Source organism: Lissotriton helveticus, chromosome 4_2, assembly GCF_964261635.1.
Source record: "Lissotriton helveticus chromosome 4_2, aLisHel1.1, whole genome shotgun sequence".
NCBI classification, from domain to species: domain Eukaryota; kingdom Metazoa; phylum Chordata; class Amphibia; order Caudata; family Salamandridae; genus Lissotriton; species Lissotriton helveticus.
Genome location: NC_136064.1, coordinates 138807702 through 138879790, shown reverse-complemented (window position 1 = coordinate 138879790; position 72089 = coordinate 138807702). Strand labels below are relative to the sequence as shown.

General features: G+C 43.7%; 1 protein-coding gene across 1 annotated transcript; it reads left to right on the top strand.

Annotated features, from left to right (window-relative positions):
* The first annotated feature begins 24452 nt into the window (after positions 1-24452).
* LOC144751978 (vomeronasal type-2 receptor 26-like) lies at positions 24453-68686 on the top strand. The gene is made up of 5 exons (XM_078639936.1): positions 24453-24564; positions 25614-25855; positions 38665-38892; positions 57268-57391; positions 67785-68686. The coding sequence occupies exons 1-5, from the start codon at positions 24453-24455 to the stop codon at positions 68684-68686; spliced, it is 1608 nt and encodes a 535-aa protein (XP_078496062.1).
* Positions 68687-72089: the final 3403 nt, after the last annotated feature.

The following is a 72089-nucleotide window of genomic DNA, read 5'->3' as shown; positions in this document are numbered from 1 at the left end:
TTTAAAATAAAAAGACTCGGAATTGGACTGATTGAAGTCAGTAAAATAAGTGTACTTTTTCAGAAATGTATTTGAACTGCCTTTTTTAGGGGCTGGGCAATACTCCCACTGTGTAAAATTAACAGCATTCCTTCTGGAAGAAGTTTTATGTAAGAAGTGATTGCCAAAATGTTGGAAGCAGAACAAATCACCATAATTAGCGGATTCCAAATATAAATCCTCAGCATCAAAGACAGCATAGTATTTCAAATCAGAAAACAAACTCTCTACTGCATGAACATCCCAATCATCAGAACGTATGTTTTGTTTCACTATATTCCCCATGTCTAAGGACATTAGGAACATTAACGACTTCTGTGGGGCCATGAATTTTAAATCTAACTGCATCCCACACAATTCCATCAAGGACTGGCCAGGCAGTGATGTTAACAAATGTCAAGTCTCTTTTCAATCTGTGTGCAGAATGTGACGACGAAAGTGGGGCCAAAGTTCCATTGAGATGTCGAATGCATGTTCTTTCCTCGACATAGTGTCCATTGATGAGTCGAAAAAAATAAAACTCAAAACCAATAGACATAAAAAGGTCATTGATAAAAGTACCAGCCACATATATGTCCAAGGGGGAATCAAAAAATGTTTTTTAAATAAAGTGGCATAAACTGCAAACTGCGAGGGTTTCTTCGAGGCAATGGAAACAGTGTCAAATGAAAACCTCGATTCAGTGGCCAGACATGTTTGTAGGTCAGGCATAGACAAGTCAGTGGGGTAAGTGTAATCGATATCATCATGGTCTGTACCAGGCAAAGTACTCAATAAAGGACAGGAAAGGGCAGATAATTTGATGGCTACATCAGGTTCAGGATTCGATGTAGTAGCCAAAACTGAATTTCTCACCATGGAAGGACAGGATACCGCTGGTGTCATACTAAGAAGTATCGGCCATTCTGTGTACCTTGACATTGTCAATGGAGATAAACCTGTTCTCCTTACGACCTGAAAGAGGGGTTAAAATGACTGTTCTTGTGCCCTTCATTCCAAGGACTGGAACCGGAGCTCGATATGAAGGTCCAAATTATTTCTTGTTATCGATCTTCTCTCAAACCAGTTCTCCAACTTGGGGTAGCCAGCCGACTACCGGGATCTGCAATGCAACATCCGATGTGGAGGGCAAATGTTCCTTTGCAAGACTGTTTCTGGTCTTTTGTAGATCCTGTTAAACATTGCAATGTTCATCTGCGTCAAAGGTTGTGGCGCAAACCACACAGTCTAGACCATCAAGGTCAGGGACGTACATCTTGATGCCAAAGAGCATTTCGTATGGGGTCCGCCCACCCAGAGACCTTCTAGGGAGATTATTAAGAGCACGCTGCACGCCATTGAGGTAGGCCAGCCAGTTTCTGCCAGTGCCTATAACTCGAGCTGTCAAAGATTGCTTTAAGTCGCGGTTCATTCGCTCCACCACACTATTACCCTCAGGTCTGTAGGGAGACGAAAACTTGACTTGGACCCCAATCGAAGTCATGGCATCCTTGTACGCCTTAGAGGCGAAAGCCGGACCCTGATCCGAATGGAAGGTACCACAGGCAAAAATTCCCACAAAGACACGCAAATCTCTAATGACAGTCCGTGAATCAGCGCTGCGATGGGACCATACCCACACAAAGCGTGTGCATGAATCAACTGCTACTAAGATGTACTTATACGCAGTATCAGAAGAAAAAGGTCCGCAGTGATCTAAATAAACACAAACTAGTGGTTTATTTGATATGTACAACTGTTTCTGAAGCAGACGCGCAGAAGTCGAAGGCTTAATCTGCTGGCAAATGTCACATTGAAGGACATAGTCGCGCGTCTGTTTGTACAGACGACACACCTTCATGAGCCGCTGTAATCAAACCAGACCTGCGATCCGAGTTGGGAATTAAACGTTCGCCAACATCAGGTATTTTCACAAAAGGAACCTTATCAGGACTTAAGTGGTATGTGTACTTCGAAGGGAACCCTGCAGGATGTTTACCTCCCTTCTCAGTGGCAGCAACAGCCGCCAAGATGTCATTATCAATCTTACTTTTGCACCGTGTAACTGCTGCAACTAAATACTTAGATACTGCTGACTTCGCCGCTTCATCAGCAAGCGAATTACCGACAGCGTGAACTCCCACACACTGATGGCCGAGAGTATGAATCACAAAAACAAGTGGTAGTTGAGCCTTAAGCTCAGCCACTCGAACCCAGATCATCTTGTGTTTTATTGTGCTACCCTTGGAATCACGAAAGTTATTCTGAATCTAAAAGAACAAGTTTTCATTGTAAGACTGTACACAGTAGTAAGAATCACTTACAATAAGAGTCGTCACACTAGGATCTGCGTACTCCAACGCTAGTAAAAGAGCACGAAGCTCTGCTAATTGTGCAGTGCAGTCCCCTAGAGTCTGCGAGTGTACGACTCTGGACTTGAACTCATCGACCACAATGGCGCATGCGGAAACGTAGGCGTGTTTAGAGCCATGCGCAACCTGCGTCGAACCATCAGTGTAAATGATGCAATGGAATTCCTCCAAAGGTCGCATTGCTAGAGGAGCAGGATGAACGAATTCATACTGCAAGTACTCCTGCGACCATAATGAGGTGTCAAAAATAAACGTGACATCCGTGGACATCAAGGAAGCAGCCCATTGAATCCACAGAGGGTGCAAAGCTTTAGAATTTGATACACTGGCTTTCGTAACTGCCTCCAAATGAGGGCAGGGTGTAACAACTAACATGCGTTTTCCCTGTGACAGAGCAAGTTCCTTAAGAATCGCCATCTGTACAGCCGTTAAAACTTTCTCCACAGTGGAAAACCGCATTTCCGCCGAAGTGTACAAGTGTGACTTGTAGGCAATAGGTACTGTGTCTCCTTTATTAAAAGTGAGGTACTTGAAACCCACCGTCCCAGGAATTATTCTTATCACCAGGTTAGTGTGGTTATCACGAGTCAGTAAGCATTTAGAAGCTAGCAAATCAGCCTGCAAGGATTGCAAGATGGCTGAGTGCTCAGGCAGCCAGCATGATTTGGAAAAAGTTGGTTGTATCAAGGCATACAAAGGCTTGATACGCTGGGCATATTCCGGAATGTATGTTCTCCCGAAATTCAAAAAACCCAGTAAAGACTGTAATTTTTTCAGTGTTGTCGGAGCGCGCAACTGTGCGCATTTCTCCAGGAAGTGAGGAGCTAAACCTCTACCTTCATTGTTGAGCTCATAGCCCAGGAACAACACTGTGTACTCTGCAATGTGCGATTTCGCAAAGTTAAATTTGTAACCCATAACTGCAAAGTTACAAATTATGCTGTTGACCCGACACAGATGCTCCCAAATTTCGTGGTCTGTGAGATAAATGTCATCCACATACGAACAAGCATCGAGGTCAATTCTCTCCAAAAGAGAGACAATGCGGGCAGTGAAAATTCCAGGACTATTCTGATAGCCCATTAGGAGACGCCGGAAGTGTTTTTGGACCCCGGCTGAAGAAAAACTGGTCCATTGGGAACTAAGGGCCAGATGTAGGTCGGTCGGTAACGGCCGAAAATCGGTATTTTCGGCCGTTACCGACGGGTATTGCAGGAATGACATGTAGGGGCATGTGTTACTGAATCGGTAAATATACCAATCGGTAAATCTACCGATCGGTATTTTTACCGATTCGGTAAATGTGAGATGTAGGTGGGACTCTTCAGAGTCCCACGAGCCTTACAGAATCGGTATTTTACCATCAAATCCAATTTGATGGTAAAATACCGATTCCGGTGTGCATGCACATGTGTCCATGCACACCTATGCCATATGACAGGCAGACCTGCCCTTAGGGCAGGTATGCCTGCCACATGGCACCCAAGCCTCTTTTGGGGGTGCCAGAGGGTGTCAAAGTGACACCCCCTGCACCCTTGTGAAATTCGGTATTTACCGATTCGGTAAATACCGAATCGGTAATGCCCATTCATTCCTATGGGCTTCAAAGCCCATAGGAATGAATGGGCATTACCGGTCGGTATTTACCGAATCGGTAAATACCGATTTTTACCGATTCGGTAAAAAAACATCTGGATGTACCTACATCTCCCTGCTTCTATTTTACCGATTCATAAATACCGAATCGGTAAAATTCGGTATTTATGAGTCTGTAAAATAGATTTACCTACATCTGGCCCTAAGACTGTCCAATTTGTGGGCATAAAAACCGTTGGAAATGTCAAGCGTCATTTTGAAACAAGACTATCCACTAGCGCTGAGCCGTGAGTATTCTGTACTGCACAGTTACGGCAATGCGAGTTTAAATGCCTGTAATCCAAAACCAAACGATACGTTCCGTCCGGCTTTGTCACAGTAAAAAGGGGGTTATTCATCGGAGACACGCACATTTCAATTACACCCTGATATTCCAATTGTTCAAGGATAGCTGCGACGGAAGCCTTGGCTTCTCGCCGGATGGGATATTGAGGTTGAGGCTGCGGCTGAGACCGCAAAGGAATTTCGTGGCTCGGGGACAATTTATCCCAACCACATTGGTTACGGTACAGAACCGGTGCGAGAGCCAGAGCCCACTCTTCTGCAAAATGCTGCGCATGCTCTTTCGAGACAGTGTTCGCTAAACTGGGGAGGATTACCTCCTCCCCTCGCGGCACTGCGAGGACAAAAGGTGGGGGCCAATCAGCCTCCGAAAGCAAGATGTCATACGTAGACAAACGATTTTCCCAAAACACCCCTTTTATAGTGCGTTGTATGTCTCCTTCTATTAGCAGGACCATTTCAAAAAGTCTATCGGGAGAGCCACTCTCGTGTCCGCTGTTTCTATCACAACATAAACCTCAGTCGCTGTCACCTTCAGTAGTGGACGCAGGGCCTTTCTCACTATGGAAATCTCCGCCGCGCTGTCCAGCAAGGTCAGAGCGCACGTCAGATTCCGAAGCCGCGTTCTCACTATCTGTGGCATATCGATGCGCTGTTAAAGCCGCGACTTTCTTTTTGGCAAACTGCGGTCTTTTCGGCATTGAGCCTTCCTGCTTCCCTGCAACGTCTGTCTGGTGGGGCTGGTCACATCCTTGCTGGCCACCCCGACCTCTTCCGCCTCCTCCACCACCGGTCTTTGGGGCCGATGAGTCCTGAAAGGAACGAGGAGAGCGTTGATCAGAAACCTGAAATCTATCAGGTGATTTAATCATTGCGCGATCGCGCAAGTCATAAACTCGCTCTGTCGGCGCAGGCTGCTGAACCGCAGGATAAGATTCCTGAGTCTGCTGCTGTTGCTTCCCCTGTTTCTGTTTTTTAGGCCAATTTTGTTTTTTGGACTTTGGTTGGACAACTGCCTCAGCAGACTGCCCTTGTGGTTGTTTTTTCTCCTTGACCGAAAAATACTTTAGACCCTTACTTGTGCGACCAATCGTTTTATAAGCAGCCACTACAATTTTCGCCAACTGGCGGGGTTTTCGGCATCGGGTATAGCTGTCAGAGCATTAAACACCTGGAAGTTCACTGCATCACCCTTGATATTAGAAGGTATGAGATCGCAAACTATCTCAAAAGAACCACACAGGCGCATACCCAATTCAACCGCTGCTTCCGGTCCGTGATCGTCTTGAACACGTTTAATGATTGTAGGCAGTACAGCCATAGATGGGGTGCCGAAACACCTCGCATAGACAGCGGCAAACGTTTTTCCCCAACTTTCACAGTCAACGAGTTCGGGAGCTAAATCCTTCGGTAAACTAATCGTCAAGATTCTATGTTTATCAGCAGGAGTAGAATTAGGAAACACAGCCTCCAGTTGGTCAAATTCTTCGGCAAGCCAGAAAGGAACATCAATCATCCTTGTCATCGGGGCGCTTACCAAACACAGCATTGACCATAACCGGATTGAGTTTTAAACCGCCATGTTCCGTTTGAAGAGCCGGTCCCTCGGGGGACCACTCGGGAAATGACGACCTATGTATTGCACTAATGCACGAATCACGGCTATTGAAACAACATGTAGTCTACGAACCTCTGCTAGGGTACAAGCGCCGTGATTCGGGTGAGGGGTAAATCCAGCCAAAGCAGGCCAATTAGCGCCTGGAATGGACAAAGGACCTAACCTCGAAGCAGATAAAGAATGGGGTAGGGCGCCATCAAACCAAACGCGATGCTGCCAATGATCAATATGTATTTCCAGTGCCCTGTACGGAGCATATTCATTCGGTACAGGCGAGGGGGTGTAGTTGAGGAACACACCAGAATTAGCGTCCACTGGCGGAAACGTCACCCACGAATAAAACAGTTCGAAAGGGTACGCCGCATCCGCACTCACCACCATAATCACAGCCAAGCCTTCCAATGGGACTTGGAAAGTCTGTAAATGGTTGCGCACCACAATGCGACTATGCTGCGGAATGTCCACAGGCTGGGCCATGATTACACAGGAATTTAGAAAGACAAAGTAAACTTTGTAGCACAACTGTGTAGTAATTCAAGGAAACCGTTTTAGAAAGATTCAAGCTTGAAAAGACCTATTTCAAAAATAGGTCGTTTTTTTCCGACACCACCGTTTTCCGGAAATGACAGTGAAGGGGTTAAGGATCGAATGATATACTACTCAAGTGTCATGATATAAGACCACCAACGTATGGGCGCCATGTCGCAGGGATTCCGTTCTCCTACAGAACTGTGCATTGAGATTTGGAACCTCAGTGAATTAGGGTGACCCACAACTCACCTCAGTACCCAAAATCCCCTTACCGAGCTAGCTACAGTGTCTCATTGGTCATAATAAACTTCCAATGCTTAGACAAACCAGAACATGAACTTACAATACCTCAGGTCGCGTGGAACACATGAACACTCTTTCGTTATACAATCATTTCAACCCAGAACGTGGAGTAAATGAGGAAACGTGCACATTTGAAATATTTATTTACTAATGCCGTTTTCTCAAACGCAGTATCTTAGATAATACAAGGAAACATATTATCAGAAGCAAAGTTATCAGCATAGTTACTAGTCCATTGAAAGCAAACGGTGACCGCATGCTATTATGCTGAAATGAATAAGCGTTAAACACACCTAATTCTCACCCTCCCTAACTAGTATATCATATTAATATATAAGAAGGTCTCTTTGGGTTTTAGCAGGGTGGGCCCATACCTCAAGATCCTAGTATGAAGAGATCACATCTGCTTCCACCAGCTCTCTGCATGCGAACCGCATCAAGTGTGTATGTGTGCTCTTAGCAAAGCAATCTAAAACGCGCCTAAAGCCAGAATTTGGCAGGAGCTGCACTTATGTTATGTCTCTGAAGGTGCGGAGATCAGTTCTCACAACAATCTGTGTCTTGTTATCCTTGTAGCTTCAGCACTCACTGTACAGACATAGTTTATTAAGCAAAGCTGATAGGAGAGCAATAACATATTATTCTCATGTAAATCCAAACGCTCCTCTAGGGTGAAAGCTAAATCAACAATTATGTCTCGTGTGCAGAAGCAGCAAAAGGAAAAATGGCGTTTAAACATCTAATAAGCCCATGCTAACTTAAAACAGTATTTAGATAAACAGTAGCTACATGACACTACACCCGACAAAACAATCAGACAATTGAAATTCACACATAGGGACAGTGATACAGGACTTGACTAGGACAGTATGGACAGTACATAACACACAAAACTCTCTCAAACACACCAAGAACATCAGACACCTTCAACTCTCAAACCACAGTAACAGTGTGGCTGAACGAGAAAGTGAAAGTGTACTGTACAATTCCATGTGCCAGGTGGCAGACTGACATCATTGCCTATCATTTTGCGGCCATTTTTCTCATTTGATAATGATTTTTCACAGTCTGAGAGGGAATATTTCATGTATAAATGTGCATTGTGCGAGTATTTTCCATCACGGAAATGAAAAAATTCCCTAAAAGGGGTAATGGTGTTTTTTTCGTATCGCTAATTTACACATGTACAATATATGTTACATTTCATGCATTTAGTCTAAAATAACAATACATTATGTATTAGTGATGTTATCTGTGTGTTGTACTTTTGTGTGGTGTATCTGTTCTGTACATATGTTAGTCATCCAGAGTCATTATGGGGCACTATTTTATCACATAGGTGCCAGTTCCGGCTGGACATGTGTGTACATAGATTCCTTACCAGAGTGTCACACATTATATTTGGCATTGGTGGTATGTGTCACTACATGTGAGCCTCTGACATCACACATTGCTGTAGTGTTTGTGCAAGTCTAATGGTCTTGCTATGCATATGTACTGGACCAACAGGCAGCCCATATTTGTCTATGAAAATAGTAGATCCACGTGCAATGTACAGCTATGGCTGCACATTCACATTGGAGTGTGTGAATATCTGTGGACAGTGAGGGGGGGGGCATTGATGCCAGTCTGTGGTATGGCACTCATGGATTCATTTTGACTAGATATCTGTATGATTTTCCTGCAGTGCTGGCCATTGTATGGTCTCTGCCCAGGGTGCAATGACCATCTCCGTTGACAACATTACCTAAAATGCTAGTCCAAACATTACATGTTGTGGGTCTGTTTTTGAGCACACAACGTCACATGAAAAGACGTGCATGTCAGCAATAAGCTGATGTTATCTTATATGTTACAATATGTATTGGGTACACCGTAAGTTAGTTTTGGTGTTGTCTCTACACATATCAATAGTACCCAATGTACTACAATATCAATACAATACAGACATAGATCAGATTATGCATACTTAGAGGTGTGTAACAGATAACATGAGGGAGCTGCATCCTCAGATTTTTGCACAGCTCTACATGATACACTGAGCCATGAGGAAGCATGTTGCAGACCTAACTGCACATGTCATTGTTACTTTGTAATGTCATGGATGCACTTTGCATGTCACAGTACTTGCAAAAGCAAAAGTGACAATGCCTGTTAGCACGAGCTGGACACAAGTCCTGTGGATCATGCAGTGCCTTTGTATGAGACCCTGGTGTCTAGACACAGATGCTGCTGACTTAAAGCAGAGTGCCAGAGATGATATTTCCTGTGTTGTATGTGATCTGGGGGTCACATTTCTCTAGAGGTATTGCATGAACAATGAACATTAGCTGATGTCAAGATTTGTCATGTCCTTGGTTTAACAACACTCACAAGTGAAGTTTGCTTGTTGCAACTTGTTGTGTTCTTAATTGAGGTATGGTACTGGGTGTGTACAAATGTTAGAGTGCATTGCAGGACACACATAATGAGTACACTGATGTTGAAGGTAGACATCCGATCTCCTTGAATGTGCTCTCAACATATGTAAGCAAGAGTATGTTGCACTGACCCTCACTGTCGAGGAGGACACACATCGGCTCTGCTGGACTTGTGATGCCAGGGACATGTGATGAGGCAAATTGTAGTGTCCACTACCATCCCCTGCATCATTTCTTTGAACTGCATGGTTTGCATTCCATGCTGTACCCTGAGTTTGGTTATCTGTGCTCACAAAGGATTCTGCTTGCTTAGTCAGTGAGTCAGAGAGAGTGTTGTATATTGACGCCTGTTGTAGTATTGAGTTGTTAGTAATGGTTGTGCGTGAGTCTGAGGAGGACCAGGGGTTGTATCAGCAGATTATCCATGAAAAGCCTGCTTCTGCCTAACATTTTTGAATGGACACCATTGTCCATGGGATCTGCTTGTTGATGTTGCCATTCAAGGGATGAACATATGTTGCATCCTTTTTTTAATTTTTATTTTTTATTCTTTTTGTTATTGTTTTATGTCAGCAAGCATTCTTCATAGATTATAACATAAATAAAGTTACAGTTTCTACAAAGCACAAATCTTAATATATACATCGTAATACAACATGATTCAATATTCAGTGATTAATTCCTTCATAAATAAGTAAAAGAAATTCATATCCATTTCGACAAGGGGGAACAAAGATTCTGACCGAATAGTCTTTTCCTTACACCTTTTGTTTTGTGTGCAGCTATCTCTAAGTGATATGTGGATAATAATCTGGATTGCCATTTATTGAAGACTGGTGGATCTGAATCTAACCATTGAGCAGTGATACATAACCGAAAAATCGACATACAAATAAATAAAAATCCTTCCTCTGCTTCCGTCCTGAATTCAACTTGATTTAACTGCATGCCCAAAATTATCATCTCTGCTGATAATTGCAGACGGATCCCCAAGCTGACATTTATAAAATATTGAATATCAGAGATAAATTGTAATAATTTAGGACAATGAAAAAACATATGAGCAGAATCCGCGGCAATACAGCCGCAGCGGTTACACTTATTACCTCTTTTTGATTTCCATTTTGCCAGCTTGCCAGGAGTCTAATATAGATCAAATATGGACATAAAATGCTGGCTTTTTAGCGAACCATTGAACAAAACTTTACTTGATAATTAGATTACTCTAGTCATGTCTATTTTATCAGTTTCCAACTTTATTTGCCATTTGTCCTCAATAAAACATAAATCGTCTTGTAAACTGTTTAACAAAAGTTGGTCAACTGAACCAATTTTAAATTTTACTCCTATCGCTTCCAATATATCGATTATTTTCACATTTAACTGATCCTGGATCCTTCTTTGATCCAAAAAGCTTCAAATTTGAAGATACTTAAAGAAGTCTGTCCTAGCCAAATTATATTTATGCTGCAAGCAAGTGAAGGAGGTAAGTTGCTTCCTCTGATATAGATCTCCTAATACACATATCCCTGCTGAATGCCATCTAGCCATAACTTGATCCCTAAAAACGTCTGGTAGTTCACGGCAAGTATTTAAGGGTGTGTAAAAGTTCAAGTTAAGATTCAGACCAAAATTAACTCTTAGTTTTTTCCAGATTTCAAAAGCAGTCAATACAATTTTGAATTTTGTTTTTTTATAATAACTGGGCTCAATTATTCTGAATAAACATTGTTTAGCTTCATCACCCAATACCATTTCATGAATTGAATGTCTGACAGATTCTTCTAGCATTTAATCATGAAAGATCAAAACACCCTTGTGCTTCAGCAATACTGCCCAATAATATAGCCGGAAATTTGGGATTCCCCATCCTCCCCTAACTCTAGGTAATATACACCATTTCATTGCTCTCCTAGACCTAATATAACCCCTCAAAAACCTAAAGCACAGTCTCTCAATTTTAATAAAAAAGGAGGTTGTAAACAGCAGAGGAATTGTATGAAATAAATATAAAACATTCAGAAAAATTAACATTTTTAAAACATTTCTACGACCATATAGAGATAGGTGAAGATTATTCAGCCTTTCCAAAGTTTTATTTACAGAACCTAATATGGGATCAACATTCAGCCGCACTATGTCATCTATTTTTGCTGAGATTTTAATACCCAGATATAGCGCCTCAGAAAACCTCATATCTTTTGGGCGACCTGCATCCGAGTGAATAAGCTGCATTTTGGCTATTTTCAATCTATAGCCCGAGTACGTCCCAAATCTTTCACCCGATTCACTATCTTTGATAGAGCACTCTTAATATCTGTAGTTACGATAGCGACGTCGTCTGCATTTGCAAACACTTTATACGCTACCTGATGTATCCTCACCGGGGTGATTCCTGTTTCCTGTTTCAATCTGGTTAAAAAGGGGTCAATATATAAAGCAAATAACAAGGGGGAGCAAGGACAACCTTGTCTGGTCCCCCGTGTTATTGCCAAACTGCCCGAAAAGTCCCCGGAGATACGGATTGTAGTTTTCGGGTCGGTATAGAGTGTTTGTATCGCATTAATAAATTCTTTAGGGAATCCCTTCCAAATTAAAATAGACCATAAAAACTTCCAAGAAACCCTGTCAATTGCTTTTTACGCATCTAACAGAGCTACTGCTACAGGAGATCTAGTAGCTTGTGCCCAATCCAAGAGAGAAACAATCCTTTTTACTTGATCTGTTGTATCTCGGTTTGGAATAAATCCATGCTGCCTTATTGAAACTAAACTTGGCATTAAATCAATCAATCTATTGGCCAGTATCTTGGCATAGACCTTGCTATCCGCATTAATAAGTGAGATTGGTCTGTATGAAGCCATATCGGTATCAACCTTGTCTTTTTTCTTGAAAAGTACAATGGTTGCCATAGACCAAGATTCTGGGGGATTACCCAAAAAGGCTTGTTAACATAGTTTTGTCAGTTCTGTTTTTAATATTTTTCTAAAGGTACGATAAAATTGGAGGGGAATATATGTTGCATCCTATCGTCAACACATGTTGGTGATCACTTTGTTAGATGTCATATTCACATGTATGATTGATGTTGGATCAATTGCTATATGTGATAGATGTGTTGCACATATTATAATTTTACATTCACTTGACAGATATGTGTACTTGTGAAATTATGAAACAAGCACACAGGGCTTTGGTGTGGTGAAATGTTATTGTACTTAGTTACGATGTTTAAATATTAGGGATGAAAATACCTGTGATGTGATATTTTGTCCTGTGATTAGGTAAAACATTAGAGATTATTTGTTCTCTTCTTGCTGTTCCAGCAGCAGAGTCTGGTGTGTGTCTTGCATCTGCCTCTTCATCCTGCCCATCAGATGGGTTGTCCTGATCCTCCTGCTCTTCATCCAGTAGTGTGTTTGTGCGTACACATATATTGTGCAGGATACAACAGGCCATTATTATCTTGCACACAAGTTCAGGACTGTACAGGAGTCGGCCCCTCTGTACATCAAGGCACATGAACCTGGATTTGAGAATCTCAGGGGGCAGAGGACATTCTTGTTCATATTGTAGAAATTCTTGAGTTTTCAAGTAAGGGTCAAAAACGTATTCAACGTCTGTTGCAGCAAGAGAATGAACCCATTGCATCCATCTTGGTTGTAAAGCTTTTGCATTCGGAATGCTCGCTTTTGTCACTGCCTCTTAGGCAGGTACAGGCGTAATAACCATAATGCGTTTACCCTGTGCGAGAGTTCTCTCATTTGCTACTGCAGTTTGAACCGCTGTCAGAATTTTTTCTGTTGAAGTGAATTTCATTTCAGCATGTGTGTACAAGTGTGATTTGTAAGCAATTGGTACTTTTTCCCCTTCATTAAAGGTTAAGTACGTGAATCCGCATCTCCCTGGGATGATTCGGATTACAAGGTTGCGTATATTTACGCGTGTCTGTAAATGTGTTTTTGCTAGCATGTCTATTTGCAAAATAATAATAAAGTATAATGCGTACAGCAAGAAGAGTATTATGAAATAAAACTGTAAAAGCATGGTTTGGTTTCTAAGCCATAAAATACACACATAAATAAGAATGACTGAAAGTACTCAACTGGTGCTTCTAAAATATACCTACCCCGATGTACCTAACCTAAGTCTACTACAAGGGAAGAAGTAAGTGAGGAGTAGCATAGGTTTAGTTTCTTTGCCAGAATCTGTCCAAGATTTCTCCTAGGGTCTAATCAGCTCCATACCTTGGTTTAGAATGAAGGAGGTCTGGTATCTCTCTGTCTCGAGACTCAATTTCCCAACACCCCACAAGGGGAGCTTGGAAACACTGGAGCTGGATTTCTCTGCGAGAGAAAAGACAGCGTCTCTCTCAGTGCGTAAGCTGGAAGGTCGGCTTCCTTCAGCACTTGCTGTAGCGAGCTGCGTCGGGCAAGTAGATAGTCGAACTGCTCCAAACCACCGTTTTTGCTAAGGCAAGTGTAGGCATATTTATACCTCGAAGGTGCCGAGTTTGACGTAAAGTTGGACATAATAACGTGATCAAAGTATCGCAGTTCTTTGAAAACTCCATGAGTTCTAGGACAAATCAATATTCAAGCAGTGGGAAGTCCCTAACTGCTGAAGCTGAGCTTTCCAAGAAATCGGTGTGGCTTTTCGGAACTAGCAGAAGTATCCATGCCTGTATTTGGACTGCATGGGCTATGTCTAAATATGGATATGATTTCTATGCCTATATAAGGACAGGGTGATTTACACCTATATAAGGGCATGAATTGGGAAAATTGCACTAGGGTCCTAACATGCTATACAAGTGGGTGCAACACTTCTCAAAGATCTTTGACCCATACAGTATGTCACCTGATCAGTCAAACATTTTAAACCACCCAAAGATTTTTATTTGAGTAGTGTCATCCTTGTAAGTGATTGCATTGAGGTAAGCAATGTTTCCAAGGTAATCTTAACATGTCCTGTCGGGCAAGCTTCTTGCCCAAAGGAGTCCCAATTGGTGTATTTTGTTAGAATCCTATGTTTTGGGCTCTATTACAAACAAATGTATTTTGTGCCATAATCGGGAGCGGCCCATTAAATTCCTGTAGGGAGTCAACTTTAGGACCAATTTTTGAAAAGGGGGTGGCAGAAATCTCCCAGCCTCTATTATTCCATTTCTCTTTTGGACTAATCTGTAAAAATGTTAAAGAGAGTAATTCTTGAAAAGCTGCATGACTGGCCACAACAATTACCTTTTTCTCTGATGTGAAACATAGCTTCCGGCCTAGGTACGGTTGAACATTCTATAAACGTATTTTTGCTAATGGGGAAATATGTCCCAGCCAGTAGAGGTTCCCTACATTTGGCATTCATGGACCTCTCCTGCACTTCTGACTTGGTGGACAGGAGGAAGCGCTGAGGTCTGTTGAAGATGGAGAGCAGTGAGATCTCCCTGATAGACCGCCTTAAGCGCTAGCACTGGGGTACAACTACCCAAGCACACTGTGGTCCACATGGAGAATGCACCCAATTTATAAAGACAAACCATGGGCTTAGACAGGGATGCATTTTACCCCCCTTTTTATTCCTATTTTATATTAGTGCTCTTGACTCAGAGCTCGCAACAAAGGGAAGGACCTACTCAAGGATGGGAGCCGCCCTGTCCTCCTTTACCGTGATGACGCAGTTTTAATTGCACACAACGCAAACGGCCTTCAGACTCTGCTCGACTCATTCAATGATTTATTGGTAATCTCAATTTAAAACTGAACAACCAGAAATTGCATTTATGACCCATGGCTCCAAAACACTGTCACACAAAAGTACTCAGTAGGGGGGATCTTCATAGCAAAGGTCTCACATTTTAATTATTTAGACATTCTATGGTATGCTAACTTAAAATCTGATACAATACTTATTCAAAGAGCATATATATCCACAGGGGCAGGAGAGGCAATCTTTAGATTCATAAAGAAACCTGGCCATAAGCGAAAACATTAAATGGTCTTACTCTACACAAGTACAAGCATTTCAGTTGGGAAATAGGGGCCAGGAGTTGGGGCCATACTTTCCCAAGAAAGCCACAATCTTTAGAAAATACCTTGTTATGCAGGCTACTAGCTGTTTCTAACATCACTACAAGATACATCGCTCAGGTAGATACTGGGGGGATTGTACTTTTACTTCTTAGGGTAAAATTGTGGTGCTCTTCAGAGAACACATTTTCTCATCTGGTTTTGGAGGACTGTATCAGACATGATAATATAGCCTCGATTCCTTGGCTAGCATATGCTAAACAAGCCTTCCAGCATCTTAGCTAGCCAAACATTTTAAACTCATCTAATTGTACTGATAATAACTCAAAGGTGGAGGTAAAGGTCCTATGTTATAAGCCTCAAAATAAGGTCGGACTAGCGAGAACGTCCTCGATTGACACTGGTCTCCATCACACAGCGATGTCACCTATAGAAGGGGCGGACCTGTACTTAAAGTGAGCAGAAGACTCTGGCCCTAGATTCTAACTCACACCTCTCTTGTTAAGCACAGAGCCCTTTTAACTCTCCCCTGCAAAGGTTTTACCTGGTTCCCCTCATCGCCCTGTTGTCCTTGTGATTACATTTCACAACAATTCACACCATTTTGTGCTTTCTTTCAGCCTGTATAACATACCAAGATTTGGATTCCTGCACCCTATTTGGCATCTTAGGGGGTTTCAAATCCTATAAATCAGGCTTGCAATTTTTACAGCGCTTAGAATCACATCCTATTTGTTACTCAGTGATCAGCTACATTTGTTGGGAGCTAAAGATTAGATGGAAATATGCTGCATGGCAATGTTAATATATATAACTTTTGTTAGACCTGGCATCTTTGGCGTGGTTTTCCCCTATCTTTTTGCCTCTACCTCCTGTATTTTTGATGCTGTGCTGGATTTCGTTTTTTCTGGTTTAGATGCTTTGGACACTCTGCCACTGCTGATCAGTGCCAGAGTGTAAGTGCTCCCTATGTAAATTGTTATTCTGATTGGATGTACATGTTTGGCATATTTGTATCACCATGAAGTCCCTAGTAAAGTGCACGGGGTGTGCCAGGGTTGGTGATGACAAATGCTACTAGTGGGCCTGCAGCACTGATTGTGCTACCCACATGAGTAGCCCTAAAATGGTGTCTCAGGCCTGCCACCGCAGTGCCTGCATGCAGTCTGTGAACTGCCATGTCCTCCTGGTCAGTGTCCCGACTGACCAGGCCTAACCCTTCTCTTTTTGTGCACATTAGTCACCCCTATGGAAGGCCCAAGGTACCCCCCCTGGGCAGGGTGCAGTGTATGTGAAAGGTAGAGCATTTATTGGTGCAGGTGACATGTTCTGGTAGTGAACAACAGAAAATTAGATCATCCTGGAATCAAGAAGTTACCTCTGCCAAGGAGAAAGCAGAAACGGAAGAAGGAAGACTGTCCTTCTGTTGCTCTGCTGGACTGACCTGCTGTTGCTTTGCTGCCAAGGAGAGGGGATGGACTTTGCTGTTGTGCTGTGTCCCCTGTCTTGAAGGAATCTCCAAGGGCCTGAGAAGAGCTGGCTCCCTGTTCTGAAGTCCCAGGAACAAAAGGACTTCACCGCCAGCTTCCCTGAACTCTGCTGAGAGAGTTCCATCCTTCCTAGAGTGCTTGATCCAGTTGTGGGGCCCCTGGAAGTTGTACCTGTGCTGGGAAGCTTGAAACTAAGCTTGAGAGACTTTTGCAATTGAAAAGTTATCGCATCGCTCGCTGTGGAGCGCATCCCCGACAGTGCGAGGAAATTCCCGCCGCTACGAAGGCCGAGATCGTTGCAGCACCTGTTGCCGCTGCCAGAGCCATCGCATCCTTCGTTTGCGGGACGCACCAGACCGGTGCGGGAAAGTCTAACATCGCTGCCAGTGTCGTCGCAAAGCCTGTCATCGCTGGGTGAGATCATCGCACTGCTTGCTTGCGGACCGCATCACGTCACTGCGAGTGGCATCGCAGAAACCATCGCGTCAAGGAGCTGCGAGAGAGAAGATCACCGCTGGTCCGCGCATCGTCGCCCCGGAGATCGTCGCAACTCCAAAGTTCGTCGCATCGTGCCTTTGAGAGAACAAACGTCCTACGGAACCTCCGCACCGGAATCCATACGAGTGGCCTTCCTCCCCATACAGACCGGATTCGTCGCAACACGCCCGCTGCTGCAGCGGGGCTGTCGCAAACGCCTCCCCAGGGTCTCAGGAGCAACGCATCACTTGTTTTCCACCGCACCAGCTTCTACTTTTGGAACTTTGTCGCAACTAAAAGGTACTGTGAGCTAACGTGATGCAACTGTGAACTTTTCACGCAACTGTGGATTATTTTATCGCAACCTACAGAATTTTTATCGCAACCTTAAGAACTCTGTTGAAACCATATTCTTGAACTGTGTATGTTGGATTTTTGTCGTTCTGGTCTTGTTTAGTTTAGATTAAATAGCTTTATTTTTCTAAACTGTTGTGGAGTCAGTTTGTGGTGTTTTCACTGTGTTACTGTGAGTGTTGGTACAAATACTTTACACATTGCCTCTGGTTAGCCTAGACTGCTCTTGCCAAGCTACCTAGAGGGTGAGCAGGGGTTATCTCAGAGGGTTTCATCCTTACCCTGACTAGAAGCAAGGGTTCCTATTTGGACAGTGGTACCTACCCCTGCCAACTAGAGACCCCCAGTTCTAACAACTTTTACTTGTTTCATGTTATATTTCTCAACAATTTTAAATGAATTGAAATTGCAACATGAAATAACTCTATTTCTTTTTTACAGAATGCTGTATTTTGTGCAAAGGTGATAACTTAATATGTATCAGTACCAAGGATGCTCGGATCCTAATATCAATGCTGTCATACGGCCTAATTTATTCCTTATATTTGTATGTTGAATTTTTTTTTGTTTTATGTCCTTTTAATGGCAAATCAAAGTTTACTGACTGACTGACTGACTGACATCCTGAATAGGTGCCTGGATACCATCTCGGGTAATTAGTGAGCTATACAAATCAACATAACTTAACATAACATAACATAACATAACATCACATAACATAGCATAACATAAAATCACATAAAATAACATAACATTGATACGGTGGGAACAATAATAGCTTTGGTCATAAAGTCATTTGGTACAAATCCAGTTAAAGTAAGAGACACCAGACACTAGATAATATTGAAATATCTGTCATAACCAAGAATCTGAAGCGGAGATTTTCAAAATGAAATAATGGGGGTTCAAAGATCTAGACAGATCCAGACTTGAACCCAAAGTAGTGGTAACAGTCCTTAAGGGGGTATGAACTTTTGGAAAAAAAACCTCTCTCTGTAGCAGGGAAAAGTATCTTGTCAAACGTGGTAGACCTAGTACGTGGTCACATATAGACGAGAGAGGGCGTGTTGTTCTAGGTTATGAACTATATCACTGCACTGCCCAGCTACAGTTGGCAATGAGATGGCTACACAATGCAATGGCTACAATTGGCGATGAGATAGCTAAAATGGGCGATGAAATGGCTGCAATGAATGATGAGATGGCTACAATGGGCAATAAGAAGGTCATGTTGGGTAATGAGATGGTTACAATGGGTGATGGGATAGCTAGAAAGGGTGATGAGAAGGCTACAATGGGCGATGAGATGGCTACAATGGGCGATGCAATGACTACAATGTGCAATGAGATGGTTACATTGAGCGATGAGATGGTTACATTGGGTGATAGAATTACTACAATGGGTGATAAGATGGCTAAAATGGGCAATGAGATGGCTAAAACAGGTGATGAGATGTCTATGAGGGGTGATGAGATGTCTACAGTGAGCAATGAGATGGCTACAATGGGCGATGAAATTACTACAAAGGGCCATGAGATGGCTACAATGGGCGATGAAATGACTACAATGGGTCATGAGATGGTTACATTTGGCGACGAGATGGTAAAAATGAGCTATGAGATGGCTACAACGGGTGATGAGATGGCTACAATGGGCGATGTGATGGCTACAATAGGCAATGAGATGGCTACAATAGGTGATAATATGGCAGAAATAGACGATGAGATGGCAACAATGGGCAATGAGATGATAACAATGGGCGATGAGATGGTTACAATGGGCGATGAGATGGCTACAATGGGTGATGAGATAGCTACAATAAGCGATGTGATGGCTACAATGGGCAGTGAGATGGCTACAATGGGTGATAAGATGGCAACAATAGACGATGAGATGGCAACAATGGGCAATGAGATGATAACAATGGGCAATGAGATGGCTATAATGGGCAATGAGTTGGCTACAATGGGCTATGAGATGGCTACTTTGGGCAATGAGTTGGCTGCAATGGGTAATGAGATGGCTAAGTTAAAGAACTTCTAGCGTAGCTGAAATCACACCTGAAACTCCAACCCTAGCTAAAATGATGAACATACCTATGAGGTAAAGAATGAGAAAAGAGAGAACATTGAAGCTAATGCATATATTGAAATACAGCTGGATTCGTTACCTGCAGAGCACATGCACAAGAACCCCTTATGCATAAGAGCTTCCATGCCAGGCATGAAGGCCCTGGATTGTGAAGGGGTCGAGAAATGGATACTTCTGTAAGACGAAGATGGAACAGAGATTATACGGCACTTATCTAAAAGGAGGACCCTGAAGTACTTTGAGGCCTCAAGCGAACAATATGAGATCTTTTGGAAGCACTTTCTGCTATATGAGGCAATTACTGCCAAGTTACAAAACACTGAAGAACTAGTTGGAATGACCCATTGATGCTCCCGGGTCGTAGAGCAATGTGTACCGAACACTGGATATAAGCAAACGCTGAACTGAAGAAAGCTGGGGAAGAAAACCAAAGAATGCCCTGAAAATAAACAGAAATGAACAATTCAAACTAATACATTACTAAGCAGACATTATCCCCAAGAATATCAACAGATTTTATCCAGGAGCCCAAACGAAATGTCCAAAATGCAAAGAGGAAGGTGCAGCATTTTTCTATACAATATGTAACTGCCCCAAAGCATCATACTTTTGGGAGAGCGGAGTTGTCTTCATCAATGAAATAAAAATCAGTCATATACAATGCATCCCTGTATATTGGGACTATAATCCCTTCCTAAGGGTAAAAAGGTGACTAAGAAATTCATAGCTTTAGCTTTAATATTGGCCTAGCCTCAAATAAGAATGAAGTTTAAATAAACACAAGACATGAAGTTACGACATGAAAACAAGAATGATTGAAATGGACAAAAGAGAAGGCATCATTCTATTTATAGAAGCATGGGGGGACTGAGTCTGCAAAAGTTTGAGATGAGTTCATGGCCGTGGCAGCTCCTCGGCCAAGGTGGAAGAAGTGTCACCCCACTGATGCAAAACAGTGAAAGAAAGAACAAATACATTGATATTAACTTGAGGTTATTATCATTGCATTCGTTCCTGCTGCACAGCTTTGAGGGACAAGCGGAGCTGCTGTGCTCTAAGAGCAGGGCATACGTGGTTTGCCTCTTTCTAAGTGCAGATGACTGTTTTGCTGTCCCTCTGGGCCCGATCAAACAGTCATGCACACTGTGGATGTCTCTACGCAGCCTTCCTTACATCTGGCATGGAGAACATGCCTAGTTCCCAATTCCCTGGCTGAGTGTCAAACCATGCATTGCAGCGTTGTGATTGGCTTAGGGGAGGGAGTCTGGCTGCTTCCTGTTCTGGCCCTGGAGAGGAGAGACTGAGACAATGTGGGAGAGAGCTGGAGAGCCGCAAGGGGGTATGTTTTCTTTTTTTTACATATCCCCCCACCACACCCAATCCGTGCCGACCCCAACTGGATCATGTCCTGATTCCTAAATCTGGTATGCTTTAGGAGTGACATGATTACTGTCTGAAAGTAATCAGAGCGAATAAGATGATGTGCTCTGTGGCGCCACCAAAGGTGGGATGTGGAATATAGATCACCTCATAGAGGAAATACTGTGACCCCAAGGTTTTAGGAATTGGCTTGATGCTTTGAGCTAGCATGGAATTAAGACTCCTCTATGTAAGAAAATGATGTCCGAGTCATATAAGCAATGCTGAAATTGTTTTGCAAAGCTGTAAACATACATGCAATGTCAATATATGACACATATTTCTTGCAATGAACCCCAAAATACTTAATATAAAACTAATTAAATTACCAAAATGTATTTTCGGACAGAGCTGTGGGAAGGGAGGGGCATCACGACTCATGCTCGGCTTCGCCTGTTGTGAGTCATGATCCTTCCCTACACTTGACAATCAGTAGCACAAGACGCTCTGCATGTTTGGATATAAACTAAATGTCCACTCAGACAATAAAGTTAGGATTGGGTATAGCTTCTGACACTTTAAAAAGCAATCTGAAATTTACTGAAAAAATTACAATTTAAGTGCAATCCCAGTTATAAATTGAAACAAAAGTCATAACTTTTGGTGCCTCCAAGAACATACCTTTCATTCACACAGTAAAATGGCTATGGATATTGGGATAGGAGGAGGCAAGATGGCGGTTTTGTGAAACCGCAGTGCACACGCTGACCAGAGCTCTCAAAGGAAAAAACAAATTGTCGGTAATGCTGGCCTAAGGGTTAAAAGTCACAACAAAAAGAAGGGAGCATAAGGCAAGAGCAGTGAGGCTGGCTCAGCGAGAGACCGTCGAGCCGGGAAACAAGACAAACAGAGGAACTGCGGAGGGGCAGGGGGCTCCACCGGTCTCTAAGTCACCGAAACGTGGAGGCGCTGCTGCACGGAAGGGGAGTGTGACCGGCCCCTCAGTGGCGGATCTATTGCGTAAGACCCCGGCGAGATTGCTTCCGGGTCAAGATGGAAAGAACAAGACTGGAGACATCGATGGAGTGACTACCGCTATGGCCGTGCTGACTGTGGACGAGAGCCTTGGGGTTGTGGCATGCTACCCGATGGCACTGATGTTGCTGGAGCGCTGACCCCAGCGGGGTTCAGAGAAGGCACCAGCTTGATACCAATACCAGATTTGAGTGCGAGGGACCTTTTCGAGACCATCCCCCCCCGCCAGCAGGAAAGACGCTGTGGGGGTGTCAAGCTCCGATATTGGGACTAAATCCGGGGAGGCTGTTCAGTCACATACTTTAGGTAACCCAGCTCACAAACCCTAAACACCTCAATTAGCAGTGAATGACCCCAGTACAGTAACAAACAACGGTTATGGTAATGAGATTATTAGGAATAACATTGACCTGGAGCCAGAGAAGGACCGCAGCGATTTATTTTCCTTTTCGGATGAAGGCGAATGGTTCGATGATACTGCTTCCTGTTAGACTGATGAGAGTGGAAGTGGAGAAAAAATAGAAGATCCGGGTCTCAAATTAAAAACTGTTTTGAAAAGGAAGAAGAGCCACCATGGGACAATGGGTATGGCCTGGGACTATACCCCGACTAAACAACTTAGTAATTCTTCTTGTTTGTCAAGGTCAGTACAACAATCTGATCACCCGGTACACTTAGATACAGTTGCTCCAACCCTGGACACTATTCTCCAAGCCATTGCATCGCATCGCGAGGAGACATCCCAGGATGGGCGCAAAGCTCAAGCGGCCCTACGTAAAGTGCAAGGAGTGGTGCACAAATTGACCAGGACCTGTAGTACATTTGGGGACCGACAGGCTGAACTAGAATCAAGAAATGTTTCTAATGAATCAGAGATCACTGTGAACCAGGAACGGGTTGAATCTCATGAAGCCGAGCTGGCAGATGTGAGATTGAAACTTGAGGAATTAGAAAATCACCAGCGTAGGAACAATTGACGCATTTTAGGGGTCCCGAGGCGGTTGAGGGGGAAGATATTCGCTCATATGTGGTGGACCTTCTTCGTGACTCTTTGCCAGAACTTTCTGGGTGGAATTGCGCTGCTGACGTTCAGCGTACCCACAGCGTCCCCGTCACTCTAAAACAACCAATGAAACCAGTGGCATATCCCCGCGCCATTCCTGTGTTTTTTGGCAATTTTCTGCTCCGCCAGGTGATCTTTGAGGATGCCAGACCTGAGTCTAAGCGCACCAGAAATGGGGTCTCTTATTTTGTGCGCCCAGATTTTTGCCACTCCACCGTCGAAAGGAGGTAGAGTCTGCGCCAATTAATTAAGTCATTTAAAGACAAGAAAGCGCAGGCCTATCTTAACAACCCTGCTCGGTGATTTATGGGGGACAAACAAAATTATTACTTTCCGAAATAAAGGCCAAAGAATATCTCGAAGGGTTAAGTTAGGTTAAGCTAGGGCTAGCAAATATTGACTTAAGAAAAGATGAAGAAAGAAAAGATATAAAACAAAACATGACAAATAATATGGGCAACTGTGGAGCTCAGCATGTGTATGTATATATATGTAAGATGTTTGACTGAGCTCTGGTCATGTGTTGCATGCTCATCACAAACAGACTCTAATGGAGTCTGTATGCCTCACAAGGGGTGTAGGGGGCGGTTGAGAAGGGTGGGGGAATGGTGGTGGGGGGCAGGGGGTAAAACCAGAAAAAAACAACTCCAATAACAATACCGATATGTTATGTTATGTTATGTTAATATAGACTTATAGAGCGCATTATCACCCAGGGGTATCTAAGCGCTAACATAACATAACACAACATAACTGTTTTTTTGTGGTCATCTCAATATTTCCTTGGGGTCTGCGTTTAGGAAACAGAGCCAGGTAAGATACTCAGGCCGTAAACCAAGGGAATTTAGAGCTATTAGCCAATTTAGAGATAGTTACGATCTTGAGGATATTTGGGATGCTAAAAATCAATTTGATCCTGGGTACACGTACTTACCACACCCTCAAAATAAAAATGTCAGAATAGACTATATATTAGTGACACGGGACCTGGCTAACCAAGCAGAAATTATTAAATGTCCTAAAATAATCTCGGACCGTAACTCCCTAACTCTTACAATTAACATAGTCAATTTTACCAGACAACGATCAAAATGGACATTCGACAGGAAGCTTTTGGTAAATAGAGATTATATAAAATGTATAACCATCTGGGCTCAAGGCTATTTCGATATGAATTAATATAGTGCTTCAAGGGGGGATGTTTCGGGACTGTTTTAAAGGGGAGGAGAGAATTAGCTATGTGGCTGGAATAAAAAAACAATATGATAAGGAAAATCATCTATTGATGCAAGATCTGGGAGAGCAGAGGAAGAACATGTTGCATCAATAGCTCGGGGTGAAAATGGAAAGCATACTATGCACCAAATGTTGGTTCTACAAACAGAACTAAACAGCTGGCTGACCCAGAAAGCAGCAGAAACCTTTCAGTCGCACCAAAGCAATATCTATGAAAAAGGAGAGAAAGTGGGTAAGCAGCTGGCTTTGCGCACTCGACAGAAGGTTTCATATAACACGATGACCTCTATTAAAACAAAAGGTCAGGAACATACAAATCCAGGGGATATTGTCGAAATATTTTAACAATACTACCAAAAGTTCTATCAAAGCGATACCATAGCTGACTCAGATGAAATTAGAAAATTTCTAAATGAATTTGCAACTGATACTGGCCTGGGTGGAGTAAGGTCATAGATACTACAACCAGAGAGGACTTCGAAAAAGAGATTAGTATTACAGAGCTGCAATTTGCCCTATCTGGTCTGGCTTCAGGGAAAGCCACTGGCCCCGACAAAATCCTCTTAGAGCTTTATAAAATACTACGAGCACAAATACTACCTTTCTTATTGGATTTGTTTGTTGGGATACAGTCGAGCGGCACGCCGCCAGAATCATGGAAAGAGACTAATACAATTATTTTTCCTAAAAAGGATAAGCCCGTCAAGCTTCCATCATCATACCGTTCTATTCCGTTGATTAATTCTGATTCTACGCTCTATGCAAAGATCTTGGCTAATCGGCTCGGGAGGGTCATCGAACGGCTGGTCTCCCCCTGGCAACATGGTTTCATCCCTGGTAAGGGTACAACGGATCATACCAGTAGAGTTATCTCGCTCTTCGATATCATGTCCGGGACAGGGGGCCCGATGTCGATGATCCTCCTAGATGCCAAGAAAGCTTTCAATCGGGTGTCATGGGAATTTCCCTGGGGTGTCCTTGCATCTAACAATTTTGGGCCTGGATTTATTAAATCGATCAGAGCAATGTATCAAATACCAAGAGCTAAGCTCCAAGTAATGGGTATTGAATCTCGTTCAATTAATATATCGAGAGGAACAAGGCAGGGATGCCCCTGCTCCCCGATATTGTTTGCTCTGTACATCAACCCTCTGATTATTAAATTGCTACAGACCCAGGAATCTCGTTCAATCATTATGTTGAGAGGAACAAGGCAGGGATGCCCCTGCCCCCCGATATTGTTTGCTCCTTACATCAACCCTCTGATTATTAAATTGCTAGAGACCCAGGAAATAAAACCAATCACTGTTGGTGCTTATGAAACAAAAACACACGCTTATGCCGATGATGTGGCAGTAATAACACCAAACCCCGCTGAGGCAATTGTAGAAATAGAGATTATTACCCAGTCATTTGGGCAATACTCTGTATACTCTCTTAATAGAGATAAAACAATTATTTTATGCACCAATAACATTGACTTTGATGATCCCAGAAAAGCAGAGAAAGCCACGTATCTTGGGGTATGTCTAAGCCCAAGGGTCGAAAACATTAACAAATTGAACTATGAACCCCTAATAAGGAACATAAGAAAAGATCTTACGAGAGTTAATAGTTTGCATTTATCAATCATTGGTAGGGGAAACTTTCTTAAAAATGAATGTACTCCCTATGGTACTATATATGTTTTGAGCTATTCCCTTAAATATAGAAGATAATATTATTAAAACACTTGAATCACAAATGTCAAATATGTCTGGCAATATGGAAAGATTAGGAGGTCTCTGAAATATCTATCTTTACCACAAAACTGGGGTGGCGTAGAAATCCCTAATATGATGTTATACTACTGGGCTGCCCTTCTTCATCAAATGGTACCACTTTTTAATACCACGTCTGCTACTGAGAACACAGAGGTCATGGAAATACCCCCCATCTCTGAATTATCAATTGGAAAAAAAGCTCAAGGGCTCTTGCTGAAACAACTAGACCCAAGTTACTATAAAAAAGTTAAATTCAAAGTTATCAGTAGTGCTTGGAAAATTTGGAGGAGGGTTTCTAGATATATGTCAATCCCAAAGTTTAATAGATACACCCCTTTGTGGCATTCTTCTCTACTACCTATACAGGCTAATGACGATATTGCTAAAAAATGGGAAAACGTGGGGATTACACCAATATGGGATTTTTGGGGAGGTGAATCAAATACCAGGTTTTTGAGTTCACAGAGAAAATTTGAAATTTCTAATAATGATTATTTTAAATGTATTCAAGTTAATACTATTCTTAACCTAAAAACTCCAAGAATTACATTGGAAAAGATCCCATTTGTTGATATTATAAGTACAAATTCAACTAGAATTGCAACAATATATGGCTTGCTTCTTGAAAAGATTCAATATGACCTGGAACATACAGAGTCATCTTGGGTTGGTAAACTTGCTAACCCCAATGTTGACATTGACATGAGCCTATTTTTAACATCACAATTACTCTTATCTTCTAACTTAAAAGCCCAGCTGTATAAGACCATCTTTAATTTGTACTATACCCCTGCTAAGCTGTTTGCATGGGGTAAAAGAATAAATGGTGACTGCCCCAGGTGTGGAGTGGGCCCAGCCACCCTTTCACATATGTTTTATGACTGTGTTAAGTTAACATCACTTAAAAAGATGCTGTCCGAATTTTGGGAGGAGGTGTTTGGGCATAAGGTGGCGGAATCACCTAATCTTCTTATTCTTGGCTATGATAGCACTCTGGGGCTTAGTTCGGAGGAGGAATCATGTCTTTTCGTGGGGACAGCAGTTTATAGAATAATACTTGCAGCTCACTGGAAGGATGTGGATCCCCCAAGCTTTCAAATGTGGCTAGCAAGATTCTTGGGGGTGTATAATCAGGAGGAAAAAGCCATCTACTTTACCAGAGGGAGACATTCTAGAAGACGTGGCAGTAAGATCTGGTCTCCAATCGCGGCCTGGAGTAGGGAAGTAAGAAGGTTGTAAGAAAAATCTCTCCCGCTATAGTATATTATTGATGTCTCGTAATGTAATGTACCAATGTAATGATTTGTGTATTCTTTCCTAATTTTTCTTTTTTTTAATATTGTCTGTGCCTCTCTCCATAATTGTAAAATCCTAGAATTAGTGCCTTTTTGCTAGCTTTATCAATCATGAAGGTATTTATATATTTATTTACTGACATGTATCTCTATTTTTCCATATGTAATAATTAGAGTTGTTTAATAAAAAACATTTTTTTAAAGTAAAATGGCTATGGATGTTGTATTTCATATTTATTTACTCTCACTATTTAATCATGATAACCGTTTAGATTATATTACTTATTTTCATATATTTTGGGAAGTCATTGGCGACTATTCTCAAAAGAAACTTTGCGCTTGGTCAAAATGATCCAATTAATACCTTTGCTTTGTTTGGTGTGAATCTGTTTAGTAGTTTCTTCAAAATCATTGTTAGATACTTGTGTTATGTGGCTTTGAAAGGGTTAATTGCACATGCATACATGTTGGTGTCCAGCAGACCTTTCTGACCATAAGCTTTGAGGTTCCGTGAAAATCGTTACGGTGTTTTGGGCATTGCCGAATATGGACGAGTTTGGTATCTATGAACCGTAAATGGCGAGTTCGGTAAGTGTACGCGTTTTCGCTACACTACTTGAGACGGTTCGCCTAAATTACGTGTTTCTTCGTCTGAACCCTCGGGTTCCATTTTAGATACGGGTATCCATTTTGTTTCTTGCCCTCACGTAGTCAGCGAGCAGGCAACTGTTCGCTTCATGACCCTTTTAGTTCCCAAGCCATACGGAAGACGCATATTCCTTTCATGCGTCTTTATGACCGGAGGAATGACACTGCAGAGGCAAATGGCTCAGCTTGAGGGTAATCTTGCCGTGCCGGCCTATTGTTTCAGCCGTGCATGTGCTGGGATCAAGCTCTTTGATCCTATGATCATGTTTCCAATATTACCCCCACACTCTTTTCTCTAGATGTGTCTGACTTCCTAGCAGCTGTTCTTGTCTCTTTTCTCTTGCTCATTTACAACTCAAGTGGAATGTGCCTAATGGTGGGAAGATGTGCTTTTACAGTTGGGAACCGGTGATGTTACTGTGATTATGTTCCGGGGTTCTGAAAGCATGAAAGCGACCCTTTTTGATGTTTATTATGGGAACTGGGTTGTAACCTTTTGTTCACATGTTGTGCAATGGCAAAATCTTGTATAAAAGAGAGCGACTCACATATGCAATTTGAAGCAGACTCGTAGAACCTACACGCTGTTGTACTTCTAGTGACTTTTGCCTCCCTGCAGTAATAAACTATGATCTTTGACGCCGAAGGAAGTCTCCCGTGTCTCTGTCACTTGTGCGCCGAAACAGGTATCCCACGAAGGTTATAGGTGTTGTTCCCTGGCACCGCTGGGCCTTAAATAGCCCAGTCCTTCAGTTGGCGCCCAACTCGGGGCGACATCGGCGGTACCGGTCCAAAGCCTGACGATTGTGAGGAACTTCGTGTGAAATCTCAGAGGAAAAGGTGCACCCCGCTTCATCGATCCTGTTGTCGAAATAAGTGGTCCGAAGATTTTTCCCGCAAAGATTCCCGCCTCCTGACGGCTGCGACGGACCGATGCCCTGACTGTCGACCTGTTTTCGACGCCTGGCGTACACCTTTCGTACAAGCGAGACGATAGACGGGCCTTCCTGGTGACGCCATTGAAGCTCTCAGTTAAGTATTTGTGAGTCGCTCCCAGTCCTTAGTGGTTGTTGCAGCTTATTGAAGCTTTGTTGTATTGCATGGTTCCATTGCATTTGTGGTTCTTAGTTGTTGGTCCTTAGTTGTTATTTGACAATTGCAATTGCCAAAAACCGAGGGTTTTGTCTTTCACGAAGGTTTAGTACTTCGGTAACCCTTGAAGTTTGATACTAGGTTAGTGTGCACGATGCCTAGCCATAGTGGATTTCTTGGTTTTCTTAAATGTTGCAACAAGGATTCCCGGTTGGAGGACTCGTGTCCGATACCTCCAGTTGGAACCCCGATATATGAGCTCTATAGTCGACATGGTGTGGGTCCTATTATTTATAATAAATATTGGGTCCGTTACACGAAAAAAGATGGTGTCCTTAGTTGGCCACCGCATGGAAGTTTTGAACTTACGATTTTAGATAATCTTGAAGCTAAATTATTTAAAAAGAAAGCTAGGCCAGCTATGTTTGATTCTTTTCGGTTGTGGCGTAAAGAGGCCAAGCAGAAAGAAATCAAACAGCTTAAAAAGGATAGAAGAGAAGGGTTCGTTCCGATAATGCAAGTTGTACAACATTGTCAGCGAGATAAAGAAGAGAAAGAAATAGAAGTTTCCACTAGACTACATCACATGAGGATAGACAAATGTTATCCGGTTTTACCAGCTAGTCTTGATAAGAAAGAAGAGGATCCGAAGGAGGATCCCCTGTTAACGTATTTCATGAACTCGCCACCTCCTTATGCACAGGGTGCTACAGCCCCTGTAGTTCCTCCTGTGGTACCGCCTGTAATTCCTCCTGTTGTCCCTCCTGTTACTCCAGCGGCTGCGGGTCAGCCCGTTGTTGGTCCTACGTTTGTCCCACCACCTGTCTCTATTCCTACTATCCCTGTGCCTGTACCTCCTCAGCCTCTTATCCCTGCTACCCCGACTACCTTGCCTGCTTCTACTACGCCTACCTTCACTTCTAATGTTGTTGCTCCTGTTCTTCTTTCTTCTTCTCCTTCTGTTCGTAATCGTATCCCTAATGCTGTTGCTACCCTTTATTCACCGCTTACTGGTCCGTTATTTCCACTTGATCTTTCTGAAACTCCCCAGAGACGGAGTCAGATCCCTAGTGGAAGGGAAAAAGAGACGTTAGTGACAATGGCACGTAGGTGGATAAGACACCCTGCCAACTACCCTCCACGCACGGTTTTCGAGACATTTTCTCAGTTTAATGAGCCTACGCAGAGATCCGTGTTTGAAGAAATGTGTAACTTTTTGAGGGAAGAATGGTATAATGATGATTTAGATAATGTACCGCCCGATGTGACTAAGCTTCAGAGTCAATTCTCGAATGGTATGGTTGTGGGTGGAGATGTACGGCGTGCACTAGAGCGACTGTTAGCCTACAGATCCTCAGTGCCTTCTCGTGTATTATTTAATGATGACACCGACAAAACGAAAACGAGCGCTGGTCAGTATCCTATGCGAGAGGTTCCGCCACTTTGGGTGCCAGGTGATCCACAAGCTCACCCTCCGGTTTTACCGCACTTCCGAAGACTTTGGATACACCTCCCATGGAAACGATCCGAAGTTTTGCAAGTGAAGCAATCTTTGCCGGATCCGCGTAAGAATCCGGCTGGTTACTATAAGGAGTTATCCCAATTGGTGGACGCTTCTGTTATGAACCTTGCCGACATCGACATGCTGTTTGGTAATGTCGTACCGCAACCGGTTTGGGCGAAAATTCGCCAAGCAAATCATGCAAACGAGTTAGGTAGTGATTGGGCAGCACTATTAGCGGCTGATGGATTACAAGTTGGTGGGGCTAAGCCTGATCAGTTAATTTTAGATTTACCTCAGAAAATCATTACACTTATGAAAACTCTCATGCCGGCGATGAAGGTGAACTGGGATAAATTAGCAGCTTGTAAACAAAAGAAGGATGAGAGTGTCTCCGATTTCTTTACGAGGTTCGAAGAGGCATTTGTTGATCATAGTGGTCAGGACATGGGTACTGAGGGAGGTCAACGGTTATTTGTTGACAAATTTGTAGCGAATTTGTTGCCTGAACTATGCAACAAATTGAAAAATTCAGAAAGTGCATGGGCTGTTTCAACCACTGCACAGATATTAGCAACGGCTCAATACTATGAGAATAGGGAGAAAGAAGAAAGTGATCGTTCAGACAAGAAAACGAAAGAGCTCAAAAGGAAGGTTTTGTTGCAGCTAACGTATCCTCCACGTTCGAATCAAAATGATTCGCAACAGCAATATAGACCACAATCACAGTCCTCCAGAACACAGTCACGTTCTGACTCCTCTGACTATAGATCTACACTTGGGTATAATCAGTGTGCGTATTGTAGAAGAGAGGGTCACATACAATATGACTGTCCCGCTTTGCGTGACCGTCTTAATGGTGTATCGTCACGAGGAAGCCGTGGTGGTCCTCAGCAGGCATCTCGAGGTAGAGGCCTCGGTACCATTCACAATCAGAATGATCGCCCTCAGAATTCATCAGATACGAATAATTGTTTTGACCAGCGAAATGCGGGGTCAGTTACATCTACACAGTATCATGTGGACGATTACTACGTTGAACATGAGACTGTTGCAAACGATCATTACTAGGACAGCCACCGACAAAGAGAGGGAGTAGTATCAGTTCCGGTTGATCAGAGTGGGCCTTACGTCGCAGTAGCTACTTCTGGCGTAGTTGAGCCTTTTCTGTTAGACACTGGTGCGACGAAAAGTTCCATCATGCATTCGAAACTCCCTGGCGCACCTTTGTCTGGCTTAACAAATGTTTCCGTTGGATTCTCTGGCGCCCCTGTTAGCAATCCTGTTTCCAGCCCTTTGCCACTTACGATTGGCCCTCGTGAGCTGGAGGCTCCATTGATTCTATCTACTGGTTGTGGTGAGAATCTTTTGGGCTTGGATTTGTTAAAACGGTTATATGCCACTTTGTATTGCTCCCCTGAAGGAGTGGAGCTTACATTAGGTCGGAGAGTAATCTCTCCTATGTACTTGTCGATCGATAAATTCCCACCGGAATTGAGCTCCCTTCCTGCGTCTCTATGGGCCACAGGTCCCAATGACGTGGGTCTCTTGGACATCCCACCTTATATGATCAAGCTGAAACCAAATGTGCGACTGTCACGTATACCACAGTATCGTATCTCCATTGAGGGAGAACGGGCGCTATTAGCGATTGTACACGACCTGATCAAAAAGGATGTCGTTGAAGAAACTCGAGGAAATGTGTGTAATAGTCCTGTACTACCAATTTTAAAACGCACTGATCCATCTAAACCTCCTGTGTATCGTTTCATAATTGATTTGAGAGAAGTGAATAAAATCGTGATCCCACAGTTTCCCGTGGTCCCTGATATAACGGCTTTGTTGACCCTGATTCCAGCTTCTGCCTCCTGGTTCACGGTGATCGACCTAAAGAATGCTTTCTTTAGTATCCCGATCGCTGAGGAAAGCAGAGACCTATTCGGATTTTCATTAGGCGGACGCAGTTTCAGACTAAAACGCGCACCACAAGGCTATTGTGAAAGTCCGTTGATCTATAGCCAAGCACTTAAAAGTCAACTGGATGCATTTGTGTTACCGACGGGTGCGGCTTTGATTCAATACGTTGACGACCTATTAGTGGCAGCTGATACGGAGGCTATTTGCAAAACGGCTACAGTATCACTATTGCGCTATCTACATGACTTACATCACAAGGTGTCACCTTCCAAGCTGCAATATTGTTGCCAAGAAGTAACCTACTTAGGTCACTTATTGTCAAAAGAAGGGAGAAGGTTGACCCCAGAGAGAATTGCAGCGATTACTCGAATGACTGTGCCAAAAACTCAGAGAGATGTACGTGCCTTTCTAGGTATTACGTCATACTGCAGACAATGGATCCCAAATTTTTCATTGTTGGCGAAACCATTGATAGCCCTTACGTGCAAGGTTGTTTCATCTCCTTTGCCTTGGACTGAAGAGTGTCAGAAAGGTTTTTCTGAATTGCGTGATGCGTTGTGTTCGGCTCCTGTGTTGGGTACTCCTGATTACAGTAAGCCGTTTACACTATACGTTCACGAGAGGGATGGTTGTGCGTTGAGTGTCTTGACGCAACAATTTGGTGACAAACAGCGCCCATGCGCATATTTTTCTTCGACCTTAGACCCAGTAGCTAGAGCTTTGCCGAGTTGTTTAAGAGCAACAGCGGCAGCTGCGACGTCCATTCGACAGTCCGCAGGTCTGGTCATGGATAATATGCTTACGGTGATGGTTCCACATGCAGTTGGCACTCTCTTGAACCGAACAAAAACTCAACATTTGACGAGCGCAAGGTTGTCTGGGTATGAGTTGACGTTACTGGCTAGTCACATACGCATAAAACGATGTAATGTGTTGAACCCAGCAACATTGTTACCGATCAACATGGAGTCAAGTGGTGAAGCACCACATGACTGTTATCTGAGAACTGAGGAGGAAACAAAGGGTCGTATTGACCTGAAAGATACTCCATTGGTAGATCCCGATGGTACTTTGTATGTGGATGGTTCCTGTTTTAAGTTGCCGAATGGTGATGTGACGACCGCGTATGCTGTAGTGACATTGAGTACGGTTGTAGAAACTGCAAGATTGAGTCAGAATTCGGCTCAGGCTGCTGAGCTGATCGCCTTGACGAGAGCGTGTGTGTTGTCCAGAGGAAAACGGGTGAATGTGTTTACCGACAGCCAGTATGCTTTTGGTGTGGCGCACAGTTTTGGGTGATTGTGGAGAGAAAGAGGATTCTTTATGTCGCATGGCACCAAGATTCAGCATGGACAGCTTGTGAATGACCTTCTAGATGCACTTACATTGCCTAAACAGGTGGCAATAATCAAATGTAGTGCGCATCGGAAAGTGACAGATGATGTTGGTCGTGGTAATGCGTTTGCAGACGAGATTGCTAAGGAGACAGCTAAAGATCTGACAAATCGAATGTATGTTACGAGTTCAGTGAGATGGCCAACGGAGACTAGTATGTGTGAAGACACAGTTGAGAGTGTGAAGGGAATACAGAATGAGGCCACTGAGACGGAAAAGACAAAGTGGAAAGAGAGCACGAGGAGGTTGGATGAGAATGGATGTTGGGTTGATTTGTCAGAAAAACAGAGATGGATGTTACCGGATGCATATGTGCTCGCTGTTGTTACAATGGCTCATGGTACAGCACACATAAGCACAAAAGGCATATGCAAGTTGTTGTCTCCTGTATGGAAGAATGATGGTATTACTAAGTGTGCAGAGAGAGTGGTTAAGAATTGCATGGTGTGTTTGATGTATAATCCCGGTAAGGGCACTCCCACTCCACCTGGTCATTTTGCCCCTCCTACATGCCCTTTCGAAGTTATCCAGTTGGACTTCATCCACATGGAGAGATGCAACAATTTGAAGTATGTTTTGGTTGTAGTATGTGCATTCTCCAGATGGATTGAGGCTTACGCCCTTAAGGATAATACTGCCCTATCCACAGCAAAAATTCTGCTCAAAGAGTATTTCCCCAGATACGGCATGCCTCGGATTGTATGGTCGGACAACGGAAGTGAGTTTGTGGGAAGTGTGATGAAGAGTGTGTGTCGTGGCTTAGGGATAGTACAAAAATTCCATAGCGCTAATCATCCTCAGTCAGCGGGTTTGGTGGAAGGATACAATGGCACCCTGAAACTAAAACTTGCAAAAATTCAGGCAACAACTGGTTTATCATGGCCTGACGCTTTGCCTCTAGCTCTCTTATCGACCAGGGCAACTGTACACTCTCGAGTAGGGCTTAGCCCATATGAGATTGTGTTCGGCCGTCCTGCTAATATTTGGGGAGTCCCGAGGCCTAAAGAATTTGATAGAATTGAATACCCAATGTTGATTGATTATCTTCATGATCTGACTGCTAAATTGAGTTTGATTCATCAACAGGTCTTTGAGGCTCTGCCCTCACAAACAGAGGGTCCTGGTCATCGGCTCCAACCAGGGGACTGGGTCTTGACCCCTAACTTCGGCCGAAAACGAAACCTTGAGCCGAGGTTTGTGGGACCCTTCCAGGTGCTACTGGCAACGAGGACGGCGGTTCGGCTAGAGGGACGGAAGCACTGGGTGCATGCCACCCACACCAAGAAGATCCCGTTTCCTTTGCCGGCAGATACTTGGATAAGAAGAGGTTTTTCCTCGTCTGAAACCGACGCTCCACAACGCTTTGTCCCGTTCAGCGAAGCTCAGCCCATATCTGACACCCCTGTTGATCCCCCTCAAACAATTTCCTTTCCGTCAACTTCGGAGAATTCGAGTGCTGAACAATTGCCTGAACGATCGAACACTCATTTGCCATCCAATCCACTGTTTGAAGATCAGACTCGCCGTGGGAGCAGCCGATACTTTCTTCGTCCACGCACAAAAGACTAATAAAATAATTTTTTATTATTTTTGGGAATTCACATTTGCCCTGAACATTTTGGACATTTGATATTGTGTACCTTTTTCCTTTTTCATGCAGCCAATGACCTTATAGTAAATTGAATGTTCAATTTATCTAGAACCTATCATCTGGGTTGGCCGTAGGGCCGTGCGGGTACTTTCTTCTGTTTAGCAGCTATCGACACTAGGTCGGTCTCTTTTGTCAATTTCTGGGAACTCCTGGGAATTGATAATCGCTACTCACAACAAAGTGCGTCAAGAACGTCGCGGACGGTCGTTAGAGGATGGAATTTTCTAAGCTGTCGAAAGGAGAGAAAATGTCGGCGCAAAGATCTACGTTAAATAAGGTGTTTCGTACAAGATGTTTTTTGCTACAGGTTTTCATGTTGTTCCTGACTGTATCTATGCCGCTAGTGGGTGGAGTATATTTTGGTTTCCAATCACTGTTGCCTACTATACCTACTCCTCCTTCTCATGATCTAAATTTCGTCTCTACTGTTTCTCCACATTCTTTTCACATACTGCCCCAACATGAGCAAGTCAGACGTGCGGAATTTAGAAACAATTATTTTGTGCAACTTTTGCATCAGCATCAGTTGGTGGTAAATACTACAAATTGTTGGGTGTGTGGGCTAATGCCACATACATGGACAGGGGTATCCCGTATTTTGTTCTTCCGTACAGCCCCCAAGGGTCAGCTCGAGCATTTCAAACTATGTTTCGTAGTGCACTAGATTCCTACCCCCATCGAGAACCACGCTCAGCAAACTTTGGTCCTGGCCCGTACCACAAGTCTCTGGCGATAGCTATTGCTGATTTAGATAGAGATATTTTTGACGCATCGCTTATCCCAGAGGAGGAGGTGCGAGCATATAAGGAACTAAGTGAGACTGAGTATAGTGTATCAGTGGGTGATAGGCAGCTTAAAAGCTCATCTCCAATCTGGATTGTACCTCACCTAGGCCACTTTTGTCTGCAAGGTCATGGCCGAAATCCAAGAGCCCAGCTTGGGAAGAGCGCTTGTGTGGATACTTACGTTCTACCTATGCTCTCTTCCCCTGTCTTTCTGACTGCCAAGGGTACCTATTTTGTATGTTATGACCGAGCATATACGTGGTTACCACATGACTTCTCAGGTACCTGCTACATTGCAAATCTCTTGCCCCCGACTTTCACTGTTGCTGCCGACTATCACAAAACCAGAGTTGTGAGAGGTGTCATTAGTAAAGAGGATACTTCCGGCCAAGAAGCAGGAGACTTCTTCAAGGGTTTTCTACCGTTTTGGGGCCCTATGGTCAATAGCAGGAATCTGAGACAGTTAACTCGTGTAGTAGAGTCAACTGCTAACATAACCGCAAATGCCCTTGGTAATTTGACAGCCGAGCTTCAGGCGGATAGGCTTATGACGTTACAGAACCGTATGGTTCTAGACATTGTTCTAGCAGATAGAGGAGGCGTGTGTAAGGTCATCCATTCGAGCTGCTGCATATTCATACCTGATAACGCTCCAACGGTTTATCAAGCCATCTCCAAGTTGCACAAAATCTCGGAGTCCATACACGTGGACGAGGGAGATTGGACGCTTCTAGGATGGTTTTGGGGCCTGATGTCGACCTGGGGTTGGAAGATCCTGATGATTATAGGGGTTGTTGTGACGTTCCTGTTCACGTGTTGTCTTTGTGTACAGTGTGGTCCTGCCTTATGTGGCCTTTGTGCTACAACGTGTATAAGAAGGCCATCTGTTTCCAGAGAGGCATTGATGGATAGAATAATGTTCCAGCAACACCTGAATGATCTGATGAATATCGAGATCGACTCTGATTTCGACTAGTGCTTGCCTACATGAGGGCAAAAGGAGCGTCTGAGGTTCCATGAAAATCGTTACGGTGTTTTGGGCATTGCCGAATATGGACGAGTTTGGTATCTATGAACCGTAAATGGCGAGTTCGGTAAGTGTACGCGTTTTCGCTACACTACATGACACGGTTCGCCTAAATTACGTGTTTCTTCGTCTGAACCCTCGGGTTCCATTTTAGATACGGGTATCCATTTTGTTTCTTGCCCTCACGTAGTCAGCGAGCAGGCAACTGTTCGCTTCATGACCCTTTTAGTTCCCAAGCCATACGGAAGACGCATATTCCTTTCATGCGTCTTTATGACCGGAGGAATGACACTGCAGAGGCAAATGGCTCAGCTTGAGGGTAATCTTGCCGTGCCGGCCTATTGTTTCAGCCGTGCATGTGCTGGGATCAAGCTCTTTGATCCTATGATCATGTTTCCAATATTACCCCCACACTCTTTTCTCTAGATGTGTCTGACTTCCTAGCAGCTGTTCTTGTCTCTTTTCTCTTGCTCATTTACAACTCAAGTGGAATGTGCCTAATGGTGGGAAGATGTGCTTTTACAGTTGGGAACCGGTGATGTTACTGTGATTATGTTCCGGGGTTCTGAAAGCATGAAAGCGACCCTTTTTGATGTTTATTATGGGAACTGGGTTGAAACCTTTTGTTCACATGTTGTGCAATGGTAAAATCTTGTATAAAAGAGAGCGACTCACATATGCAATTTGAAGCAGACTCATAGAACTTACACGCTGTTGTACTTCTAGTGACTTTTGCCTCCCTGCAGTAATAAACTCTGATCTTTGACGCCGAAGGAAGTCTCCCGTGTCTCTGTCACTTGTGCGCCGAAACAGGTATCCCACGAAGGTTATAGGTGTTGTTCCCTGGCACCGCTGGGCCTTAAATAGCCCAGTCCTTCAGCTTGGCGGACTCTGGTCAAACTTCCAGTCTGTCAGCCCCAGGGTGGGGTGGATGGAGCTCGGTTGAAGTTGCATGATGAGACACTCTGTGCACATTGCTCATCATTGTGGGAACAAAACAATAACCAGGCCGGGGAGCAGGATACATTTCAATCCTGTCTGTGTTAGGAGCACATCAGGGTAACACATCTGGTGCAATGACTAGAGGTTTCTTCACCACCAGTGGCATGGGCACATGTTCTGCATCTCATTGTCTATTTTATCTTTTTCACAACTTCCATCCAATAACCTTGCTCCAACAAGATTCATCTTGATAGAGAAGACAAAATAAATGAGTGTGTTTCTTATTTTCACAGAGTCCTGTTGTTTCTAATTTCAGATGCTTCACTATGTGAGGCGTGTGCGCTTTAACACCAGCTCCGGAGAGGACATTTACTTTGATAAAAATGGCGATGTGCCGGCTGTGTTTGATTTTATAAATATCCAGATCTCCTCTGAGGGCACCATGAGGCTGGCGAAGGTGGTGAACTATGACTCCAGCGCCCCTGAAGGGAGGCAGATCAGGATAGAGGAAGATGCCATGCTGTGGAACACAGAGGACAACCAGGTGAGAATCTGTGAGAGATTCCTTCATGGGAAGGGGGCGATAGTACCACCTGATGAAAGGACCAGATTGATGCAAACTGTTTAGCAAACATGCTTCTTAAATTCTAGCTCAGTGTGGTCAGGTTTGGGGAAATAAATGTCTCAAGGGCAAGTCAAAAATATTTGTGGGTCTCTTGGGAAGATTTCTTACAAATTGCTGATCTATGAAAAAGAATAATCTCTTCAAATAAAAGGCATTTCCTTTTCTTATGTGTTACTGAGGCAAGGTTAAATAACAGTCAATACTTCTGAATAACTTGAAAGCAGTGTGGATATAGAAATAAAGCACACTGCGCATGGCTTGGCAGCGTATGGGCATGGATTGGTTTTAAAGCGGCAGTGATCATATTTGTGTATTGATTTATTATTTGCATGTCCACAAGTCTGGGTATGAGGACACTGAGTGTGGATGAGTGGGTGGCTGGCGAGGAATGAGGCTCATACACTTGAAACTTGTTTGTTTTCTTCTCTGCTTGATATATTTATCCCCTGATATGCTGCAGTGGGGTCTTACCTGCTGTGATGGTCACTGGAGTTCAAGTGTTGCTGATGCTCACAGCTTTGATTGCTTCTTGCTGGATGGCTGTGGCAATCCTGTCTACCATTGGTGCAGGAATGGAGCCAGCAACCTCCGCTGCTCCCGCTTCCACTCTTTCCCCATATCATACCCAGGCTTCCTTATCTCACCTGTGGTTCTGTTGGCCACCCCACTGCAATAATGCAGGTTGTGATGAATTCCCAAATATCCATTATTTTAGCCTATGGAATAGTCACAAAAGACTTGCCAAAGAGTTTCTCCCTCTCTGCCTCACACTCTTCCATTAGGTATTCAGAGAAGACAAACCTTTGCTGGATCCATCCTCAAATGCCTCCTGACCCACCATGTTTAAAGTGTTCTTTAGTTTCAGTGAATTGCTCTTGGCTTCTGTTCCTCTACTGTCTCCTCCCACAGTGCACCTGGCTCACTTCCTGGTTCTTCAATTTCAACAGTGCCTGTTTTGTTTTGTCCTCATTTATAAATAAGTAGATTGTCTTTAAGCGGGTATAGGCTCTTTCCCAGTAGCTGCAGAGGGAGGTCACACCTCCAAGGTTCCTAGAATAGCCAAGCGCAAGACTCCTGGGGAGGAGATGCGGAGGAGTGTAGCAACCTTCCCCAGAATCGACCTCCTTCCCTCAATCTCACTTATTTAATAATCATTGGACTGCTTTTTAGGATGTTGTAATATCTAGTTTATTAGCCCCCTCCTCCCAGGCCCCCCAAAATCTGGTTCTTTTTCTTGAGAAACAAACATGATCCAAATTATGAACTCTTTTAACTGAGGCAACCCATTTAAAAAATACTGGTAGCTGAGACAATACCCATTGTAGACAAATTTCTCTTCTTGCCAGAAAGATTAAAATCAATAAGAGCGAGTCAAGAGTTTGGAAAGCTTACAGCTAAACGCTTCTCTGCGAGGTCCCCAAAGATAACTCAAACCAGACTTACCTTGATATCTTGCCCTAGGACCTCTGAGATAGTCTTACTCATGTTGTACCAAAAGCCCTGTATCCGAAGCCACTACCGGAACACATGAAGATCGTCCACATTCCCCAAAGTGCACTTCAGGCAGGCATTTACACCTTCACCTCCCAACTGTGCAAGCCTCTTCATGGTCCAGTATGCTCTGTGGAGTGTAAACAGATGGTTTCTCCTTAGAGGGGCAGTTTTAACCACACTCCATTGGGTACGCATCGATACTTGCCATAAAGATGTTACGTTGGTCGAAGGCAGGGCTCTTCTCCAGGGCTCCTCCATAGGTGTAATTGGGGGCTCCCCTTGTACTTTTAGCCTGTACAATTTACATACTTCTTTATGTTGATGGAATGGGCCTAGTAGAATGTTCAAATATTCTTCATTTCCATTCCCATCCTTAACCAGATTACCGGCCAGCTGGATAGATGATCAAATTTAAATCTGGCCAGCATTTGGTTCGTAATGTTACTAAGGAAGTACCATGAAAGTAGTTTGTTCTCATGCAACAATTGACCCCATTCCTCAATGCCTTCTTCCAATAATGGGGCCGACAGACCATCCATAAGGCACCCAAGCGTGCTCGGAGAGTTCCAAATAGGGGCACCAGCACTATAGTACGGGATTTTAAGAGTCTTTCTGAACTGATCCAAGAGTTTTCAGGCAGATCTCAAAAGCTTTAGTTTGAATTTCTGCAGTGTTTGAGATGTCCAAACTTGAACAGAAAACCGTCACTGCCTTGGGGGTCATTTTTAGACATGGCTTGGAGAAGAGGAGGGTAACAAGAGGGTCCAAACAAGAGAGATCTTACATTCTTTAGTTGAAAAATCCATCAATAGAAACAAAAGTAAAGTCAGAGCTAGTTATACCCCATCTAGCTTTGTGCTTCTTAGTTTCCTCCAAGCAATCCTCACCCCTTTATTAGACCAGAGAAAACTGAGTATGTCACCTTGTAGAGTGTTTAATGCTTTAAGAAGAAAAGATAAAGGAATCACATTAAAAATAAATGTACATTTTGGCAAAATTGACATTTTGACCAGGTTAAAGCGGCCACATATGGAGAGTGGGAGACTACCCCATGATCTTACTAGTGTTCCTGTCTCTTTCCTTTTTGATTCAAGGTTTACCAGGGGTAATCTAGTGATGTCATGTGTAATTTGTACAACAAAATATCTAATTTGTTGTTTAACCAATGGGATACTTGATTGCGTTTTCCAGGACATAATCTTTGTTTTTTTGTGGATTAATTAAACCGGAAACCCTCCCAAAATCCATCAAGAGTTGTTCTAACCTAGGCAGGATAATAGGACTCTCCCTTGTGAATATCATTAAGTCGTCCGAATAGAGGGCTACTTTTTTCACCCACCCCTATGATTCAATGGAACAAAGACTTCACTAGCCCTCGTGTTACATGCCAAGAGTTCTAAATATAAGTCAAACAGTTAAGGGGAGAGCGACACCATGCTATTTCCCCACTCCATCTGGACTGAATTAGTTAGATTTTCATTACCTACTATCCTCGCTGTAGGAGTGTAATGACCTGCTTTTCTGTATATTTTGGTGCTTCTGTCAGTCAAAAGGCCATTACTTACCACATCCTTTCTCAGATTCCAGAAAGACACCACATTTCACAATACTTACCCAAGAAAGGAATAAACACTAACAACATATAAGACCATTGCTGAGAAGCTCGCAAATAACAACAAGTCACAACAACTCCCCATTCGAGAGGGTACACAGCGCATGCTCCTCCTACCAATGTATTGGATAGAATAATTAGAATTTAGACATCCCTGATGGGAGCCGATTTCCCTCCCGTATCAACAATTACCCATTAGAGGGGAATCGCCCATCCCTCTGTAAGTACTTGGTAAAAAATGGGCACGACCTTCCCTCACAAGGAATAAAGATATATTATATGCTCTAAGGTTTCTTTATTACTTGATAATAGGATGACAAGAGAAAGAAATAACTAAACATCACAGTAAACATTTGTAGCAATCACCAACACATACATGTACATAGAGCCTGAAAATAAAAGTCATAGTTAGATACAGTAGATATACATGGAACACCTGACCATAATCTTAGGCATCTTACATTCGAAGAAGGGTCTGTCTCTCTCTTCCTCTCTGGTTGGGGCAGGACTCTCTGTTCCAGAGTCACGACTGCACGTCTGCACCGCGATGTATCATCAGACCACCGAAACCACCAAACCAGCATCTCACCCTCTCTCGGACCCCTTTCTCTAATATAGAATGCAGCTCTCCATCGAAGTTTCTAGCAAACTCCGCCTACCGTTCTCACTGGATTCCTGTACCACCTCGTACCAAGAGAGCACAACAAGCAGCTGGCCAAGCGTTTTGCTATGACTCTGGCATCGAGTGAGCACATTCCTCTGATAAGAACCAGTCCTCTCTGGTTCACTGCTGGTGAACAACACATGGAAACTAAAATATAGCCTCTTACCTAAAGAGGCTCAGAAGATGGCTGCAGTTTAGAATATGGAGTTGCTTAAGCATAGGCCTCTACTCCTTCAAAGAACTAAAATTAGTATACAAGAAGGCATACGATCATACCAAAGCCAATAGGCAAGCCCCTTCAGGTCTAAACATCACTATGTCTATGTGATGATATGAATTGCAAAGCAAGATAACATGAAAGCATGTCAAAGGCAATAGTCAGCACTGCCATAAAACTAGGTAAAGTCAGAAACAGGCCTAAATATCACTATATTAGGCTAAGATATGCTGAGATGGTGGTGGACAACGGTCATAACTGACCCAATCATTTGAAAATACTTCGGTCACTACAAGGAGTCTTATAGATGTTACTAATGACCCTGGCAAATGTATCTCCTAACCCAAAAATGTCTAGAGCTTTAGCCGCATAAAATGCAAAAGATGGTATGAGGTTGTTTTTTAGCTTAGGGTTAAATCATGAAGCTGACAACCCCTAGTAAATTCCTTCCAATCAGGGTGAACGAGAGAGCCCAACACAGGATTCAACCTCCCTGCTAAAATTTGAGCATAGATTTTATAGTCGCAGCTCAGCATGGAGATGGGCCTATATGACTTACATATTTCTGGGTCTTTATTAGGCTTATAAATTAGAGTAACAGCTGCCTCATTCCAGGACTTAGGAATTGGAATATAATTGGAGAAAATGCTATAAAATTATTCCACTAAGACAGGGGAAATGTGCTTGACTAGTTAAATATAAAACGCACTAGTTATACCGTCTATCTCCACGTCCCTACCTCTTTTTAGATGTTTCATTGTAGCCTTAATCAATCAATCAATCATGCCATTTGTATAGCGCACTACTCACCCGGGAGGGTCTCAAGGCGCTTGGGGGGAGGGGTATGCTACTGCTCGAACAGCCAGGTCTTGAGTTGTTTCCTGAAGGCGAGATGGTCCTGGGTCAGCCGAAGGTGGATGGGGAGGGAGTTCCAAGTCTTGGCAGCCAGGTAAGAGAAGGATCTTCCTCCGGCGGTGGCTCTTCGGATGCGTGGTCGGCTGCGAGGGCGAGGCTGGTGGACCGTAGCTGGCGGGTGGGTGTGTAGAAGGTCAGGCGGTCATTGAGGTACTTGGGGCCCAGGTCGTGGAGAGGCTTGTGTGCATGGGTGAGGAGCCAGAACGTGATCCTCTTGTCAACGGAGAGCCAGTGCAGGTTCCTCAGGTGGCTGGAGATGTGGCTGCGTCGGGGGACATCCAGGATGAGTCGGGCGGAGGCGTTCTGGATGCGCTGGAGTCTTTTCTGTAGCTTGGCTGTGGTTCCGGCGTAGAGGGCGTTTCCGTAGTCCAGTCGGCTGGTGACGAGTGTCTGGGTGACAGTCTTCCTGGTCTCGGTCGGGATCCAGCGGAAGATCTTGCGAAGCATACGCAGGGTGTTGAAGCACGATGAGGAGACGGTGTTGACTTGTCTGGTCATCTAGAGGGAGGGGTCCAGGATGAAGCCCAGGTTGCGTGCGTGGTCGGTTGGCTTGGGTGCGGTGCCCAGGGCTGGGGGCCACCAGGAGTCGTCCCAGGCGGAGGGCGAAGATCCCAGGATGAGGACTTCCGTCTTGTCCGAGTTCAGTTTCAGGCGGCTGTCCTTCATCCACTCGGCAACGTCTTTCATCCCTTCGTGTAGGCAGGTTCTGGCGGTGTCGGGGTCTCTGGTGAGGGAGAGGATCAGCTGGGTGTCGTCGGCGTAAGAGATGATGTTGAGGTTGTGCTGGCGTGCGATGGCTGCGAGAGGTTTCATGTAGATGTTGAAGAGGGTGGGGCTGAGTGAAGATCCTTGCGGGACGCCGCAGATGACTTCCGTGGCCTCGGAGCGAAACGGGGGGAGGCGGACTCTTTCTGTTCTTCCGGCGAGGAACGAGAAGATCCACTCCAGTGCCTTCTCTTGGATACCGATGTTGCTGAGGCGCTGGACTAGGGTGCGGTGGCAGACCGTTTCGAACGCAGCGGAGAGGTCCAGGAGGACGAGGGCCACTGTTTCCCCCTTGTCGAGCAGGGTCCGGATGTCGTCGGTGGCTGCAATGAGGGCGGTCTCGGTGCTGTGGTTGGCTCTGAAGCCGGACTGCGAGGGGTCGAGGGATCCGTTCGTCTCGAGGAAGGCGGTCAGCTGTCTGTTGATGATCTTCTCGATGACTTTAGCAGGAAAAGGGAGGAGCGAGATGGGGCGGAAGTTTTTGAGATCGGTGGGGTCCGCTGTAGGTTTCTTCAGGAGGGTGCTGATCTCGGCGTGCTTCCAGCTCTCCCGGAAGGTGGCGGTGTTGAAGGAGGCGTTAATGATGTTCCGGAGTTGGGGTGCGATGGTGGAGTCGGCCTTGTTGAAGATGTGGTGTGGGCAGGGGTCGGTCGGTGATCCGGAGTGGATGGTGTTCATCGTGCGGGCTGTGTCTTCGGTGGTCACCGTGGTCCAGGTGCGAAGGGTGGCAGTGGGGGGCGTTGGTTCGACGGTTGGGTGCGTGGGTGGGGCGCCGAAGCTGTTGTGGATGTCGGTGATCTTGCCGTGGAAGAACGAGGCGAGGGAGTCGCAGAGGTCTTGTGACGGAGTGATGTCGTTGGTGCCGGTGCTGGGGTTGGAGAACTCCTTGACGATAGTGAAGAGCTCTTTGCTGTCGTGGGCGTTGTTGTCCAGTCGTTCCTTCAGGGATTTCTTCTTGGTGGTGGGGATGAGCTGGTGGTGCTTGCGGGTAGCGTGTTTGAGGGTGGTCATGTTGTCGGTGGTCCGGTCGAGGAGCCAGGCTTTCTCGAGGGTGCGGCAGGTCTTCTTGGAGTCCTTGAGGTCGTCAGTGAACCAGGATGCCTTCTTGCTTCTGGGTCTGCTGGGAGGGTTCTTTAGTGGCGCAAGGTCGTCGGCGCAGGCTGTCAGCCACTGTGTGAAGTTGCGGGCTGCTTCGTTGGTGTCCGTTGTGTTGGCGGGTGGGTTCTGGCTGAGGGAGGTGGTGAGCTGGTCTGCGGTGATCTTGCTCCAATTCCTGTGAGGTACCTGTTGCGGTTGGTGGTGGGTCGTGGATCTTTTGAAGCTGAAGTGGACGCAGCTGTGGTCGGTCCAGTGGAGTCCGGTGGCGTGGCTGAAGGTGATGTACTTGCTGGAAGAGAAGACGGGATCAAGCGTGTGGCCGGAGTAGTGGGTGGGGGTGTTGACCAGTTGCTTGAGTCCGAGGTTGGCGAGGTTTTCCAGCAGGGCGGTGGTGTTGCGGTCCTTGTTGTTCTCCAGGTGGAAGTTGAGGTCCCCGAGGAGGATGTAGTCAGTGGAGGGGAGGGCGTGCGGGCTGATGAAGTCTGTGAAGTCTTTGCTGAATTGTGTGCGTGGTCCCGGGGGTCTGTAGACGAGGGTGCCTCTGAGGGTCGTCTTAGGGTCGGTGTGAATCTGGAAGTGGAGATGTTGGGCTGCGGCGAAGGAGTCGTTGGCGTCGGTCGTGATGCAGATGGTGTTCCTGTGGACGATGGCGATGCCACCTCCGGTCTGGTTGATGCGGTCCCTCCTGATGATCTTGTACCCGTCCGGGATGGCGATGGCGATGTCGGGTGCAGAGGAGGCGTTCATCCAGGTTTCTGTGAGGAAGGCGACGTCCGGTGATGTAGCGTCGAGGAGGTTCCAGAGTTCCACGGCGTGTCTGTGGACGGAGCGGGTGTTGATCAGGATGCACTTGAGGTGGTTGCTGCTGGTGTTTGTCTTGGAGGGTGCGGGGCAGGTTCGTAGGCAGGTGAACTTGCAGGTGCAGCAGGTGAAGGGTCCGTGGGTGCATCTCGGGGTGGCTCGGCAGCAGGCGTGGGTCCGGCCGGCATTGAGTGCGTTGAGAGTGGCGGCGTCGTAGGTCAGTCGGGTCCTCTTGCCTCGGCGGGGAGGGCCAGGGGTCCTGGCGCTGGGCGCGGGCCAGGCGCGGACGGGCGCAGACGGGCTTACCTTTGGCGCACCTTCGGCGCTCAATCGGCGCTCCCGCTGCGCGCGTCTGCTGCGCGGTCGCTCTGGGGGCGTCATAAGTAAGGAGCCGGGAGGGAGGAGCAGCTGGGTGGCGGCAGCGGGGCGGCGAATGGAATCACAGGGGGGCGGGGCCGCAGGGAGGCAGCGGCGGGAAATTCCAAGAAGCAGCGGGCAGCGGGAAATTCCCAGGAGCAGCAGGAAATTCCCAGGAGCAGCGGGCAGCGAGCGAAGGAATCTGTAGGCAGGAGGCGGCAAAGGCAGGCAGGAGCGGCAGCAGTGAGTGGGTCGACCAAGCCCTGTGGAGGGCTGAGCGGCCTTAAGTTCTTCTAGGGAAATATTTTTATTCAACTGTAAAGCTTGGTCATCAACAAGTGAGGGTAGAGTTATTTTCAGCATCATTTTTAAATTGAGTGTCAGAGGCTACCTGATCCTCTACATATAAACTTTGGGAGAAGGACTCTAATGCTTGTTCTGTTTTAGTCCTCTTCGATCAAACCTCCCCTGATTCTTCAGTAGCACAAGCTCCTTAGTATATTTCTTGTTTGATTGAAGTGAGATTTCCAAGCAAGGAGCTTCCCACATCCTTCTCCATGGTCATATTTAGCTAGTTTGCTAGCCTCCCATCTCCTCCTAGGGATGGTATCTAACTAATCTGCCTTTTAGCTATAACCTCAGTGTTTTCCTCCCTCTGCTCCTGAATATATTGTCGGGTAACGTTTTCACTCAGAGCTCTAGTGATATCCACTTCCAGCGTTTTTATCATTGCTCTTGTTTCCATATGCTTTTTTGCCGCATGACTTATAACTTTGCCTCTAATCAATGACTTATAGGCATCCCATATTACCTGCAAGGGGGCAGAGTAGTCATTAATTTAAAGAAAAGACAGGGTATCCCTTTTTTTGTGTTATTACTAATGCATCAGAAAGTAGGGCTCTATCGAAGGTCCATCTTCCAATCCTCCTCCCTAATACCCTCACCTTCTCCCCTCTCACCATACATCCCCTTCCTGACTCCTCTTCCCCCTTTCTCCCTCCTCTTCCCATCCTAACATCCTGTCAGGGGGTCCCCTGCTCGGCCCAGGCTGAGCTAACCGATTCTCCGTCTCACCAACAGGCGGACTGCTACGGGCCCTTTAAATCAGCCTTTGCTTTCGTGAGGATGGCCTCGCCCCTGGACCACCTGACTTTGTGGGCCTATCAGGATCAACCTTTCGTAATATGTGGGAAGACCCGGAAGATGCCAGCGCTCGTGTGGCCCAGAAGGACTCTTCGTGGGAGTAGGACGTGAAGCGCCAGGAGAACAACGCAAGCAGAACCGAGGAAGCCGAGACCAACACGACGGGACCGGGAGTCGAGACCAACGCGGTGGAGCCCTTCCCGAGAGTCGACACCGGGTGTGGAGAAGGCGCCAGGAGTGTATGTATTGCGACTTATATAGCGCACGTATCACCCGAAGGTATCAAGGCGCTTGCTTAGGGAACCCGTCCTGGTATTCCCCTGTGAGATACCCCGGCAGGGTATCCACAAGGTGAAAGCCAGGCATCCCGCCGCGAGGGGCCGTAGTGGAGATTAAGCAAGCTATTGCCCAGAGTGCAGAGTGTGACCCCGTGAGTCGAGTAGGCACCAGAGCGAGAATTGTCGAGTCCGTGGAATTTTGAGCCCGAGACCCGCCGAGGCGGGGAATCGAACCCTGGTCCATGGCTGATCTCAGCTTCTGGGTCTGCCGCCTCTAACCTCTGAGCCACGCTTCTCCACAAGTGGACCGGAGGAGAACCAGACGCCGGAAACAGCAGTAGCTGAAAAGCCAGGAGGCCAACATTACCGTGTATCGCCCATCCACGCGAAGGAGGACGCGTGGTTTATCCAGGTGCGTGCTCGTTTAAGTTCACTGTTAAGATTTAAGAGGGGAGGGACAGGGTAGGAATCAGGAGGGACCGCCTGGGCACCGTGTTTCCCATGCACTATACACAAGTCTCTCTCTTATATCTGCCGTGTTACTGATGGTGGTGGTTCTGGCTATTCCCTCACACTCCCCTTCCTTGCAACCCTCTAAAAAGCAACCAGCCCACTAAAGCCTCGTTGTTTTCTTTTTTTTATGCGCTGGAAAACCTGGACCCCAACCCAAGGAACGGAACCTGAAGAACCCAGAAAAGGATCCTGGACCCTTATTCCTTTGTGTTACAAAGTACTTTGTTTTGAACAACTCAATAAAAAGAGCTAAAACATCGCCCTCCAGTATTGGCTCCTTCCCTTCCTGTGACCCAAAGGTGACACATCCCCATCACACTGTTCTCACACGCTCAACCCACCAGCTTTATTCTGACCACTGAGCCTACCCCATGTATACAGTATTATAATTTGTTACGTCATCCTTTCAATGCTGTTTCTTTTTAAACTGCCCTTTCTTTCCTTTCTCTCACCAATTACTCTATAGTACTCAATGTGCTATTTTAGTCCACCATGTATGATTGCTACATTTGAAACAATCATTCTGTATTCATTTAACATCATCTTACTAATGTTAAGCGATCTGATACCCCTGGGTGGAGCCAACGCTATATAAAACTACCTAAATAAATAAATATAATAATATACCATGTTCATTTATATGGTTTATCTTTGATTGTTCTTAGAAAATGTTTCCCGAAATGGTTTGTTTGTTGGGTTGAGAATTTCTTTATGTAGTCAACTAATATCTTTTGTTTTTTCTTCATTTGGACATTTCAACGTTGCAACATTTGCTCTTATATGGTGCTGTAGTGAAGCACGAAGGGAAAATGGGTTGATCCTGTGAATGACACTTACAGACTTGGGTGTACATATCTTGTACGAAGACAACTTGCACAGTAATTGAATTGAAGAGTTTAAGATTGTGTTAGACTTGTTTTCTGTGGAATGTTGGCACCAAGCCAATATGTGCTGCTTAATTTGCTCTAACCACGTGTGGTAGTCGACACAAAGCATAGCAATCTGCCTTCACATTTGAAATGTCTGGGGCTGTTGATGTGTGTTATTATTGTAGAAAGAACTACTTGTAACACAACACCTAAAGTAGTTTGTGACATTGCAACATATACTGCAACCCTGGATTGGAATGACCCTGTGGCCACTATATCGAGTGCTGCCAGGATTTAGACCACTGGTAATATTGATGTGGGATTCCTATTCTGGCCAGGAGATCTGGCTCCAGCTGATGTCATAATCAATAATAATTAGCCTATTTTATCTGATGTATTTGTTATATTACGTTCTTCCATGGTGGCAAGGTCTGGACTTCGAAATGTAAAAATGCCACTGAGTATTTGGGTTATGTATGGTTTGTTATGTTGAAGAAAAAATTTGAAGAGCAAATTTTTTTCAAATGTATTAAAATACTAGCTGATGAGTTTTTGGTATTCATAGTTTGTTTTCATGGTTGGAAATTGAGAGAAACATTACCTAAATAAACAAGATTTGACTTATTAAATTTCAAAATATATGATGGAAGGAAAAATAATGAATAAATAGAGAAAAGTAACACCACACCAGGCTTTGACTTTGTGAGTGCTGTTTTAATTAAACCAAAACCAAATATACTAAAACAGCAGGAAAACTTACAAGCAAACAAAAAAATGCATAAGCCGTTCATGGTGAATGTACAAAACAAAACTGGCATCAGAGAGGTACAACGTGTTCTGAAAATAGTCTACTGAGTGAATGGTAGTTACAAACTGGAGGAAATTTTGTTTATGTGTTTCTTGCTGGTGGTGATGTTCTTGCCATCCTCTCCTGGTGGTCCGATTGAACGTGTACTCCTGTGGGGGCGGGTAGATCCACAGTTGCAGGGGCTGAGGTGGGTGCATGGGTTTCCTCCGGTGGCAGGGCCTCCCGTTGTGTTGCAGAAGGCTGAGGCAGATGTTTGACCCAGATGTCATTAGACACAGAAAGGGGAAGAAAGGGCTGGAAAAGGCCCTGTACTTATGGTTGAAAATAACATGCAACACCCCAGCCAGGGAGCCCAAATTGGATTTCAGACTCTCCATCTATACATTGTACTTCCTCTGCAACTGCTTCATCTCCCAGAGCTCTTTAAGGACCTAGCCCATCAAGTCTTGAGACTGATGGAAGGATCCCAAGACTTGGCCGATGATGGCCTGGTTGACAGTGAACCAGGTGGCCTCACTTAGATGGCTCACAGATTCCCTCCCTCAAACCATACACCCACTACCCTATACACTTGACCCATCCTACTGGTTCCCGGCTGAACTGGAGATGGTGGTGGTGGATCAACAACAGCGACAACTGGGGGGCACAAGATTATTGTTATGTTGGTTTGGACACAGGACTTGGAGGCATCCATAGGCTGAGGTGTGGTAATAGCTGGGGTGGGAGGTGCAGGTGTTGGCCGAGTGAGGCTCACGGAAGCTGTCTGCACAGGCTGACGAGATGGTGCAGGCAGCTTCTCGTCAGCTGGACTTGCAGGAGTGTAGTTCTCATTGAAGTCTTGATCCTGGTCTGGAGTAACCGTATCCTCAGTGGTAGGTGGGTCACTACATGCTCTGGGTTATGGATCTATTTACAACATGAAAAAAAACATGTTTTGTAAAAGTCAGGCTTATACATCAAATGAGTTTGAAACCAAAAATTAAGCACCCTGAAAGGAAGAAAAACATTGATATGATGATAATACCTTTTAGTGGTTTATGAAAAATTACACAAACAGTTTAAATTACACATAAAACTACTTCCAAAAAAACAGGTCAAATGATGTCCTGAAATAGTGATGAAAATGTAGGAGGTGTTAATGAAATATAAAAAAACTTTCCACACAACACAGTAGAGAGGAGAAATGTGAAGTGAACCATTCCAAGACCTAGCAGGCTCACATTCTGACAATTAAACAACTTAGAAGGATGTATATCGTTACTCATCATATGAACATGGCAGAGTAAATATTTCTGAAAAATCAACTTATACTCAGCATCCAAAATTGCATACCTTAAAATGTTTAGGTCAATAAACTTTGATTTGTGGAACAAATAAAATCAATTCAATGAGATTAAAAGGATAGGACAACGAGCAACCTTAAATACAAAATGCATTTTATATACACACCTCAACACATGTGAAAATATGCTTCAAAAGGGAGAAAGAGCATAATACCAGTGCAGTATTATTTTGCCAAAACAAAAACAAGGCATCATGGTAGTTTCAATCATTCCAATTAGACATTATCAACACTTGTAATATTGTAAGTTGAACATACCTAGTGAAAATATGCAGCAAAAATAAGAACAGCCATTAAAAATATAAAACACATATATGAAATATGTTATTTGGTGTACAAGCACCATTAGATCATATGCAATTTAATGTAGATTGAAACCTGTGATCTTTGTTACAACAAAATGCATTCAAACAAACAAGACAAACATAATTGTGCAGATTTAAACATGTTTAAATGTTTCAAAACAGTAAAAAACACATTGGCAGCAGGCAAATTAAAAACAAAAACAACATTTAGGTTTGGTGACACATTCAAAAGTGTAACTTACTCCACCAAGGATTCCTGTCCAGCCTTCAGAATTGCATGGGGGGCTGGGTGAACCACCACCAGTCCTCTGCAAATCTAGGTGATGCTTGGTGGCCAGGGAATGCACTCACCTGAAGGTCAAACCACCTCTTCTTAGTTTGCTCCTATGTGCACAGGATGTTTGCTACAGTTTTAACAATGTCAACTACTCTGGTCCATTTTTTCCTTTTCTGAGAGAAGGTTAAAATATGTACTTGGACTCCAAACAATTGTGGCTTCATTCTAATAATGTTATCCACCATGACTGACAATTCACCCTCTGTAAAAATGGGAATTTCTCCTCCCTGTAATTATCCAAAGAAAGGTAATGAAATCAAGTTAACCACAAGGGAATAAATGAAAGAAGAAAAAAGGGACAAGAAACAGGGAAAACCAATAAAAAAAAACTGGCTTCAATGAGCAAAATTGTACTATCAAATGCTTTATAGTGTATTGGCAAAGGGAAATGGTCTGACATGGAACGTGTTTTATAGGATGGTATGCAGGTGGCTGAAATCAGGAAAAAGGCATCAGGTGTGTAATACTAGCATTCATCCAATGTCTATAGTAAGGGTATATTGTTGACTGTGTCAGGTGGAGCAATTACTATATACGGGAAGCACTGCTTGGAAAACGCCAGCCCAGCTGTGAAATCTAAATATGCGCTGCACAATCCCACAAACCTGACAGCAACAGAGTCATATTCGCCCACAAAGGAGTCCATCATGTTGGTAAACACTCGGTCTACTTGTACGGAGATTGAGCTAGCACACTTATAAATACGGTGGTCTGAATTCCATCAGCTTGATAGAGAACTTTGAAACTCTGCTGCAGTGTGACAATGGTAGTCCCACCAAGGGATAAATTAGGCCCTAGTTATGGGGCTGCAATGGTTTCTGATTCTGCTGGTAGGCTGATGTGCAGTATAGAAAAAATGTGTCACATCCAGGAGATACATTTAATTGAGAATTAAGTCAAAGTAAAAGAAGTGATATTCAACCCTTTTTTATTCTGGATTGATGTGGCACAATGGACGTATTCAAATATATAGAGAAAGTGAAAATAGACATGTGGTAAAAGAAGGTGTTTTAACATGAATGGACGGAGCACCAATTACACACATCTTAACAGTGCAAACAAAGATATCTGAATGTGTTGTATCTAGGGAGGCTGGAGATAAACAGATATGAATAGATTGGTGTGAATCGAACGATGAATTGAGAAAGTAAAAAACGTGGAATATTATACACTGTAAAATGTGACAAAAGGCGGGAGGCAAGATGGCCACTGATAGGCCATAGGAGGTTGTCGCAGCCATTCTCTCCCCCCGGCTGCAGAAAAAAGAGGGACCTTGGGCAGTGAAAATGCCACTCTGCTCTTACCAGCTGGATCGCTGGATCAGTCGGCTGATCGCCTGTAGCCGTAGTCCCCAGCAACGGCATCGCGATCTGGTGGCATTTAAGAGGATAGGGACACTGGAGACACTGGAGATCAGGCATACAATTCAGGTATTGTGATGCTGCTTGGTTGCTGGCAGCAAGATGGCACCATGGACAACCAATTCCCTGAAGGAGCCCAAAGACGCTCAGAAAGAGGCAGCCACCACCATACCGTCAGCTGGGAGCGGTTCAGTACAGCCCCAGCGAGTCCCACTGAAGAAAACTGATGGAGTCAGCAGTGATGGCGGCAATAGCGGGAAGAGGAAAGATGATCACAATGGAAAAGACAAGGCTTGGGAGAGCACCTTCCGACAACCTACACTCACAGAGATTTTCCTGGCAGTAACACAGGCGGAAGCAGCAACAGCAGCGGGCCCGGCGATCCAATAGAAGTGGGTACTGTTGCCGTGAATCCTCGTGGCAAGGATACAATGTTGCAGCATCACCCTGGGCCGGCTGGCAGACAAGTGGAGTCGAGTGTGAAAAGGGTGGATGCGCTAAATGAGCAAGAACGGGCAGCGCAGCAGGACCTGACAGATGGTGCATCAAACAGTGGTCCAAACGGTGAGTCACCAGCAATTGACCTATACCCAAGAGTGGCAAATAAAAGGGGAAAAGAGAATAATGATAATGTGCTGGACCCCCTTAGTAAGAGCACGTTGAAGGGGAAAGTAGTGGAGCATGCACCCGGACCCAATTGCTTTAGAACAGTTGCTGGTTCCCCAGAAGGGGACTGCTTTTTCTCACTAAACAATGATACTGACTTGTCGCTTTCTAGTGATGGGAATCTTTCAGATGGATCAGACTCCCCCGAGACGTCCTCAGTGCAGAGGGCACCCGGTCCTACAAGGGCCACCATGCATAAGTCCAGGCCCAAATCTAAATCTAAACCTAGAGGGAGTCCATTCACAATAGATGCAGCAGCAGCAACAGCGACAGTTCGAAAGCACACATGGGACTATTCTGCTACCACCCAACTCTATCGGAAGGATGGGTCATACCTGAACGTACCAGCTAAACCGAACCGGCTCCAGCCCCATCAATGGATCTAGTGTATGCTACGCTAGAACAGATGCAGGGGGAGGCAAGGCTAGAAAGCCGCAGGGAACAGCAAGCAACCAAGAAACTCCAGGGTTCACTACGGAAGGTCAACAAACTATATGAGGATATGGCGGACAGGGTCACCTATGTGAAAGAAAGAACTGGAAAAAATAACTGAGGATCTGCAGTGGAAACTTGAAGATTTCGAGGATAGGCAAAGAAGAATCAACATTAGACTATTGGGCTTGGCAGAGAATATTGAGGGAGGAGATGCAAGGACATTTTTAGTAACTTTTCTGAAAAGTGAATTCCCGAGCTGGCTTCATGGAACTGGGATGCCGAGATCCAGCGGGTTCTAATTGACTCAAAGGAAAGGCTACACTGTTGGCTCAGGAGACTGGCCTAGGGCTATCTTGGTGTATGTCGGCAACTTTCTCTTAAGGCAGGCGATTATGGACAAAGCAAAACCAGATGCCAGGCGAACATTTTAGGACAATACATTCTTCGCTCGCCCTGATTTCTGCCATATCACCATCGAAAGGAGATGGAGGCTCGGACAGCTAATAACCGTTTTTCATGGGATTGGCTGAGAGGTTTACCTACTGCACCCTGGCTCGCTCAAAGTCATTCTCACTGGCCAAGTCTGAATGTTTTTTTCTGAGATTAAGGCACAAGTATTTCTGAGTGAACTGGATGATAAGAGGGGGAACGTTGGAGGGGTCTGATGGCTCAGCAGCCATGCACAATAAGGAATACCACTTATGCAATCACAGTATGAGGAGGGGCGCTCTTTAGTGGCCCAATGTGATTTTGGTAATCCAAAATGTATGCATAATTAAATGTATAGTTAAAAATATCTTCTACATAGAGCACAGTGGCATAATAGGTGGGCAGGGGGGTGCTGCGGCTTAAACTACGGGCTTTGGCTGCCTCACATAGGTCATGGTTGACCTATTTGCCTGTGAGGGCATGAGGGGAGGGGACCTCTGGGGGTAAGGGAGGGCTAGGGCACTGCACATGGTACCACAGCGAGTAATCTGAGATATACAGTAAAACATAAGGTGGGCAGCAAAGTAATGAAATGTAAGGAAAGAGACAGTGCAAGAATAAAGACAATAGAGGTGGAAATAACTCTAAAGGATAACTGGGTTGGACAGAAATGTGATGTTCATTATTAAGCTTACGAATTGCCTCAGTTAATGTTTGCCGTTTAAACGATCAGGCTAAAAGACTGCGAGCAGCAGTAATCTTAAGAGCATTGCCCTTAGATATTTTATGTATCCAAGAAACTCATATAGAGGGTACAAGAGGCAACTTAATGGAAAAGCTGGGGTTCCGCCTTATTGCGCAGTCTAGACAGGGGACCAAGACCAGAGGAGTTGCTACACTCTCCAGGTGAGAAAGTCAGCGGATAAGTGGGTAGATGGGTCATGGTGGAATGTATGCTATATGGTGAAACCTTCACTATATGCTCAGTGTGTGGCTTGACAGAGGATGATCCTGATATCTTTGAATTTTTAGATTTGGAGCTTGCCTCCTGGCCTATGCCAGTTATCCTGTGTGGTGATCTTAATATAAATCCACCTGGATCGCCGCTAACAGCACGCAACACGGACCTCAGCTGCTTTCCTTAAGTAGGATTCCCGCAGCTTATACCAAGGACGCATCAGTCCTCTGTATCTGGTTCATCTGCACCGGCAGGGAACCGGTTATCCACACCCTTCATCCACCCCCTTTTTAACCATTGTAGCCGGTTTGGATTCCTCCATTACTGCGATCTCTCTTCCCTTACAAGACATACTCAACCCTGAAGAGTCCCATTGGTACATGGTGTGACGAAACACGTGTCGGCTGGCTCTTGCTTAAATTGTACTGATCAAGATTGGATTATAAAATTTACCTTCACACAAAACTGGACTTTGATGTTTTTTGTTCACATGAACATTGTCGTAAAGGTTTGAGTTCTGATCTCAGAACCTATTGACTCAGCAAAACGTGCGCACAGGATTTGAATCCTATTTTTATGGTATATGAATCTAGGGTGTGTAACAGTAATTGATGGCTGGTTTCGGTCAAAGGCTGTGGAGATGTCAAGCAGGATTAGAAGTCAGGATTCATTTCTGCTTATGATAGGGAGAGGTTGTTGGCTCCTTGCTGAGTTGTTTGTACAAAATATTATGCTATGGTGTGCTACAGTGGGGTACAGCATGGTTAGGTTTGTTATGGTGTTGTATGGAATAGTATGGTATGCTATGTTATGGGGGTGTATGGTATCTTTAATTGGCACCAAACCATGTGTCCCTCTATGTGATAAATGTTTTATCAAGTGAGTTATGGTTTTAGTTCCTCACTCTGTATCTGTTCCTTTCCCCAGGCTCCCAGCTCCTTCTGCAGTGAGAGTTGCCTCCCTGGGTTTAGACAGTCTGCGAGGAAAGGGTGGCCTGTCTGCTGCTTTGACTGTGTTCCCTGCTCTGCTGGTGAGATTTCAAATTCAACAGGTGAGTATCATTTGAGTGTGAGCTCCTCGGAGTCGTACATGATCATGTTTGGAAAAGAACAAGACCAAGGACTGAATTTCTATTACTTTCAAGACTCCAGCAGGCCAATGGCGGTAAGAATAATATCTGACAGACTGTCATATCCAAGTAAGTATTTACCAGAATCCTTAAAAAAACTGTTTTAAAATGTACTCAGGTATTCAGTGACCATTGTTGCCTCTTTGGAGTCAGTGGATGAACAGGAGTTGCAAAACCAACACCTTGTTTTTTTGTCACACACCACTCGTACAGTATAAGGAGTACCACGAATGTCAAATGAAGGTACCAAAGAACTAGGCTTGTAGGAATGGGTAGTCATCCAGTAAAAGGTTCAGCCAACAGGACACCCTCATTTATTAGCAGAATGTCATGTCGATTCTATTAACAAAATTATTTATTTGAGAGCCATAAGAGTCCATAAGGTTGCTCAAAAGGATGTTAAAATTCCCTAGACAAAATAATTGTGTCAGTGAAAAGCTCTGCCACTTATTCAATGAATACACTATTATCGCCTGATGAGTGATAAATAATGAGCATTTTGGTGGGAATTGTATTCTAGTCTCAGGCATGGAAGGTAGAAGTTTTCAACTCAAATTAATTTGACTTGGATAGCATCTATGTTAATGGTCATGACTACTTCACCAGTTCTTCCCTCTTGGTCAAGACATTTGATTGAGTGGTGGGACCAGTAGGTTAGAACTGCTTGAGCATTTTCATGTAATAATGACCTTGGTGAAAAATATTACATTTAGATTGAGTGCCTAAATCGTGTCTGGCTTGCCTTTGCAGTGATTTTCAGCAGAACCAAAATTGAGTAGAAATCCATTGGCCATTGTTTCAGTGGGTGAGTGTGACTCATGTAAAAACTAAAATTTTTATTTGCGCTGATTGGTACAGCAAGTGCATGTGATCCATATACACCTACAAGTTAGCTTTGATGAGAGTTTCATGCTTGCACCTCCTCTAACGTCCCTTCTATTTTGAATGTAAGAGGACTGCATTTGCAGTCATAACTGAGACACATCAAAATATTAGTTGTTTGTTCATGCATTTCTTGAAGTGGTAACTGTTTGTTGTGTGATGACCTTCAATTCAATTGACATCTTCCTTTTTATTTGTTTGAGGTGGGTGGTAAACTCCACCATGTGAGGGTTGGCAGAATTGATGCCGAACTCCATGCTCCATACTCCACAGACTCCGCAGATGGAGAGTAATTTACCACTCATACCTAGTCTTCACAGAGTTGTTTGGATGACCAGGAGTAGGCAGCGAGCAATCATTTCTTGGCAGACTGTGAAATTTATTTTGAAGAATTTGCATATTCCACAATATCAAATTGGAAGTGTGTCATTTTTGCTATGTTTATGGTATCTTTGTAGCCACTCTGGTAGATGCTGTAATCTGTTTTTTGGACAAGAGTATAGGCTGTTGTTTGAGAGTCGTCGTGTTCGTAACAGAGGATGGAATCATAATATTACGGTTTCTCTAAATTAAATTTGGGCCAACTATCTTAAATGCCTGGTTTATGAGAATTAATTAGGGAAGACTGGTCCTGGGTTTCTTGTCATGTTATTTTATGTAGATTTGTATGATGCAACTAATCGCCTGTGAAGATATCCAAGCAATGGAGCAGGCATGTAGGTGTGAGACGAAGTATGTTAGGCATCAGACACTACAGTTATTCATGGAGCCCGGTCTTTGGCTTCCTGCAAAATTCACGCAATGACATCCACCATGTCGGGTCCGACATCCACCATGGGTCGAAACGTCGTCGACAGCTAAAAAGAGACAGACCGCGAACAATAGTTGCCTAATTTCCCAACTGTTATACATTTATTGGATATATTTAACTTGGTCGCCTCTTTCTGATGAAAACCAAATGAAAAACATAAATCTTCCTTTTTCCATATGTTATTTATTTTGCACTATAGTAGTGTAGGTTCTTTGATATATTCACTTGGGACACACCGTCACTTGTTATATTATGTATGTAAATATTTCGTATACTATGTAAACATTATTCATCTATGTTCATATAAACTATGCAAATGTACTGACAAACTGAATGAATGTGTAGACAGCTTCTTTCTTTGACGTCCAACATACCACCCAGATTGCCATTGTGCATAAATACTTATTATAAGTGTTATATATCTATCCACAGGAGCCGTTGTTGTTTTCCTAAAGCTTTATACCCAGGCTCCAAGTGAGCAGGGTTCCCTTGTTTCCCTTCCCAGTACAATTGAGTTTCAGGCAACTTGATCTAGTGTGCTATGTTGATTATGCAGTTGAGAAGCTGGTTACGATGGTGGTGGTTTTGTCAACCAGAGAAAGAATGAGCTGTTTTTTTTTGGCATAGTATATGACGGTGATGCTTGAGATCTAATGATGTTGGCTAGCAGAGTCATCTCACTAGATGTGTCACGTTGTAGATATGTCACAACGTGGCACATTCTTTACGACGCCGCTGTGTCACAGAGGGGACACAATAGCAGCGTAAAGTTTTTGCAAGGGGCTTGTAAATCTGCCCCAATGACATCAAGCTTGATTCCAGTGTGTGCACTCACAAGGATCTATTTTTCCTAGTGGTCTCAGGGTAAATAAATAATACATAAATAAATAAATAATAAATCCAATAATAAAAATCCACATTTGTAAAGTGCACAATCACCCGCGAGGGGCGGTTGGGAAGATTAAGCAAGTTATTGCCCAAATTAAAAACAGTATTTGCTCTCCCGCCATCCCGCTCCTGCTGTTACTCCGGCTACTCCCAACTCTCAGCTAATTACTCAGATACCCCCGATCTCAGAGGATGAGTTCCTGGCTCTGCTGAACAAGGCTGCTTCTGGCTCCCCCACTGATTGTTGCCCCTCCCACGTCCTGCGTGAGGCTTTTGCCGCTTGCCCCTCCCCTCCTTTGACACTCCTGAATAACTCACTTAAAATGGGTCTGGTTCCCAGCTCTTTTAAAATCGCTGAGGTGGTGCCTATCCTTAAAAAGCCCAACGCCGATCCGTCTGTTATGAGTAATTTCCGCCCCATCTCCCTACTTCCCTACCTCAGTAAAATCCTCGAGTCCCACGTCACCAACTCTCTGAGCTCTTTTATCGAGCACTCACAGTTCCTCGATTCCCAACAGGCCGGTTCTAGACCCGCCCATTCAACTGAGTCGGTCATTCTCTCAGTGATGGAGGAGCTGCGGAGGGGAGCAGACCTTAACATCAGTCAGGCCTTGGTGCTCCTAGATCTGTCGGCCGCCTTTGACATGGTCGACCATGATATTTTGGTCGGCCGTGTCAGGGAGGCCGGCATCCAGGGATCTGCCCTTAACTGGGTTTGCTCCTTTTTGAGCAACCGTCACCAGGCTGTCCGTCTCTCCCAGTTCTCTGCTGAGAAAGTTGGGATGACATGTGATGTGCCACAGGGCTCTTCCCTTTCCCCTCTTCTTTTTAATTTGTATCTTACCCCCCTCATCCGGTCTTTACGAAGCAGCAAGGTCACCGCATTTAATTATCAATCAATCAATCAATCAGGTCATTTGTATAGCGCACTACTCACCCGTAGGGTCTCAAGGCGCTGGGAGGGGGGGGGGTGCCGCTACTGCTCGAACAGCCAGGTCTTGAGCTTCTTCCTGAAGGAGAGGTGGTCTTGGGTCAGGCGCAGGTTGGTCGGAAGTGAGTTCCAGGTCTTGGCGGCCAGGTGGGAGAAGGATCTTCCTCCTGCTGTCGCTCTTCGGATGCGGGGGACGGCGGCGAGGGCGTGGTTGGTTGATCTGAGGAGGCGCTTGGGAGTGTAGAAGTTGATCCGGTTGTTGAGGTAGCTCGGGCCTTGGTCGTGTAGGGCTTTGTGTGCGTGGGTGAGGAGTCGGAAGGTGATTCTCTTGTTGACCGGGAGCCAGTGCAGGTCTCTCAGGTGTCCGGTGATGTGGCTGCGTCGGGGGATGTCGAGGATGAGTCTCGCCGAGGCGTTCTGGATCCGCTGGAGTCTCTTCTGGAGTTTTGCAGTGGTTCCGGCGTAGAGGGCGTTGCCGTAGTCCAGACGGCAAGACCAGCTGAATGTCATTATGCGGATGACATTCAGCTGGTCTTTGATATCGACTCATCGGACCAATCTATTTATAATTTTCAGTCTACCCTGTGTCACATCAGTGACTGGATGGGGGCGAACCACCTCAAACTTAACCCCGATAAGACCGAGTTGGTTCTTATCGGGGGTGCAACTAACCCGTGGAGGTCTAATTTTTGGCCTACAAGTTAGGGTCTTCCCCCTCTCCCTACTAATTCAGCTAAAAGTCTTGGGGTGATCATCAGTAACGATCTTTCGATGTAGCCCCAGATTAATGCTGTAGTTTCTTCCAGTTTTTTTCATTTGCGTAAAATTCGTAAAATTGCCCGCTTCCTTACTAACGATGCCCTCACCTTGACCCTATTGGCTTTGGTCATTTCTAGAATAGACTACGCCAACTCCCTTTATGTTGGTATTCCTGTCTATCAACTGAATCGACTACAGTTGGTCCAGAATCAGGCTGCACGGTTAATCTTTCACCAGCCCAGGCACCAGCATGTGCGTCCCCTGTTGAAGACCCTCCACTGGCTCCCTGTAGCGGAATGCTGTTATTTTAAACTAGGCTGCACCATCTTTAAAGCCCTAGCTGGCCTTGGCCCGTTATTCATCTCTTCTTTATTTCACCATTATGCTCCCTCCCGCAATCTTCGTTCCTCCCACTTAGCCCTACTTAAGACTCCTGTTTTTAAACGCAAGAAACACGGAGGGCTCAGATTTTCCTTCCTTGCCCCGTCCTTCTGGAATGCACACCCCCCAGAATTTAGGCTTACTGTTTCCTACACCCACTTTAGGTCTCTTCTTAAAACCCATCTGTTTCGCAAAGCACACAACTGAGTCTCCCCCTGATTTCTTGCTATATGCTTCCCCTTGCTCACATCGCCAAGAAACCGTCAGGTGTTAGCTGCGCTTTACAAAAGCTTTCACATAACATAACAGAGTCACATGGTGCTGGGCTAATCTGCCGCCAGTGCCGGGGATCAAACCATGATTCCCAGATTCTGAAGTCAGTCGCCCTGGCCGCGGCGCCACACCTCTTCCGAGGTTTACTGAGACAAATGGCCATGCGGCAAAGCCTTTCCTTCTGCAATCCAACCACTTTAGGAGCAAAGAGAAGCCCTCACCTGGCATGAAATACCTGGTTGATCTAGCTGATATCTCCTTTGTTTCCATGGCGCTGCAGAGAATCGTTGTAATGCCGTGCATTCTGGGGTAAAATTAGAACTAACACATGTGGGGTCTCTGTAACACTGTGTGTGTCTGCGCCTAATTTGTATCCAGCCACCCCAGTGCTAGGTTTTTGGTCATAAGATTAGTTTGCTTTCCATTGATTTTTAGGTCTGGCTTTTAAAAAATATATATAATGGGGCAGATTTATGAAGGCCTTGCGCCGCCGGTGCGTCACTTTTTCCCATGTTAAAAGTGACGCACCGGCGGCGCAAGGCCTTCATAAATCTGCCCCAATATGTCTTCAATATATTTATTTAAAGGGGCTTTCCGCCGGCGGTCTTCATCCATTGGTCTGTTGGCGTGTCTTTCATGTTTTGCTTCACCCACTACAACATACTGTTTGGGGTCAGCCCACTTCAGTCTCTGATTTACTTCATTTTGCTCTTTCATAAGGGAGCACATCCACCTACTAGCTGATTACCTTCTGTGCCAATGTGCTTTTTTAAATGTATTGCTCTGATGCTGCGTTTTCCTTGAGAGTCTCATGCGACAGCAAGACACTTTGCCAGATGTGAGCACAGGCCACCTTTTGCACGTTATTAGCTCCTGTCGCCCGCCAATGCTGTTGTAAATTCATTCTGGAGTGTCCTTTGCTTACTGTTTGACTGCTTGTATTTCACAACATTACAGATTGTGTCTGTTTGAAATGAGTCTGTATGGAAAGTATCAATATTGTATGTGTCAATTCATAAATGGGCAATTCTTCAGAACACAGCGATTCTGGACTCAATTTCAAAAATGATTCTTTAACAGACTTTGCTCAGGAAGAAAACCAGCCTTTATTGTGTTTAATTTTCCTTCTTTCTTTCTTTTATCCTTTCATTCCTTCAGTTTCCTTTCATTCTTTCTTTCCTTCTTTTTTCTGTTTTGCATGTCTTTTTTCTTTTATTCTTTCTTTCTTTAGTACTTCCCTTTTTTCCTCTATTCTTTAATTTCTTCCTTCCGTTGTTTTTCTTTTTATATACATCATTTTCCCTTTAATTCTTTCATTGTTTCATTCCTTATTTCCTTCTTCTTTGCTTTCCTTTATTCTTTATTTTCTTTTTTGCTGTTGTTTTTTTCCTTTATTTCTTCCTTCTTCCTTTCAGTATCTTTAGCTTTTTTCTTTCTTTCTTTCTTTTCTTTCTTCTGTCTGTCTTTTTATTCATTTGTATTTCTATACTTCTTTTATTCCTTCTTTTTTCCTGTTTTCTTTCTTTCCTTCTTTCTTACCCTCATTTTTTCTTTTCACCTTAATTTCCTTCCTTCCTTTATTACCTTATATTTTCCTTCTTTCTTTCTCTCTCAAAGGGAAGAGGCTAGAAGCAAATGGGGCAATGATTGGCTTTTAGGCCTGTGTTAGCCAATACCTTTTAATTTTACTAAAATCATTTCTATGACATAGTTACATATAAGGGTTTTCTGCCACATTTCATCCATTTTTGCCTGTGGTTGTGTCATTGTCACTTTTTCCCAACACACTCAAGCATGTACCAAAGGTCAACATGTCACTCCACGTCTGTACATCCGTGACTTCACTAAGAGTTATATCATGCAGACCTTTCACAAAGAGCACTTCCAAGCTCAAAGTAGTTCCCTTCAATGCCAGGGAGTACTATTGTTTAGTGCGGTTTTTGAGACCAAAGTACTCTTTGGATTTGCCAATGTTTGTTTCCTTTTGGGTTATTTCCTTAGGAGAGATGGATGACCTTCACTTCATGCTGTTAGTAGTGGCAGGCCCTATCTCTACTCCCTACAGCGTTTAAAGTTTCTGGCGATGAAAGCTTTGCCCTTTCACATGTTCAGTAAAACACAGGTTGTAACACACTTGTCCTTATTAACTCTTTAACATTTCAACAAAGTCACCATGATTTGCAAAACGCATTGGCAAAGTATATAGGTCCCACCTAGGTGAATTATTGGATTTACCAATCTTTCTAAGCAGCACTGTATGTCATGGCAGCTACTGTGCAGCATGGCAATTCAAAACATCATGTGAATGTGGGCCAATGCGTCATATTTTGGGTGCACACATGTGTTCAACACACATGTATGTGCCGAGAAATTGTTGTGAGTTTTTCCCTCTTGTTTAGCTAGTAGTTTTAAAACATAGCACAAAAGCAAATGGGAAGGGAGGTGAGAGAAAAGAATGCAGCTGGTTGGCATGGAAGCAATGCAAAAAGACAGCGAGCCATCTCCACTAGAGGGGAACATACAGGCAAGAGAGCACAGCATGACTGCCTGTGGGGGAGAGAAGCAAATGCAGGTGAAAGAGTAATATGGATGAGGAGAAATGCATACAAGGGAGATAGCTTGAAAGACTGTGCACTCTCTATGAGTGCTTAAACAAAAAGAAAAAGTAGTCTCCTCAAAGCAAGCAGTGAAAGCCAGCCAAAGAAAGAGACGGTAAAGAGGCTATGCTCCATGGGAGGGAGAAATACAAGATTGACAAGCTGGAACACAAATAAGACAAAAGAGAGCGACAGTAAAGCTAACTAATAGTAAGCAATGGGTGGAGTGGAAACCCCAGTATGTCCTTGGTTAACTCATACCATGTCTTTCAACCAGACAGCCTTCTCTGTCTGGTAGGCTCAACCTAAAAGCAGATTTTCTGATAGTAATTGAGAGTTTTGAGCCACTGTCTCAGGAAGAATTCTAGAAAGACAAGCAAGCAAAACCCAGAGAGTTAGACTGCCTTCAACATACCAGGCTTGTTTCAACATAAGGAAGGTATGCGGGGAAGAATATGAGGAAAACATGGATATATCTGTCTATCACAACAAAGAATGATGTAAGATTTTAGGTATTTTAGTTATGATGATTTGATTGTCTTATGATTTTTTTTCACATTCACCTTTTTAAAGCATGTGTCTATTATTACCTTAAGTAAGTATTTCCCAAACTGTGGGTCACAAGCTGATTTTTGGTGAGTCGTGAAAGCCGAAGCAATACTGATATCTTTAGATTCTGCATTTATCTTGTAACTGTTTGTTGCACTTCATGATAAAGGACAACTTTAAGGCTATTTCTTCAGACGGATTGAGATTGATATTTATCATATTCTCTCACTCTGTGGTCAGAGAATTAAATGTAAAGTGATTTACATGACAATGATGATGGGATACAGGGAGTGTGAACGTAACACACAGCCAAATATAAACAACTGTAAATGAACTGCACACATTTAGCAGTTAGGGAAGCAAGAATGAAGCACAGTTTTTGGTAATTCTAAAATGTGATGGAAACAATGATTTTATTAGGATCTAAAAAATCAAGACACTTTAGTTAGCGTTAAACAAATGATAAATATTCACTGAAGCCTGATTTCCACACATTATATTTTGTGTGCTATATAGTTTTATCAGCAAAACTGTGAGCCCATCCTAACTTTAAGATATTCGGTATTCACAGAAGGCATTTAGGAGTCCTAAAGTTAGGAGTCCTAACTTTACACCTCCTAAACTGGGAAAAATCCTAATTTTAAGACTTTCAGCATTCACAGAAGGCATTTAGGAGTCCTAAAGTTAGGAGTCCTAACTTTACTACTCCTGAACTAAGAAAAATCCTAACTTTAAGACTTTCAGTATTCACAGAAGGCATTTAGGAGTCCTAAAGTTAGAACTCTTAACTTCTGTGAATACCGAAATGAGTAAGTGCCTTCTGGGAATACCAAAATGAGTAAGTGCCTTCTGGGAATACCAAAATGAATAAGTGCCTTCTGTGTAAACCAAAATGGTACTAAGTTTAGGATTTTGTCTTAAGTTAGTTCTGTGAATCGGGCCGTGTATATCTGTGCAAATGTCTTGCCTGTTTCAATGGGAAATGGGTTGTTTGTAATTATCAGTATGCTATCACACTATGGGGCATATTTACAAGTCCCTATCACCACAGACACTGTACTTTTTACGATGTTCCTGTGGTGATAGGAGCTTCGCCTTATTTACAAGACAGTGTAAAGCCACTTAACACGGCATAACGCTGCCTTGTAAATAAGGCCTCCTTTCATGCTATGCTTAGCATGAAAGGGGAGGCGAGGGTAATGGGTGATGGGTAATGGGTGTAGTTGTAGACGTTCCACTGCAACACCCATTGATTCTGACGCTGCCCCCCCTTCACAAGGGAGTTTTATGTAGGAGGCCGCACCAGAATTGAGGCCAGGACATACCTGATCTTATCCTGGTGCATGAAGGAGAAATGTTTATTTTCTCCTCCTTTTTGCACATAAACAATAATGATAAAAAATGCCATTTTACAACTTTATTGTGTGCTGCATGAAGCAGCACCCATAGAAGTTACAAAACAGCCTTTAAAGATTGTTTATGTGCAGAAAGGGGGAACTTCTGCATAAAAACAACGTTCCCCTGCATGCAGACACCCTTGCACTATGATGCAAGGGTGCCTGCATTTGCGCTAGGATGCTCAGTTAAGCGCCAGCTCAGTGGGAAATGCAGGGCTGCCCCATATTCTTGTAAATATGGTGCAGCCCTGTGTTTCTGAAGTGGTGAAGTGAGGCGTTAAGCCAGGAAGGCTAACGCCTCACTCCGCCACTTCCCTGGTAAATAAGTCGCCTATGTTTGAGTTAGATCAAAAAAATTACCCACCTAAGGTCCTTTGAGGGTAGGTGAGTCATGAAAGTTTGTCTTTCTAAAAATTGGGTCTTGGTTCTAAAAAGTTTGGGAAGCACTGCTCTAATTATTGTTATGTTAATTATTTTTATTATTTTTATATATTTTTTAAACAATAGGATAATGTGTAATATTGATTTGTAGATATATCTTGTTGAGGGCAATGACTCTCAGTACTGGTCAGGAACTACTCCACACAAAACTAATCTGATAATGTATTTTGTAAGCCTGTACATGTCTAGGTTACACTCCTCCATATTGTAGTTCACGGTGCTGTACGATGATAATGAGAACCCACTCTCTTTTACCCAGTCTTTTTCCCCCTGTAGACCAAAGAAAAGCCAACTGAGGGTAGAGGATTCTGTGGCTCCCAAAAGCTGCACTTTCTCCCTAAGATCAATGTGACACTTCCTAAGTACAGAGATTATAAGTAGTAACCAACTTCTTTCTTTACTTTAGATTCCCCTGACTGCTGGCCTTGTCCTGAAGACCACTGGCCCAATGAGGAGAGAACCAAATGTGTTCTAACAACTCTCCAGTTCCTCTCCCTTCAGGAACCTTTGGGAATCGCACTCTCATGCCTTACCAGCCTCCTCTTCCTAATCACTCTGCTTGTTCTCTGCATCTTCAAGATGTACCAGGACACACCAATTGTCAAAGCAAACAATCGAGAACTCAGCTATGTGCTTCTTATCGCCCTCATGCTCTGCTTTCTCTGTCCCTTCACCTTCATTGGCCATCCCATGAGGGCCACCTGCATGATCCGCCAAAACGTATTTGGAATTATCTTTTCCATCAGCATTTCCACAATTCTTTCCAAGACCATCACTGTGATTATAGCGTTCAATGCTCGCGACCCCACCAGCCGCTCTTCAAGGTGGCTTGGGACCAGAATGCCCATTGGGGTGGTCCTTCTGTGTTCATTTGCTCCAGTCCTGATTTGCACAGTCTGGCTGCTCCTTGATCCTCCATTCCCAGTGAATATACAGATACGAGACACGACCATCATCCAGTGTGACGAGGGCTCTGTTCTCTTCTTCTATCTGATGTTGGGATATCTGGGCTTGTTGGCCACTGTCAGCTTTGTGGTTGCATTTCATGCTCGTAATTTGCCTCAGAGTTTCAATGAGGCCAAGTTCCTCACCTTCAGTATGCTTGTGTTTCTGGCCGTCTGGATCTCATTCATACCAGCGTATCTCAGCACACAAGGGAAGTATCTGGTGGCAGTGGAGATCTTTGCCATCTTGTCTTCAAGTGCAGGACTATTGGGCTGTATCTTCATTCCGAAATGTTACATCATCCTTTGGAGGCCGAATATGAATACAAAACAGTACTTAATGCAAAAACCTATTTCCAAGTGAAACCATAACATTTCTACAATCGATTTCAACAAATCGTTAATTAGTACAAACTCACTTTTTGGCATGTCTTCAGCAGAAAAGACCAGCGTCAGAGTTTGGTGCTGATGGCTCAGTGGACTAATGCACCTACTCCAGGAAATTATATTTGACCTCATCTTTATAGATTTGAATGCTAAAGTAAGTTAGGTAATGTTAATTATGTTATATTCAGTGTCAAGATGCCCCTAAGTCTGCTAATTTACGTGTAGTGAGACAATCATGTATTGAAAGCCATTTGAAAAAAAATATGTGGTAATTTTTAATGAAAGAAAGGACTTTGTATGAAAATATAAGAACATTTTAATTTGCTCCTATATATAAGGGGGTGTATAGGGTCCCCAAAATAAAAAGGGGTTTGTAGAGTATTACAGATTGGTTAAACAACTAAGAAAGTAGGAGAAATTGAACATATTTAAGAATAACCATAAGAGCAAAGTCAAAGCATTGTGAAAAATATGTTTTTTTAGTTCCTTCCCTCTCTTGATTGATACATGCCAATCAATTAATCAAAAGTGAATATGAATTGTTTATATTGATTTGTTCTGTGAATATGATAATCAAGCTTGCATGAAAATATTCCTGGTATATAATCATTAGAGCTGACCTGTTCACGTTCACTTACAAATCCTTATTATGAAATAGCATGGTTTGTAGATAGTTGCATTTTTCATGTTGTTATCTTTTCAAAAGACCATTCCCTTATTTAATGCAAACAGATGACAAAGAATGTCACTGCTCTCTGTTGAGTGCTTATTCTGAAAGTTTTCAACAAAGTTTCTAAATTATCTCATAAAAACTGTGCACAGAGAGCTAATGATTAGATTGGACCTTCACACCCAAAAAGCCTAAAGTACTTTATGTTTTTTGCACATACTACACATCAAGCAGGGTTGCATTTTTTACAATGTCGATCCTCGCCTAATACTTGTTTTTCTTTCCTAAACTACATTATTTCCACTCTAAAACGTGTTCTGTTTAATTAAATAGCCAGATAGCTGTATTTTAAGCCACTGCTTTAAGCAACATTTTATGATTGCCTGTTTGTGTTGCCAGGTACATCTGTGTTTTGACACCCCAATGTAATTGGTCCAAATGTTAAGCTCTGTTCAATGGACACTGTTGGAATGCTTTAAAATCAAGTTTTAACTTGTCTTTACTAAAGCCCATCTTCTGGGTTTTTAAGTTGAAAGGATAGTTGGTTGTATGAAACGCTCATATTGAAATTAGCATTTTGCTTGATTATTTACACTTTATGATTGAACAAACAGTGTATTTTATTCTGTACTTTTATGTTCATTTTCTAACCTAATAAAGATTTTGACTGACTACCTAAATGCAGCAAATGTAGGTGTTAGTGCTATGAAATACATAGGAAAATGTTGGATTATAAGTTGCTGTTTACAATATTCATAAACGCTGTGCCTGTCTAAATGTTTACCCTCATTGTGATTATAATTCACATTGTGTACACTAGATTAGAATTTAAAAATTAATATTTTATATTTCTTGTGCTCCTTAAGTGAGATATTCATTCATGAAAGAGGACTTGGTGTTCCACTAACTGTCCCTATCCTGCCTCATGGGACTAATTGTTAATTAAAACATGTCTTATGCAGACATTGCTCAATGGATTGTGTATAGTTTGAAGTTGCCTGAGTCTTTGATGTCAGGGGGTGTGGATAGCTCTATCCTGCGTCTTTAGAAAGGGCATATTTTGGTGCCCTCTTGTGGAGTTTGGATATTCGACACAGTTGAGTAACTTTGCATGATGCACTCAAAAGAACAGGTATTACCATCTGCAGAGAGGTCCTTTTCAACATTGGTGACCTCCTTGAGTCTAGATAGGCATTTCTTATTTGCTGTACGTTTGTCAGGCGAGGGGTGTAGGGAGGGAAACTAACCAACCCAAAAAAAGAGTAAGCTGTATATAAACTGCACTCTTAAAGTTACTACAGCCAAAAGGGGACACAAAACAGTAGTAAATTGCTCCAGTTCAGAGATGGAGTAAGTCCGGCACCACATATGGCCAACAATTCTTCCTTTATCCTTCTACCATAGAAAATAATGGAATTCAGGGTTTAGGATAAAAGCCCATAGAAATTATTGTTAAATTAAAAATAAATGAACAGATGACTGTAAATGATTGTAAAAGATAATTTATAAAAAATAGTACATATGTTTATAAAAAAATAATGTGTCATAAACGTAATTAACATATGATTGAATTACTTGTAATACATTTATTTTAATAAGTAGTCTTGCGTACTAAAATATGCTTTTTAAACTTTTGGTGAAAATTTGTTTTTTAATGTAAAATTCGAAAAACGTATTGTAATGTAATTATTATAGTTACGTGAATTGCAGATTTAAATCCAAATTGAGTTAATAATGCTGTATCATTTTTTCATGAGTTCTACATTATATATATATATATGTATATATGTATAATCTAGAGTAATATTTAACATAAAATATGTTTGAGTGAAATAAACTTTTTCTTTTAAATTCCCTATACTTTAACAAAGGGAAACTCTGCAGTAGAGATCAATACAATATTTTGAACATTATTTTTTAATGCACATTTTGTCAGTGCTTTTTCTTTAGGGTGACTACACACTCAAAGGCTTTGAACCTGGGGAAAGTTTGTTTGAACCGCTTTGGATTTTCACTTAGAAACAAATGCTGGAGATGTGTGTAACAAGAAATACAATACTTGCAACATCCATCGTAATGATATGAGTGAACAGAACTCTTTTACTGCCATTATTATTATGGTGGTGAACATCTTTTGAGGAGGAACTATTTGAGGAGGAGGAGAGACAAATATTAGAGGCATATTATCGTGGTATTAAGGGAAGCTGTTGTTACCAAATACCGCTCCTCACCCAATGTTATCCTGGATATAGTTGCTGACCAGAAGCAGGAGCTCGATACACCTACAACCCACTCCCAAGCTATGCCAGCCTCTGTATAAATACTAGATGTACTCTATTCCATGTCTTTCATGATCTCAGGACGGTTTCATCTGAGAACGTTAACATATCACTGGCAAGCCAGTCGTGATGCTTGCATTAGATATTACGATCCATTGCACCAGCTTATCACCATGCCACAATCACTGGGGGAAAGGCCAAGGGTGGCAAGGGGGGGTTTATGCCTTTGCCTAGTTCCTTTATATAGAAGACGCAATGGAGTGCAATAAAGTGGCACTTCAGCCACCTCACCATAAAGCACACCTTTTCCACAACAGACACAGTTGGCATTCTGTTGTATCCTGCACATAGAGACACTGGAAACCATGTTGTATATTTCAAGTCTACTTTATTTGTTCCAGTTCAGGGTAGTATCAATCACTGTCCAGCCA

Bases quoted from the DNA above. Each gene is read 5' to 3' on its own strand.
- LOC144751978 (XM_078639936.1), top strand. From the start codon at position 24,453: ATGCACCAAATGTTGGTTCTACAAACAGAACTAAACAGCTGGCTGACC. The intron at 24,565-25,613 runs GTAAGCAGCTGG...TTAAATTGCTAG, and splicing joins TGAAAAAGGAGAGAAAGTGG to AGACCCAGGAAATAAAACCA. The intron at 38,893-57,267 runs GTGAGAATCTGT...TCCTTTCCCCAG, and splicing joins GGAACACAGAGGACAACCAG to GCTCCCAGCTCCTTCTGCAG.